General features: G+C 49.7%; 1 protein-coding gene across 3 annotated transcripts; it reads right to left on the bottom strand.

Annotated features, from left to right (window-relative positions):
- Positions 1-15,599: 15,599 nt before the first annotated feature.
- On the bottom strand, positions 15,600-69,188 carry LOC119957536 (zinc metalloproteinase-disintegrin-like BjussuMP-1). 3 transcript variants are annotated; one of them, XM_038785682.1, is made up of 25 exons: positions 68,954-69,188; positions 67,907-67,998; positions 66,891-66,967; positions 66,556-66,634; positions 59,195-59,271; positions 58,832-59,015; positions 54,341-54,403; positions 52,840-52,908; positions 49,901-50,070; positions 47,797-47,878; positions 45,598-45,728; positions 44,353-44,530; positions 44,099-44,188; positions 42,688-42,883; positions 38,625-38,727; positions 35,929-36,088; positions 33,123-33,194; positions 30,920-30,995; positions 29,607-29,709; positions 25,607-25,700; positions 24,678-24,743; positions 24,486-24,536; positions 19,503-19,538; positions 19,401-19,454; positions 15,600-15,917 (listed from the first exon to the last, which is right to left on the bottom strand). In XM_038785682.1, the coding sequence occupies exons 1-25, from the start codon at positions 69,171-69,173 to the stop codon at positions 15,885-15,887; spliced, it is 2,556 nt and encodes an 851-aa protein (XP_038641610.1). In that variant the 5' UTR covers positions 69,174-69,188; the 3' UTR covers positions 15,600-15,884. The 3 variants fall into 3 exon arrangements, 2 of the variants coding, with proteins under 2 accessions (XP_038641610.1, XP_038641609.1); XM_038785681.1 differs by having other exon boundaries at positions 19,401-19,538; XR_005458817.1 differs by lacking the exons at positions 15,600-15,917; positions 19,401-19,454 and having other exon boundaries at positions 19,491-19,538; positions 24,678-24,742.
- Between the last annotated feature and the right edge of the window lie 2,901 nt (positions 69,189-72,089).

Raw genomic sequence — 72,089 nt, 5'->3', positions numbered from 1 at the left:
CTGTGTGGAGTCTGCACGTCCTCCCCCTGTGTGCGTGGGTTTCCTCCGGGTGCTCCGGTTTCCTCCCACAGTCCAAAGATGTGTGGGTTAGGTGGATTGGCCATGCTAAATTGCCCGTAGTGTCCTAATAAAAGTAAGGTTAAGGGGGGGGTTGTTGGGTTACGGGTATAGGGTGGATACGTGGGTTTGAGTAGGATGATCATGGCTCGGCACAACATTGAGGGCCGAAGGGCCTGTTCTGTGCTGTACTGTTCTATGTCTATGTGTTGTCTTCAGCCGAGCCCCCCCCCCCCCCCCCCCCCTCGAGGTTGCATATTCCACATTCTCACCCCGCTCTGGTGGAAAAGGTTTCTCCGGAACTCCCTGTCCCATGTTACTGATCTTATTCCACTTCTGGATTTGTCCAGAAGTGGAAACATCTTCTGTGCACTGACCCGGTCAAATCCTTTTGTCACCTTAACGAGGTTCCGATCAGGAACTCCAGCCTGTTCCATCTTCCTGATTGGTATATTTATTGAAGGTGACCCACCCAGTATTAAATTGAAAGGAATTTTTTTGTTTTCCCGTGGTCGGAAGGTTTTTATTGAGACTGGCAATGGGAGGAGGTACCAATTGCTGGTCCCCTGGATATTCGGCCTGTTGTTTTTCTTTGTCGCGGGTGCTTTCCGCTGATTTCTGCTTTCTGCTTAAAACAAATAACAGACAGTGGACGTGAGCAGGACCCAAGCTCCCCAGGCTCCACTCAGGGGATCACAAAAAGGAGCTCGATAAGGACAGAGCCTACGGTGTTGGGGGTCATATATGAGCATGGATAGAGGATTGATTAACAAATACAAAGCAGAGAGGGGGCAGCACGGTGGCGCAGTGGGTTAGCACTGCTGCCTCACGGCGCCGCGGTCCCAGGTTCGATCCCGGCTCTGGGTCACTGTCCGTGTGGAGTTTGCACATTCTCCCCGTGTCGGCGTGGGTTTCGCCCCCACAACCCAAAGATGTGCAGAGTAGGTGGATTGGCCACGCTAAATTGCCCCTTAATTGGAAAAAATAATTGGGTAATCTAAATTTTAAAAAATATATATATATTAACAGGATGGACGAGGGAACTGAACGCATTATCTGAACGCCAGATTCGTGGATGACACAAAATTAGGTGGGAAGGTAACTGGGTCAGGATAACACTGAGGGACATAGACAGGCGAGGCGAAGTTTGGGGCAAAGACTCAGCAGATAGAACATAATGCAGGAAAATGGAAAGTTCTGCACTTTGGGAGGAAGAATAAAGGAGCTGAATATTATTTAAATGGAGAGAGACAGCAGAAAGCTGCAGCACAGAGGGATCTGGGGGTCCTCGGGCATAAATCCCAAAAGGTTGGCAATGCAAGTTCAGCAGCTAATAGAGGAGGCAACTGAAATATCGTTTTTTATTTCAAAGGGAATGGAGTATAAAAATAGGGAATTCTTGCTGAAACTATACAAGGTGCTCGTTCAGCCACAGCTGGAATACTGGTCTCCTTATCTCAGGAACGATATCCCGGAATTGGAGGCCGTAAACAGTATTGAGGGATTTTCTGATGAGGAGGTGGTTGAGGAGGTTTGGGGCTGTACTCATTCAGAACAATGAGAGACGACCTGATTGAGACATATCGGATTCTCAGGGGGTTTGACAGGGTTGACGCTGAGAGGTTGTTTCCCCTTGTGGGAGAGTCCAGGACCAGAGGGCAGAATCTCAGAGTGAGGGGGTCAATGGGCCGAATGGCCCACTGCTGGTCCTACATCTTGTGCTGTGACGGTTCATTAAGTTGTTCATTCGCACAGTTCGCCCCCCCCCCCCCCCATGTTGCCCAGTGTCCCAGCTATCCCCTATTCAATGCACGTTGAAACTGATAAACTAAAAGAGACAAATTAAACTGATTAAAATGTCAACCCCTTAAAGGAGTGGAATGAAACTTTCAGAAGAAACATCAAATGGAATCGGTGCTCCCGGGGCTGAAAATGCACTCCAGACCCTACCTAAGGCGCCCAATGGATCCCTCTCCAGGCAAACATAGACCCAAACATGACCGTGGAAGTGTGACAGACACTTCAATCTTTCCCCTAATGTCTGTGCTCAAAGACAATTAATACCCATTACATTAACAATGTAATTGATGTGAACAAACCTGAACAATATCATTGAAAAGATAGGAACACAAACATTAAGATTGTACAAATTGTCTCTGCATTTGGCTCTTGCCAATTTGCTGAGATTTCCCTGCTGTAGAAAACAGGTGTGGGAATCAATGAGGCGTGGCAAACACTAACCTCCCTGTGACATGTACACACCCTCCCACAGCCCACCCGCCTACTCGCACTGAATTCCCAGATTAGGATTCCCCTTCAGCACACAGTTCCAATAACAGGAATATTGCTGCGCACAAATCTGACTGCAGTATTTACCTGCAAAACAACACTCGACAGCACACAGACGGACGTGCAGAAGAGGCCAAATGGGGCATTTGGGGTCTCCAGTCTGCTCCACCATTCCTTAAGCTCACTGCTGACCTGTTTGTGTTTCGAATTCCGCATTCCCATCTGTCCCCAATCCACCTAACCCTGCATATCTTTGGACTGTGGGAGGAAACCGGAGCACCCGGAGGAAACCCACGCACACACGGGGAGGACGTGCAGACTCCATACAGACAGTGACCCAGCCGGGAATCGAACCTGGGACCCTGGAGCTGTGAAGCATTTATGCTAACCACCATGCTACCGTGCTGCGCTTGACATATTGAGTAATGTCTGGCACTGCAGGCTTTGGCTGAAACACCCAATTCTTCCACCGCTTGTGGAATTCATTGTCCCAGGAAGTAGTTGAAAAAACTTTGAATATATTCATGATGCGGCTGGATATAGCACTTGGGGAGAATGGGATCAAAGGCAATGGGGAGAAAGCAGCACTAGGCTATTGTTATGGGCCAGGGTTTAGAGAACCCCAAAGTGTATCATGGAGTTCTCCTGACCCGCAACTTTGAATAGATTGTGGTTATGGGGAGCACACGGGCCTACTTCACAGGTGTGATGCACCAGAGATCTAAAGTACTTTTAAATTAAAACAATGTTTATTTATGAAACCAGTTTGCACTTTATAAACCCACAGTAAACATCTTACCAACTATCAACACCAATAAATCCCCACAGATACAATATTCTATAAGTAACCCTTCATAACTTTCCTAACAACATCCATTAGACAAAAGACCCTTTTTAACACAGAGATCAGGTTTAAATTCACTACTGAGTGCAGTCAGCACTTTGAAATCACCCTATTGATCTGGAGACTGTCTTTAGTTTGCAGAGAGAGATCCTTGTGCAGTTCCTTGCTTTGCCTGCAGCTCTCCAGCTCTCAAAATGAAACTAAAACACACCCTGTAGCAAACAGCCTAAAATAAAAGTAAAAGCAGACAGACAGCCCAGCTCCACCCACACTATAACATCACTGATAAACACCCATTTCTTGAAGGTACATCCACTGCAGCTATTTTTATGAATACCAATTTCTTAAACAACCATTTCTTAAAGGTACTCTCACATGGTACTGTTGAGTTGGATGATCAGCCATGATCGTGATGAATGGTGGAGCAGGCTCGAAGAGGCAAAAGGCCTCCTCCCATCTTCTATATATCTATGTAAATGTATCAATGTTTGCCTGCCCTGGCCTGGAAATGATAATAGAAAGGAGAATATAGTTTGGAACAAAATAAACAGAGTAAAAGCAACATACGAAAGGGGCAGGCCAGAACGCTTTTAAAAAGTTTGTTGCTAGCACGCACAGAAGAGGTTAAAAAATTAAAGGTAGCAAGCACAGGAAAGGATGTTTAAAAATAAAAAATTGAAAATGTTTAAAATAAGACAGAGATAGCTGTCAATTCTGAGTAATGCTTTAAGAAGCTTAAGTGTCTTTGAAGTGGCTAACAACTTTGAGCATTTGGAAACATGGCAAGTTGAAGAGAAACATGTCTGCTTTGAGCAAGATGCAACAAGCGTTTTTGAAACGTGTGGCAGTCTTGAGCAAGTTTGCGGGTTTTTTGGAATGTAACACAACTCGATATGTGAGCATGAGACAATGCTTTGTAATTGACGTGTGCTGGAGAGGCGAATTAAGACGTATAAAGTCTCGGATCGCCCGTGGCAGGCGCTTCTTAGAATTTATTTTTAGATTCGATTCAAGTCGAGGCGAGACGAGCAGCTATTTCTTCAGCTCATCGGTCCATGGGAATCGGAAGACACTTTAATATGGTCCAGGGTTTAGAGAACCCCAAAGTGTATCGTGGCGTTCACCTGACCCACAACTTTTAATAGATTGTGGGATGGGGAAACACACAGGCCGACTCTGTAGGTGTGATGCACCAGAAATCTACTGTACTTTTAAATTAAAACAATGTTTATTTATGAAACCAGTTTACATCTTAACAACTATCAACACCAATAAATCCCCTAAAGAATACAGTACTCTATAAGTAACTCTTAATCTTTCCTTGCAACATCCATAAGATAAAAATAACCCTTTTTACAGAAAGACGTCAGTTTTAACATCCCTACTGAGACATGTACCACTTTTATATCCCCAATGAGCTGAAGTAAGTCCGTAGCCTGCAGAGAGAGATCCTTATAGCTGCTTGCTTTGCCTGCAGCTATCCAGCTCTCCAAAACGAAACTAAACACACCGTGTAGCTGTAAGTCCAAAGCCAAAGTAAAGAGCTGACAGACAGCCCAGCTCCACCCACTCTCTGACATCACTGCAACAATAAACACTCATTTCTTAAAGGTACACTCACATGACACACTGGAAGACCCGAAGAATAAGAAAAACCATCAAGACAGAAGAAGAAGCGTGAATGAAAACTCTTAAAGCCTGACCAACTAAAAGAGATCTTTAAATACGAAGTAATCTTAGGGCAGCACGGTGGCCTAGTGGTTAGCACAACCGCCTCACGGCGCTGAGGTCCCAGGTTCGATCCCGGCTCTGGGTCACTGTTTGTGTGGAGTTTGCACATTCTCCCCGTGTCTGCGTGGGTTTCGCCCCCACAACCCAAAAATGTGCAGAGTAGGTGGATTGGCCAGGCTAAATTGCCCCTTAATTGGAAAAAATAATTGGCTAATCTAAATTTTTAAAAAAAGAGTAAAAAAAAATTTTTAAAAATACGAAGTAATCTGTTAAAAACGAATAAAAATAAGTTTTATTTTAAATCTAAACCTGAAACAGTGGTTAATTCAAAATCTAAAGCTGAAATAGTGGTTTACCCAAAAGACTCACCTCTCTATCCTCAACAGATCCAGACCCTTAAGCACATTGAGTGGTAAGTGAGTTAAAAATTTTCCTTGTAGATTTGGGACCCTATAATAACTTGAAATATAGTTTGAAACAAATTAGTTCCCACCTGGTGTCAGCAATGGAGTCTAAGTGATAGAAGACCTTAGAGTGGCCAACTAGTTAAGAAGGTAAGGGATATAGTAATTCAGAAAGGGTTAGTATCTTTAGCCTTAAGGAAAGTTGAGCACAAGAACACAGACCGCAGTGTTTAATATTGACCAGGCGACAATCCATAAACTCCCCAACACCTGGAAGAAGGGGAGCCGGTGCATGGGAGCCTCGGCAATTTGCACACACACCAGGTGCAGCTGATCCATCATCGCATGGACAAAATCCCGGAACTCCCTCCCTAACAGCACAGTGGGTGTACCTACACCCCACATGGACAGCAGCGGCTCAAGAAGGCGGCTCACCACCACCTTCTCCAGGGGCAGTCAGAGATGGATAGTGAATTCCAGTGACGCTGGGATCTGGAGAAACATGGCCGTGGATTGCAGGGGAATCATACAACAGGGCGGCAAAGGGGAGCTAGATGCGGTTCAAGAAAGAGAGTTGCAAGGATGTGCAGCTGGGGGGGGAGGGGGGGGGGGGGAAGCAAGGCAAAAGGAAGTATTCTTGAAACATTGTGACACCCGACAGCTAAGAGGTGAAGGGTCAACGGGTTGAAAATTGAACGGTTGGGTTGGGTTTGTAGAGCGGTCAACTGGACAATAGGGACGAGGGGGGGTGGGGGGAATCAACCTGAGGTCTACAAACGACATTGGCACCTGGGCAAACGTGGAACGTTACAGGGAGGATCTTGGAGACAAGGAAAGGAGGTCATCCGCGAGAAAGACAGCAGAAATGAGCAGTTTCCCTCTGGGGGAATGTGGCGACTAGGGGCTTTTCACAGTAACTTCATACTTGTGACAATAAAAAGATTATTATTAAGAGGAAATAGGTGACGAGCAGCATCTGGAGTGTGTCAGGCCATGTGGCCAGGGTGAAGAAAGGTCACCACATGACAAAGGGGAAGTGAGCTTCGAATAGGGAAGGATGAGGGCTGGTCAGATTGGAGGATACGTCTGAGGTTTAGCACCTCGTGTCAACGCCGACGTGCGCGACGGCTGGACGGGTTTCGAATTATTCCCTTTCATTCCAAAGGCTGACTGCACTGTCCTAAAAATAGACAAAGAAGACAGATAGATAAATAGACAGATAGATAAATAGACAGATAGATAAATAGACAGATAGATAAATAGACCAATCGATAAAAAGACACACAGATAAATAGACAGACAGACAGATAAACAGGTCGATAGTAAAATAGATACATATATATATATATAGATAGATAGCTCGATAGATAGAGAGACAAACAGCTACCCACCAACTCACTTTACTCACACATGACATCCGTTCCTTTACAACGAATCCCATCCTGGAATGGACAGTCAGCCTAACATCTGTGACTGGGAAAATGCTGGAGTCCATTCATCAAAAGGTACCAGCAGGACATCAAGAAAATCAGAGTGCAACCAGGCAGAGTCAAAGTGGTTTTGTGAAAGGCACATTGTGTTTGACAGGTTTCTGATGGAGTTCTTTGACAATGGAACGAGCAGGGTGGACAGCGATGCACTGGATTGCCAGAAGGCATTTGATTCAGTAATACACAAAAGGTTAAGATACCTGTACTTGGTGGTGTGAATCCCTTAGCTGTTTCTGCTGGGGACAGTACGCTGATTCAAAATGTTCCTAACAGTAAACAAGAGTTGAGGAAGGCGGAAAGAAGAAGGTGAAATTATTACGCATGTGTGGGACCCAAACCTGTTCATTAATCAGTAGCTTTACCTTCCCAAATGCGCTCCTTTTTAAGAGATAGAAATCTAATTAACCCCACTCTTCCATCAAACAGAATTCCATTCGCCCAAGCTTTTTAAGATGCTTCAATTGCACCCCTCGGCTCCCAAAATTCTTTGCCTTTCAGGATTCTTTAAAAACACTACTGCAGCAGTCAAACACACTCTAATCTTGGCTTTTAATCCTTACTGCGCCAAAAACGTGGGAATGTCGGAAATTCATTCATCACAAAGCACCCAATTCCGCATCGCCCTGTAAATACTGATCGCCTTCAGAAACGCTGATGGTTCGTTTGTAACTGGCGGGCACACGTCACTGCGTCTGTGCCACGGCACAATATCGGGAACACAGCAAATTGTGAGGAAGATGCGAAGGGGCTGAGAAGTGGCATAAATAGGTCGGAGCGAGTCGGCAGAGATTGGGCAGACGGAGCCGAAAGTCGGAAAACGTGAGGGTGTCCACTTTGGCAGGAAGAATAAAGAAGCAGAATGTTATTTGAATGGAAAGATAGAGATTTAAGGGCAGCACGGTAGCATGGTGGTTAGCATAAATGCTTCACAGCTCCAGGGTCCCAGGTTCGATTCCCGGCTGGGTCACTGTCTGTGCGGAGTCTGCACGTCCTCCCCGTGTGTGCGTGGGTTTCCTCCGGGTGCTCCGGTTTCCTCCCACAGTCCAAAGATGTGCGGGTTAGGTGGATTGGCCATGCTAAATTGCCCGTAGTGTCCTAAAAAGTAAGGTTAAGGGGGGGTTGTTGGGTTAGGGGTATAGGGTGGATACGTGGGTTTGAGTAGGGTGATCGTTGCTCGGCACAACATCGAGGGCCGAAGGGCCTGTTCTGTGCTGTACTGTTCTATATATTCTATCTATATTCTATATTGCAGGATGCTGCGGGACAGAGGGAGTCTTCGTACGTGAGTCACTGAAGGTCAGCAGGCAGGTACAACAAGTCATCGGGGAGGCAAATGGAATTTTGTCATTTGTAGCCGGGGGGGAATGGAATATAAAAGTAGGCAAGTCTTGATACGACTGTACAGGTCACTGGCGAGCTAAGAACAAGAATATTGCTGACAGTTCTGGTCTCTTTAACTAAGGAAGGATATACTTACATTGGCAACAGTTCAGAGAACATTCACTTGGCTGGTACCTGGGCTGAAGGGATCGTGTGCGCAGAGGAAAGGTTGAGCAGCTGGGGTCTACACCCATTGGAGTTGAGAGGAATGAGAAGGGATCTGATTGAAACATCCGAGATTCTCAGGGGGTCTTGACAGAGTGGACGCTGAGAGGGTGTTTCCTCTTGAGGGGGCATCTAGCACGAGGGAGGCGCAGCTTAAAAATAGAGGGTCTCCCATTTAAGATGGAGGTGATGGGCAATTTATTTTCTGAGAGGATTGCGAGATCTCAGAATGTTCTTGCACAGACAGGAGGCTGGGTGATTGAATAATTTTAAGGATGAGTTAGATGGATGTTTGATCAACAAGGGAGTCAAGATGGGGTGTTACAATCCCAGCTGACGTTAACACTGGACAAGTCAGATCCCAGAGTGAAACTTGGCTGAATAGATCCTAACATTTTACTGAAATTACTGAATAAATTCATAGGAGTCTGACGATTAACTTGTAACATAATGAATAAAGCATTTATCAAACAAGAATGACGAACTATATTACACCAGGTGAACAGGTCACCATGAGGGTTACTAATCTCCACATTTGAAAAAAAAAAGTCACCTTGGAATTCTCCAAGAGCCACTCTCCCTCGGATGGCTTCAACAAGGATCCACCTCCAGGGTTTCCATCTCACCATCTGAGATTCCTTTCCTTTGGATCTTTGCGTACACTCAAGCACCTTCCAAGCACAATCTCAGATCTTCGAACGTACCAAGCAGAATGCCCCAAAGGAGCATTCACTTCAGCCCCTACCACCCGCAACACAGGGTCACCAGCCTTCAGCTACCCACTCGAATCTTCCACGTGAGCTCTCTTTTGAGCTGACTTTCCTTCAGATCTGCTTCCTGCTGCTCTGCTCTCAATTTGGAGGAGATTTCTCAGCTCTGTTCGCTCAGCTGAGGAGGATCGGATTCTGAACTCGGTCCCTTTCCCTTGCCCGGCACTGACGCCTGGGGCCTATTCATGTCCCGCGCCCTGGTTTGGGACCTTCTCCCCATGCCCTGTTCCCTGGGACACCTTGACCAGCCACTTCCTGACTGACACAAGCGTACAAAGCCCGAATCAGGTGAAGGAAACCCAAACTGACTGTGTTGATTCAAAACTAAGGTGAATGTCAGATCTCGGCACAAGGAGAAGCTGGGAAGATGGAGTCCAAAGCTACAATCAGACCAGTCACGACCTCGTTGAATGGTGGGATAGTTTGGAGGGGCTGAATGGCCTAATCCTGTTCCAGTTTCTTGTGGTGATGTTCCACAGAAATAAAAGGCAAAATCTGATTGGTGTCTGTGTACTTGGGTTTGTTTGTTCCTTGTAGCTATTCCTCAACACCATCACAGAATCCTTCCAGTACAGAAGAAGGCCATTTGGCCCATCGAGTCTGCACTGACCATCTGAAAGGGTACTCTACCTCGGGGCAGGATCCCACCCTATCCCTGTAACCCAGTCGCCCCCACCTAACCTTTTGGACACTAAGGGGTTATTTATCATGGACAATCCACCTAACCTAGAACATAGAACATAGAACGATACAGCGCAGTACAGGCCCTTCGGCCCTCGATGTTGCACCGACATGGAAAAAATCTAAAGGCCATCTAACCTACACTATGCCCTTATCATCCATATGCTTATCCAATAAACTTTTAAATGCCCTCAATGTTGGTGAGTTCACTACTGTTGCAGGTAGGGCATTCCACGGCCTCACCACTCTTTGCGTAAAAAACCCACCTCTGACCTCTGTCCTATATCTATTACCCCTCAATTTAAGGCTATGTCCCCTCGTGCTAGCCACCTCCATCCGCGGGAGAAGGCTCTCGCTGTCCACCCTATCTAACCCTCTGATCATTTTGTATGCCTCTATTAAGTCACCTCTTAACCTTCTTCTCTCTAACGAAAACAACCTCAAGTCTATCAGCCTTTCCTCATAAGATTTTCCCTCCATACCAGGCAACATCCTGGTAAATCTCCTCTGCACCCGTTCCAAAGCTTCCATGTCCTTCCTATAATGAGGCGACCAGAACTGTACGCAATACTCCAAATGCGGCCGTACTAGTGTTTTGTACAACTGCAACATGACCTCATGGCTCCGGAACTCAATCCCTCTACCAATAAAGGCCAACACACCATAGGCCTTCTTCACAACCCTATCAACCTGGGTGGCAACTTTCAGGGATCTATGTACATGGACACCGAGATCCCTCTGCTCATCCACACTACCAAGAATTTTACCATTAGCCAAATATTCCGCATTTCTGTTATTCTTTCCAAAGTGAATCACCTCACACTTCTCCACATTAAACTCCATTTGCCACCTCTCAGCCCAGCTCTGCAGCTTATCTATGTCCCTCTGTAACCTGCAACATCCTTCCGCACTGTCTACAACTCCACCGACTTTAGTGTCGTCTGCAAATTTACTCACCCATCCTTCTGCGCCCTCCTCTAGGTCATTTATAAAAATGACAAACAGCAACGGCCCCAGAACAGATCCTTGTGGCACGCCACTCGTAACTGAACTCCATTCTGAACATTTCCCATCAACTACCACTCTCTGTCTTCTTTCAACTAGCCAATTTCTGATCCACATCTCTAAATCACCCTCAATCCCCAGCCTCCGTATTTTCTGCAATAGCCGACCGTGGGGAACCTTATCAAACCTGCACATCTTTGGACTGCGGGCGGAAACCGGAGCACCCGGAGAAAGTGAAAACGCCGCACAGTCACCGGAGGCCAGAATCGAACCCGGGTCGCTGGAGCTGTGAGGCAGCAGTGCTAACCACTGTGCCGCCCAGTCTTGTGTGAAAGGACATGTCGTTTGTATTGTTGCACACTTATTTTTCCTCCACAGCTGGCAGGCTGGCCATGAGGCATCTGGTCAGTTCCTATTGCTTTTGGTGAACAGACAAATTGCATCAGGAATTTCTTCTTCTTTTCTTCAAGTTGTTTTCATCCATTTCTTTGATATGGAGTGGGTGAGGGCAGGCAGCAGGACAGAGAGCCTTAATGCCTGGGGCTCTCGTCTCCAGGGTGAAGACAAGGGTGCAACCCAACAGGGATCTTCAAAGTGACAAAGATGTTCTCGAGGAATGGACGTGAAGAGCACGTTCCCCCTGGTGTTGGAAACCCGGAAATGGGGCCATCAATACAAATAAATCCAACAGGGAATTGAAGAGGAACTTCTTGCCCCAGAGAGTGTGGTAAGTGTTGCTCGTTTTGCTAAGTGTGCTTTACACTTAATTGCTCTCTTTTATAACCTTTGCTCTAGAGCCGCCAGGTATCTTTATGATACCACCACGAGGTTCAAGGCCAAGTGCTGATCAGTAACTCAATACACCAGTTAGTAAGGTTCAAATCAAAACACATTTATTACATACACAGTCAATCGCTACTCATGCATAAATACTACAAAACTAGACTACTTCTACCACTAAAGGCCAATACTTATCTTTTGGAAAAGGAAGCCACTGGGTCAGGGAACAATGGCCTCTTGTTTAATCCTGAGTCTGCAGGCTTCCAGCTGGTACGGACTAAGGGTCAGGAGCGCCTATCCCGTAGTGTGCGTTGACTGGACACTTACTTGGTTGGAGCAGCTGCTAGGCAGGTCTCTGTCAAGGGTTGTTTCGAGCTGCTGAGAGACCCTGCCAAGAAGCTGTTAGGCTGGTCTCTCCTACCGGAGAGCCGTGCCAAGAAGGACGAGTTGAACTTGGGGCCTCTAATTTATAGGCCCCAGGGGCTTCGCGCCTTTTTGGGCGGACGCCGTACCTGACTCCAGTCGATTGGATCACGTACCAATCGATCGGTTTGAATTCCCCAATACTGGGGCTGTTTCCTGATCGCTGGGCGGCCCTTGGGTGCTCGTTAACCTCTTTTGTCTTAGACTCCTGCTGGTGCCGAGGAGTCTGGCTTTACCTTGGTCATCCTTAATTGTATCTATTGTGCCCGGGAATTGCTCATTTAATATGTATGGCTGCTGGTTTCAGTGCTGTCTGCTTTCTGCAGACCGAATACACAGAAGAACTCTGCAAACTGCTTGTTTTTCCCTGCGTTCTTTGCGAATCTCCATTTTAACTCGGAAAGTGAAATGAAATGAAAATGAAAATCGCTTTATTGTCACGAGTAGGCTTCAATGAAGTTACTGTGAAAAGCCCCTAGTCGCCACATTCCGGCGCCTGTCCGGGGAGGCTGGTACGGGAATCGAACCGTGCTGCTGGCCTGCTTGGTCTGCTTTAAAAGCCAGCAATTTAGCCTTGTGAGCTAAACCCAGGTGGCTACAGTGCGAACACAGGGAATGGTAGAGGTTGATGTCAGGCTTGGTGGGTCTTATTAAGGTATTTGCAGTCTGAGGTAGTTGAGCAGTAAGTGTTTATTCATGACTCGTAACTTCACACAGAGGCACGGTTAAGGTCCAAGCTAAGAGGGCTCTCCGTGCTTGCGTCCGCACATGGCTCTGTCCAACACTACATTCGGTGTGGGTCATGTGCTCTCTCACATCACTGTGTAGGTGGGGCTGTACTGTGTCGCACGTTAACCCTTTGCGAGCCACACCCTTATACTACAGAGGCGAAGAGCACAGGGGAAAGCGGGACAAGATCGTGAGGAATATGTTGATAGGGTGAGATGAGGGATATTATGATCCCAGTCCAGACTCCAGCAGTGGCTAGGATACTGGAGCAAAACCCCAATATTTTAGTTTAATTTGTTAGACTGTTCGGAAAGAATGATTCACCCCAGGAGTGATTGGATGAAAAAAAAATAGGGCTTTGGTAATTCTAAAACAAAACTTTATTTTGGATACAATATTAAACTTTATAACTTCACACTCAAAAAGAACTTACGATCATTCCTTAAACACTACTACTCAATTCCCCATTAAACACGAAGAAAAGAAACACATAGCTCCCAATCTATTTTAAAATCAGCATGGCAGGGAGTAATAAAATATATTGCTTTATGAAACAGATTTGGCACTCCAGACCTTAAGATTCTCTGTCCTGCCCCCTGCCCTCATTTGGAAACTCTTCAGACTCTGGCTGAATGTCTTCAAACAGCTGCTTCCACGAGGTTGTTTCAGCCTCTTTCTTGTCTTCAGACAAGACTGCTCTGCTTTAAATATTATTATTCCTTTTTTTTTTAACTCTCCCAGTTAAATAATTGTGGACTCAGCTTCAGGCAGATCAGAACTCTCAGCTCCTCTCACTCTCTCAAAGCTTCCCCCAAAAAACTGAACTGCCTCTCTGCATCCCTGGGCTCCACCCAGCAATGACCTCACCTCCCCAAGCTGAAAAAACAAACCGCCCCTGCAGGCTGAAAAAGCACGTTAACTCCCCAGGGACTTGGGCGGCACAGTAGCACAGTGGTCAGCACTGTTTCTCCACAGCGCCAGGGTCCCAGGTTCGATTCCCGGCTTGGGTCACTGTCTGTGAGGAGTCTACACATCCTGCCCGTGTCTGCGTGGGTTTCCTCCGGGTGCTCCGGTTTCCTCCCACAATTTCACCTTCTGTTTCCCAGAAGCCAAACAAAATGATTTTTACAACCGTGACCACTGCAGCCAAACGCACTATGCCCCCCCCCCCGCCCAACTTCCTCAACCCCCGCCAGACGTTTAACTCTTAACTTGTCCCAATATTTAGAAGCCAATACTCCTAAAATCCTCTAAAGAGCATCAACAACAGCATTGACCGATTGGCCCGTTTCTGTGCGATCAATGCATTTTCCCAGATCCCCTCCCCCACAGGAGGCGGTGCCTGACACAACACCACCATCTCCCACCAACGTGCCGGACGGGAGAGCTTCCAGAGGCACCCTCGCACTGTACCGTCCTGTCAGCTATCCTCATGATGGACGCGGCACCAACTCCAGATCCTCTAACAGGAAGCCGCAAGTTTAAGCTTCCTTCCCTATTACCCATCACTCGCCCAGGGCTGACCAAAGCTGTGCTCAGCACAGTGAGCAGCACTGAGGCAGGGTGAACTCATTCACACAAAAAAGGAATGGCTGCTGGAAGTGGGGCACAAAGGGTTAACGGCCGTGGCGCCCATAGGCGTGATCCGCCATCGGCAATGCCAGGTCACGAGAACTGGCAGAGAGATGGTTCTGGAAGGAGCCGCGAGCCCATCATTCCCTGAACATGGCCGTGTGCGATTCAGGAACGTTATGGAAGTTCCCGTTCGCAGAAGCGTTCTCCCGTCTCGGCGTGGGGCTCGATCAGCAAACCAGGCACGCCAAGGGGAGCAGAAAGGTGGCACGTTACTCTTCAGCGTGGTTTCAATCCCTCCCTCTCTCTCTCTCGACAGGGAATCGAACACATGACTGGCTGACGTCACTGGTACCTCACCGTCTACATCCTATTCCCTCTGATGGGCTAGTCCAGAGCTGTGGGGGGGGGGGGGGGGGGGGGGGGGGCACTCTTTTCAAATTAGGGGTCGACCTTTTCGGACAGAGCTGAGGAGAATCCCTTCCCCGGCAACAGTGCGCCTTTGGAACTCTGCCTCAAGAGGGCGATGGAGGCCGGGTCATTGAGTGTCTTTAAGGCGGAGGTCGCTAGTGTCATGATATGCGCTCATGCACATAATGAGATACAGACAGGCAGTGACAGACACCCAGTACAGCCAATCAACACACAGGACAGAACACAACCAATCACCAGGCAGAACACTAGAAGGTGGTCTCCCACTATAAAACACACGAGGCATCAACACTCTGCCTCTTCCCACTGGTGACAACTGTAGTGACAGTCAGGGTGTATATATCAGTTAGCACCTTCTACACGTGGCTTAGAGCTAGTCTGGTCTAGTTAGTTATAGTAAGCACACTGAGATTCTGGTTATGCGGGGGGTGAGGATCAAAGTTTATCGGTAGGAGTGGGTGAGTAGACGGGGAATGCGGAACTCAAACAAATGAGCCATGAACTCAGCGAACAGCAGAGCAGGCTCGAGGGGGCGAATGGCCCACCCCTGCTCCTGTTTCGCATGTCTCGCGCATTGGCACATTCCGTCGGCCAACCCTTCACACGGCAGTTCCCAAAGGCCTGGCGTGCAGGCCGTCCACGTTAAACACACTCGCGGGGGGCGATACTTCGGAAAGCTTTGCCCCGGTAAATCTCCCCCGGGTCAAAGCTGGAGCTTTGCTGGTTGGGTCTGATGGGAGCTGGCACGTGGCACTACCTGGGACTATCCTGTTCGAGAACAGGGCGAGACAACATCCACAGTTTCCCATCTCCGGGCCGGTCAAACAGTGGAAACATTCAGGCCGAGTTATATTTTTGGTTTATTTTTATTCAAGAATAAATGCACTTTCGGTATGTATAAATATAAGTTCCCAAAGGTCGATGTGGAGGTGAGACTACATAGAAAAAGGACCCTTACATCCCAAACACTGTCTTGTTGAAGGAGACTGATTAGTCCTGGCATGTGGAAAAGAGGAAGCTTGGGGGAGCTGAGGTTTGTATACATAAAGTCCTTGGAGCATTTCCAAGTGTGGCACGAGACGGGGTTGAATCCCCGAGGATCTGCACGGTTAATCTTCCGCCCTGGCACCTTTCACTTCCTCGGTTTGCTTGGTGGCATCAACACCTAAACATCCCCAAAAAAAAGAAAACATGTTTAGTTTACTCTCTCTTTCCAGCAGGAAGTGTCCTTTTCCAAGTCCGCCCTCTTTATCGAAGATGCAGGGGGGGATTTGATCCACGTTTTGGGTACACATTTACACCTGTGTTGTTCCTTGTGTCTTAATAAAGCTTATAGTCTCAAAGGTGGAGTAGATGCTTTATTGTGAATTTGTTCTGTCTTCAGAGCTTAACTTACAGCTACCTCAAATGCTGCCTGTCTGCCTGTGTCTTGCTCCCTGTGTCCTGCTACCAGTTCTCCTTTCTGTGAAGTGTGTCCTCACTTCCTGTCCCTCTGTATTTATAGCTCTCCCGTGCTCCCTCTAGTGCTTGCTCAGTTGTATTGCATCTACACAGATCTACAATCACAACAGCCAGGCTGTGTCCTGTTTCACACACACTTGTGGGAGGACAGTCTACCTTCATCCACATTCCAGAAAACTCCCAAGGTCTGGGAGCGCTTGGTCCTCAGAATTCCCCGACGGAGTGTCTGCCGTGCACGGGCCTCGGTGCCCCAAAACCAACAATCCCGGGGACGTTTCGGAGCGGGGTTTCCGATCTGGCCGCAGGCGGGTGGTCAGGCTGGGTCCAGAGTGTCTCGGAGGGGCGGGAGAAGGCAGTGCGCGAAGCCGATAACTAGTGAGCGCGTCACCACGCCAACACAGCGGCCAGCTGAACAAAACGCTCAGCTATTTTACTCGTCAATCACAACTCATGCATGGTGGCATCAAAAGGAAAGGTTGAGTATTTGGGTATGGTTTGTTTTGAGAAACGTCACCTGGACGAGAGAGACAGACATGCAGACAGGTTGAGAGAGAGACACACACAGGCAGAGATACACACACAGACAGACAGAAACACACACATACACACAAGCAGAGAGAGACACATACAGGCAGAGAGAGATATACAGGCAGAGAGACACACATACACAGGCAGAGAGACACACACAGGCAGAGAGACACACACAGGCAGAGAGACACATATACAGGCAGAGAGACACAGGCATACACAGGCAGAGAGATGCACACAGGCACAGAGAGAGACAAATACAGGCAGAGAGACACATATACACACACAAAGAGACACATACAGGCAGAGAGACACATATACACAGGCAGAGAGACACACATACACAGGCAGAGAGACGCACACAGGCAGAGAGACACATACAGGCAGAGAGAAACACATACACAGGCAGAGAGACGCACACAGGCACAGAGAGAGACAAATACAGGCATAGAGACACATATACACAGGCAGAAAGACACACATATACAGGCAGAGAGACACATATACAGGCAGTGAGACACACACATACACAGGCAGACAGACACATCTACAGGCAGAGAGAGACATATACACAGGCATAGAGAGAGACACACATACACAGGCAGAGAGACACATACATACACAGACAGAGAGGCACATATACAGGCAGAGAGAGACATATACACAGACAGTGAGACACACACAGGCAAAGAGAGAAACACACAGGCAAAGAGAGAAACACACAGAGGCAGAGATACACGCTCAGACAGAGTGACACGCACACACACATTTAGAGAGAGAGACACATACACAGGCAGAGACACACACATAAACAGGCAGAGAGAGACAGGCGGACAGAAAGACACACACAGGCAGAGAGAGAGACACACACGCACACACAGGCAGAGGGATACACACAGGAAGAGAGACACATAAAGGCAGGGAGAGAGAGGCACACACACAGGCACATAGGCAGAGACACACACAGGAAGAGAGAGAAACACACACAGGCAGTGAGACACACATACAGGCAGAGAGAGAGACACACACCCACAGACAGAGAGACACACACAGGCAGAGAGAGAGAGACACACACACACACACCCACAGGCAGAAAGACACACACAGGCAGAGACACACACAGGCAGAGAGATACACACACAGGCAGAGAGAGAGGCACACACACAGGCAGAGAGAGAGCGACACACACACAGGCAGAGAGAGAGAGACACACACACCCACAGGCAGAGAGACACACCCACAGGCAGAGAGAGAGACACACACACACCCACAGGCAGAGAGACACATACAGGCAGGGAGAGAGAGGCACACACACAGGCAGAGAGAGAGCGACACACACACAGGCAGAGAGAGAGACACACACACACCCACAGGCAGAGAGAGTGACACACAGGCAGAGAGAGACACACACACACACACAGGCAGAGAGACACACACACAGGCAGAGAGAGAGAGACACACACAGGCAGAGAGAGAGACACACACACAGGCAGAGAGAGAGACACACACACAGGCAGAGAAAGAGACACACACACACCCACAGGCAGAGAGACACCCACAGGCAGAGAGACACACACAGGCAGAGAGACACACACAGGCAGAGAAAGAGACACACACACACCCACAGGCAGAGAGACACCCACAGGCAGAGAGACACACACAGGCAGAGAGACACACACAGGCAGAGAAAGAGACACACACACACCCACAGGCAGAGAGACACACACAGGCAGAGAGACACACACAGGCAGAGACACACACATACGGGCAGAGAGAGAGACACACACCCGCCCACAGGCAGAGAGACACACACAGGCACCCACAGGCAGAGAGACACACACAGGCAGAGAGACACACACACACGGGCAGAGAGAGAGACACACACCCGCCCCAGGCAGAGAGACACACACAGGCAGAGAGACACACACACAGGCAGAGAGAGAGAGACAGAGGCAGAGAGAGAGAGAGAGACAGAGGCAGAGAGAGAGACAACGCGTACACACTCACAGTCAGAGACACACTCACAGGCAGATACGCACACTCACACATTCTTTATTGTTGCTGCTGGAACTGCATCTGGAGTTGGGTACTTGCAGTTCCAGTAAACGAGATAAATAAGGCCACAATCTGTCTTACCGATGAAGGCTGAGAGATCCCTGCTCTCTCCATGAACTCCCTGCTCTTGTTCAAAGTACTTACAGTGGGATCTTTTATATTGGTGTGAGGGGGCAGACAGGACCTTGCTTCAGCATTTCACATGGAACCTGGGACGTGTGCCAGGGCAGCACCCCCTCGGTGCCACGTTGGCACTGCCAAGCGGGGTTTCTACACTGGAATCTCTGGCGGCGGCGGTGGGGGGGGGGGGGGGGGGGGGGGGGGGGGGGGGGGGGGGTTCAATACCCCCTGAATCACTGGGATGGTTTGGAGAGGGAGAAATCATGTCCACTGGCTTGCGATCGGAAGGCCCTCCCTGGGACCGGCGCCAACCTGAGCTGCCCTGGGTAATGGTCAGTTCGCCTAGCCACCGTGCCCAACCCACTGAGAGTGAAAGGGCGCGGATGCCAGCGGCTCAAGGCGGGCAATCTGGGATGGGTGACAAACGTTAGCCCAGCCGATGAAGCCCACACCCCTGAAAAGAAAAAAGCACAGGCGGACTTACCTTGGACAGGGGCGGCTGAAGGGGCTTGACCCCTGGTGGCTGAGGGGGTTTGACCCCAGGCGGTTGAAGGGGTTTGACCCCTGGTGGCTGAGGGGGTTTGACCCCAGGCGGTTGAGGGGGTGCCCTCAGGGCAGCAGGCTGCAAAGAAAGCACAAAGGTTACTGAGAGTACGTGGAAAAACACCCAGTCATTTCACTCAATCGCGACCGTAGCCCCTGTTGGAGTACAGCTGGACAATATCGAGAAATTGGAATTGTTATGGGCCAGGGTTTAGTGTATCATGGACTTCACCTGACCCACAACTTTTAATAGATTGTGGTATGGGGAGCACACGGCCCACTCTACAGGTGTGGTACAGCAGAAATGGAAAAGCATTATTTAAAGCAAAACAATGTTTATTCTATGAACTCAAGTTAACCTTTTTAAAACATACATCTTAGCAACCATCAATTCAAATACAACCTCCAAAGAATACAACACTAAGTAATCCTTAAGCTGTCCTTTTAACATCCATAAGACTTAAAACACCTTTTACCAGAAGCACATCAGGTTTACAGTCACTACTGAGAACATTTATAATTCTGAATTCACCAAATGATCGAGAGATAGTCTTTTCATGGCAGAGAGACTAACAGTGCACCTGCTCTGTCTGGCTTCAGCTCCAACACTGAAAACAAAACTAAACACACCCTGCAGCTAACAGCCTAAAACAAAAGTAAAAAGCTGACAGACAGCTCAGCTCCACCCACTCTCTGACATCACTGCAGTAATAAACACCCATTTCTTAAAGGTACTCTAACGACAGATAGTTAGATACACACACATTTCTAAACACTCATTTCTTAAAGCTACTCTCACATGACAGAATCCTTCCTACTTTGATGTAGGGGCTTGGGGGAGGGGCCTCATTAATTTTAACCAGACCTGTCCAACTGTAAACTCATGTGATGTGATCCGTCGCCCATTGTCTACCAAACTCTTTTCTATCCCTCTTCATTCAGACTCCTCGCCCTCCACAGTTGGGAGGGTCGACCCTCGGGCTAGTCATGACCAGACTAAAGAAGTCATACTCGCAGACTCACACCTGACATATAAATTGGAGGAAGCACTGAGGGTGGCAAGTTCACAGAATGTACTCTGGGTGGGGAACTTCAACGTCCATCACCAAGAGTGGCTGGGTGGTACCACCACAGACCGAGCTGGCCAGGGCTGAAAGGACATAGCTGCTGGACTGGGACTGCATGAAAATGAAATGAAAGAAAATCGCTTATTGTCACAAGTTGGCTTCAAATGAAGTTACTGTGAAAAGCCCCTAGTCGCCACATTCCGGCGCCTGTTCGGGGAGGCTGGTACCGTGCTGCTGGCCTGCCTAGGTCTGCTTTCAAAGCCAACGATTTAGCCCTGTGCTAAACCAGCCCCTTACAGCAGGTGGTGAGGGGACCAACAAGAGGGAAAAACATACTTGACCTCATCCTCACCAACCTGCTTGCTGCAGATACATCTGTCCATGACAGTATCGGTAGCAGTGACCACCGCACAGTCCTTGTGGAGACAAAACCCCGTCTTCACATTGAGGATACCCTCCATCGTGTTGTGTGGCACTCCCACCGTGTGAAATTGGATAGACTTCGAACAGATCTAGCAGCTCAAGGCTGGACATCCATGAGGCGCTGTGGGCCATCAGCGGCAGCAGAATTGTACCCGGCCACTATCTGTAACCTCATGGCCCATATAATCCCCACTCTACCATTACCACCAAGCCAGGGGACCAACCCTGGTTCAATGAAGAGTACAGGAGAGGATGCCAGGAGCAATATCAGGCACACCGAAAAATGAGGTGTCAACCTGGTGAAGCTACAACACAGGATTACTTGTGTGTCAAACAGCATAAGCAGCAAGTAATGGACAGAGCTCAGCAATTCCACAACTAACGGATCTAATCTATCTCTGCAATCCTGCTACATCCAGCCGTGAATGGTGGTGGACAATTAAACAACTGACTGGAGGAGGAGGCTCCACAAATATCCCCGTCCTCCATGATGGAGGAGCCCAGCACATCAGTGCGAAAGACAAGGCTGAGACATTCGCAATAATCTTCAGCCAGAAGTGCCAAGGGGAAGATTCATCTCGGTCTCCCCCGGAGGTCCCCAGCATCACAGATGTCAGTCTGCAGCCAATACGATATCAAGAAATGGCTGAAGGCGCTGGATACTGCAAAGGCTATGGGGCCCTGACAGTGAGGTGAGAGTGATTTCCCTTCACATCGAGGCAGCATTTGGCCGAGTATGGCATTAAGGAGCCTTGGCTAAACTGGAGTCAAGGGGAATCAGGGGAAAACCTTTCCGCTGGTTGGAGTCATACCTGGCACGAAGGAAGATGGTTGTGGTGGTTGGAGGTCAATCATCTCAACTCCAGTAGTTCCTCAGGCTAGTGTCCCAGGCCCAACCATCTTCAGCTGCTTCATCAATGACCTCCTTCACAAGGTCAGGTGTCGGGATGTTTGCGGATGACTGCATAATTTTCAGCATCATTTGCAACTCCTCAGATAATGGAGCAGTCCATGTCCAAATGCAGCAAGACCTGGACAATATCCAGGCTTGGGCTGACAAATGGCAAGTTACATCTACGCCACACAAGTGCCAGGCAATGACCATCTCCTACAAGAGAGGATCTAACCACCGCCCCTTGGCATTCAATGGCGCTACCATCAGCGATCCCCCACAATCAACATCCTGGGGGTTACCATTGATCAGAAACTGAACTGGACTAGCCATATTCACAATGTGGCTACCAGGGCAGGTCAGAGGCTGGGAATCCTCTGGCGAGTAACTCACCCCCCCCCCCCCCCCCCCCCCCCCCCACTAAAATGCCTCTCCACCATCTACACAGCACAAGTCAGGAGTGTGATGGAATACTCTCCACCTGCCTGGATGAGCGCAGCTCCAACAACACTCAAGAAGCTCAACACCATCCAGGACAAAGCAGCCCCGCTTGATTGCTCCCCCTTCCACAAACATTCACTCCCTCCACCACCGACGCACAGTGGCAGCCGTGTGTACCATCTACAAGATGCACTGCAGCAACTCACCAAGGTTTCTTAGGCAGCACCTTCCAAACCCACGGCCTCTACCATCTAGAAGGACAAGGGCAGCAGATACCTGGGAACCCCACCACCTGGAGGTTCCCCTCCAAGTCACTCACCACCCTGACTTGGAAATATATCGGGCGCTCCTTCACTGTCGCTGGGGCAACATCCTGGAACTCCCTCCCGAACAGCACAGTGGGTGTACCTACAGCACAGGGACCACAGCAGTTCAAGAAGGCAGCTCACCCCCACCTTCTGAAGGGCAACTAGGGATGGGTAATAAATTGAATGTTTTTTTTAACAATAGAGAAATGAGAAGAGGAACCGTCTGGTCAGATTGCTGATTTATAGATTTGTAGAAAGGTTGAAATTTCTCATGCCTTCCCCTTACTTCCAGTAAGGTTTCCCCTTCAAATCTCCTGCAGTCACCCCATGGTGGTGGGTTCCACACAGATGAAGCTGCCACCTTGGGTCCGTACCCTACTTGTTTTACCAATCCTTCGCTCTGGAGTTTTGAATCTAAATCTCTCTCTCTGCTCAGCTCGGCTCTCCAGGAAGTCTAACCAGTGTTTGAGGAGCCCTTCAGTTCACAGGAGTTTTAAATTCTTTCTGCTCACACCCTGAATTGCAAATAGGCTCTCTGATAAGCGATGCTCCCTACGCTGCAGCCTTTTGGCAACATGGAAAAACCTGCCTGCAACCAGAGTCACACCCACAACCACCTCCTGAGCCCTGTAAATACCTCCCTGTTGACGTTTCTCCAGTTCATCTCCCAGGCAACGTGGTCACATGATCAGTTGCTGGAAGCGAGGTACTTCATCGGAAATCACCTCCCAGGGAAACCTTGTTCTTAAAGGGACCATCACCCCTGCACAAAATGTAACTGCCCTGATCGCACCGCCCATTAAACTCACTGCAGGAAGTTAGGGCTGGCCTTTAACAACAGAAGGATCCATTTATTGCAGACATTCACGTTCCTGAAATTTAAAAAAATTTAGATTGTTCCTTTCCCCTCTCTCTCGTCCCCCCCCCCTCCCCCTCTCCCCCCCACCCCCACCCCCCCTCTCCCTGTCTCTCTCCTCCGTTGTTAAATCTCATTTGTTATAGACTCTTGGTCCTGTCACTCACAAGGGGCAGAATCTCCCCTCTGCCAGAATTCCGTTCTGGGTGGGAAGACCCACCCCCCGCCCCCCCCTACCCCGGTCAAACCTCCTGACCCAGCGTCAATTGAGACCCCCATGAAGTGGCCGGTTGAATGACAACCTAACGGCACTATGGCAGCAGCCACCGAGTGGCGCTGCTGAGCCCAGGAGCTGCTTGCTTGGCTGGAAGCTCCTGGTTGGCCGATCCCCTGACCCCCGACCTCTGGATTCCAGGTGAAGGCTCACCACTGGCCTGACCACGAGCCCTCCGTGCAAAGTCAGTGTAAAGCGTTAACAAGATGATGTTCATGTATCTCAACACTAGATGGCAGCACAGAGTAGTCTTACAAAAGGCTGCGTGTCTGTGTGTTCTGGGAGAAGGTTGTGCAGAAGGATAGTGAGGGGCTGTGATAGATTGTTGGCTGTACCAAAAAGATATTATAGATTTTTGTAACTTAGATTTAACACTGTTGTTTTATGAGCTATTACTTAGTGGAGTGTGCAAATCATTTGAACTAGTGTGAAATAAACTTTGTTTCAAAGGCATAGCTTGATGTTCTTTGTCAACACAACTTTTAGCCATCTTGGAGAACTGTACAAGGAACATCACACATTCCAGATCCTAATCACTCGCTGTCCATGTCAAGTCTCTTCACGTCACCGGTGAATCTCTGAACTTAAATCTGCGCTCAATCATTTCCCCAATGGGAACAGTCTCTCCCTACCTCCTCTGTCCAGAACCCCCCCCCTCCCCTCAAGATTTTGAACGCCCCTAACAAATCTCCCCTCCACCTTCTCTTCCCCAAGGAGAACCTCCCCAATCTACCTTGGCGCAGGTTCATGGCGAGGTTGACTTACCTTGCCCGGCGGCACAACTGGCTTACTTGGTGGAACCAGAGGAGCCATGGTCTGCAAGAACAAAGAACAAGGGAATGAGAGACCTGTTGGCGGTGAAGTACAGAATTGACGCCTCCGAGGCATTGCCAACGCGCCCGGGGTGGGGGAGGGGGGTGTGAGAAAGGAGATAGAGCCCACAGGCGGGCGACCTACCTGGTGAGGTGGTGGATAGGGTGCGGAAGCTGCCACGTACAACGGCGGATCAACCATCATTGGTTTCTGAAAAATGAAGTGAGAATTAGCCGACACGGGGAATGGGGGGGCGAGCAAAACAGGAATCATTCTCAGGATGTGTGGCGCTTCACCGGCAAAGGCCAACATTTATTGTCCACTCCCTGTTGCCCATAGGTGGTGGTGGTGTCTAGATTAATGACCTGTAAAGGACTCAATGGCTGAGTCACCTCCTTCAGTGACGTAACATGGATGATTAAGTTAGGACGGCATGATTGCTTTCCTGCAGGACATGAGTAAGCGTCCACATTTGCATCATAATTTGTGGTTATTTTTCAACCCCCGCCACAATGCCGGCTTCTCGTTTCAAGGTTGCCCGTCCTGATGTTTAATTAATGTTTTTTTGAAACACAGTGTTCAACTTCTCAACCCTGCCATGTGGGGATTCGAACCCACGTGGTCTCGATGACGAACTCCCACAACAGGAATTCCGACATTGCCCACTGCAAGGGGGAAAGGTTTGGAGCAGGAAAGGTTGATAACACGGGAACAGGAGTAGGCCATTCAGCCCCACGAGCCTATCCCGCCATTCAATGAGATCACAGCTAATCTGTTCCCTTTAAGAAATGTTTGTATTATCACATGGCTTCGGTGATGTCATTGTGTGGGTGGAGCTGGGCTGTGGCTCTGAGTTTTACTTTCGGTTTACACAGCTGGAATCTGGATTCAGACAAAGGTTTCTTTTGTCTCTCTCTCTTTGTATGTTAAAAGGTATTCAGATCACTTGATCATTTAAAAGTGATAACTGTTTTCTGGAAAGAATTCAACCCCTACTGTTTTGGGTAAAAGGGTAACCGCTCCACTGCCTAGCCGCACCCCCCCTGCTGCCGCGCGACAAGCGAAGGACTTACCCAACGGGCTTGGAGTCTCGACTGCTGTGGAGTGGCCGGAGAGCTGTCGGTGAAGGCCAGGTTGGTGAGGCCAGACGTTGGAGGCTGCTGACCCCTAGAGACAAAATCGGGAGTTGATAGGACGAAGGTAAGAACGTGACAACAACAACGCGGGGCAGCGCAGGCGGCTGACGCCAAGAGAGAGGGGCGTTTCCCCGTCCCGCCTGAGTCAATGGAGCTCTGAGGGGCACACGCCGCTTCCCAGACCCGCCACCAACCCATCAAACTCCGCCCCGAGGCACCCCCAGCTTGGAAGTCGGAGGTCATTGACCCGACTCAACGCGACGATGGACCTGAGGTCAGAGGTGATCTTTTCCAGCAGGCGTCCTGTGCAACGTTGCGGCAGAACCACAGTGACCCACAACAGGAATTCCGGCATTGCCCACTGCAAGGGGGAAAGGTTTGGAGCAGGAAAGGTTGATAACACGGGAACAGGAGTCGGCCATTCAGCCCCACGAGCCTATCCCGCCATTCAATGAGATCACAGCTGATCTGTGGCCTAAAGACCTGCCTTTGGCCCACATCTCGTGATGCCTTTTGCTGAACAAAAATCTATCTATCTCAGATTTAACATTAACAACTGATCGAACATCAATTGCTGTATGTGGGAGAGAGTTCCAAATATCTACCACCCTTTGAGTGAACAAGTTCTTCCTAACATCTGTCCTGAACGATCTATCCCTAACTTTTAGACTCTGCCCCTTTGTTTTAGAATCTCCAACCACTGGAAATAATTTATCTTCATCCACCCTGTCTCTCCCGGTTAACATCTTGAAAACCTCAATCAGGTCACATTGCACAGAAATAAGCAGGGTGCAAACCCCTCACCAATGGACCATTCTCGCCGTGCTGCCTCAGGGCTGTGTTTAACAGCGCAAGACACCGCCTGATGTCCTCCCAGGGAATGGAAGCGGGAACAGCGCATTGGGCAACCTGCCGTCCTCCCTGCTTATCAGCCAGCAAGTCCCATTACCCTGCTAAGCGTTTGCTCTGTTCCCTTTAAGAAATGTTTGTATTATCACATGGCTTCAGTGATGTCATTGTGTGGGTGGAGCTGGGCTGTGGCTCTGAGTTTTACTTTTGGTTTACACAGTTGGAATCTGGATTCAGACAAAGGTTTCTTTTGTCTCTCTCTCTTTGTATGTTAAAAGGTATTCAGATCACTTGATCATTTAAAAGTGATAACTGTTTTCTGGAAAGAATTCAACCCCTACTGTTTTGGGTAAAAGGGTTTTCCTGGTTTAGTGGATGTTATCATCAAATTGATACAGTTGAAAGGGAAGTAAGTTATTAAGGGTTTTATATGTAGAGAACTGTAGCTGTGTGGGGGACTTATGTTTGTCGTTGATAAAATGCTTACTGTGTGTGTTCAGAAAATGTTAAATGAATTTGCAGAATAAACTTTGTTTTGTTTAAAAGTGCTTAAGGCCTCTGTTGCATAACAACGGAAAAACACACTCTTGTGCTCCTCGTAGGGGCAGCACGGTAGCATGGTGGTTAGCACAACTGCTTCACAGCTCCAGGGTCCCGGGTTCGATTCCCGGCTGGGTCACTGTCTGTGCGGAGTCTGCACGTTCTCCCCGTGTGTGCGTGGGTTTCCTCCGGGTGCTCCGGTTTCCTCCCACAGACCAATAATGTGCAGGTTAGGTCGATTGGCCATGATCAATTGCCCTTAGTGACCAAAATTGCCCTTAGCATTGGGTCGAGTTACTGGGTTATGGGGATAGGGTGGAGGTGTGATCTTGGGTAGGGTGCTCTTTCAAAGAGCCGGTGCAGACTCGATGGGCCGAATGGCCCCCTTCTGTACTATACATTCTATGTAAATTCTATGTAACCAAAATGTATAAATTGCTTTGTTGAGATCAGATAATCTTGTGGCTTTATTTCCTTAGCTGGGAACTGGGATTTTAAATGTTGTTGACGAGAAAATAAAAGTTTCTGTTCAAAACAAGAGTGACGTTGGAAATCCGGAGGCCGTCTAACCTGTGGGATCAGTGGAGTGGAATCTCAGAAGCAATTGCTTTTCTACTTTGATACCAGGTGCATGAGTCAATCCACTGGCTTCTGAAACAAGTTCAGCCAGTGCTGAGGACAAAGGAATGCTTTTCAAAGTGTAGTCTTGGCCATCGGTTTGCACGCAGCAGGTTGGGACAAACAGCGACGTGATCAGATCAGATAATCTGTTGTGCGGGTCACCGGGAGAACTGCCCCTATCGGTGACAGTGGGCGGAGGGGAGCTGCGTTTCAACATCTTATCTGGAAGACAGCCCTGCTGACAGTGCAGCACTCCCGTCAGTACCGGCACGGCAGTGTCAGCCTAGATCATGGGCCGCACTGACGGTCGGCACCGCTGCCTCACAGCGTCAGGGTCCCGGGTTCGATTCCCGGCTTGGGTCACTGTCTGTGCGGAGTCTGCACGTTCTCCCCGTGTGTGCGTGGGTTTCCTCCGGGGGCTCCGGTTTCCTCCCACAGTCCAAAAATGTGCAGGTTAGGTCGATTGGCCGTGCTAAATTGCCCTTAGTGACCAAAATTGCCCTTAGTGTTGGGTTGAGTTACTGGGTTATGGGGATAGGGTGGAGGTGTGATCTTGGGTAGGGTGCTCTTTCAAAGAGCCGGTGCAGACCCGATGGGCCGAATGGCCCCCTTCTGTACTATAAATTCTATGTAAATTCTATGTAAATTCTATGTAAATTCTATGTAAATTTAATGTACATTCTATGTAACCAAAATGTATAAACAGTTGGAGGTCAGGTGATCTCCATGATATACTTTGCAGTTTTCTAAACCCTGGCCCTTACCACTAGCTTGTGGAGGCTGGAAAACTGGAGTTTAGAGAAGCACAGAGGCAGTGCCAGCTCAGACAGGTTAGCCGTCTGCAAAGGACTCGGAGACGTGCCGGTAATGAGAGGTGGCATTGCAGCTTTGTGAATCCCGTGGGATGCAATCTCAGGAGAAGAGATTGAAACACTGGGAAGCAAGCAGTCAACGGGTCACTCTGAGTTGGAGTGGCTTTTGAGGGAATTCAGAAGTGACGAGTTGAAATCTCTCCTGAGCGAGGCAGAATTTCAGTCGTATAACAGTGGTCACCGATGTCTGGACGGGCTGCTGAGAAATCCGTGCGATCTGTCTTGGTTGCCTCTACCATTTACTGTGCAGCGGTGTGTGTTTGACTACTGTTTCCTTGCTAATTGTCATCCATCTCATGTCAATTTAAATATTAGAATTTAAGATAAACATTATGAATTGTTTGACATTTCTGACTTTCTACAGTAAAGTTTATTTTGCTTCGTTCAGACCAGATAATCTTGTGGCTTTATTTCCTTAGCTGGGAACTGGGATTTTAAATGTTGTTGACGAGAAAATAAAAGTTTCTGTTCAAAACAAGAGTGACGTTGGAAATCCGGAGGCCGTCTAACCTGTGGGATCAGTGGAGTGGAATCTCAGAAGCAATTGCTTTTCTACTTTGATACCAGGTGTATGAGTCAATCCACTGGCTTCTGAAACAAGTTCAGCCAGTGCTGAGGGGTGCTGAGGACAAAGGAATGCTTTTCAAAGTGTAGTCTTGGCCATCGGTTTGCACGCAGCAGGTTGGGACAAACAGCGACGTGATCAGATCAGATAGTCTGTTGTGCGGGTCACCGGGAGAACTGCCCCTATTGGTGACAGTGGGCGGAGCTGAGCTGCGTTTCAACATCTTATCTGGAAGACAGCCCTGCTGACAGTGCAGCACTCCCGTCAGTACCAGCACGGCAGTGTCAGCCTAGATCATGGGCCGCACTGACGGTCGGTACCGCTGCCTCACAGCGTCAGAGTCCCGGGTTCGATTCCCGGCTTCACTGTCTGTGTGGAGTCTGCACGTTCTCCCCGTGTGTGTGTGGGTTTCCTCCGGGCGCTCCGGTTTCCTCCCACAAGCCCCGAAAGATGAGCAGTTTAGTCCCAATGTCAGTAGATCAACACTTACCTTGGAGTGGCTGCAGTTTTCCTGTTGTGTTTCCTGTGCACAAAGGCAGCAATCCCAACAGCCGTGATGATCAACACCACAATCAAAACAATGATAACTATCGCTACAGGGAAAAGAAAGGAAAGATATATTATCCTGATTACTCACAGCAAAGTCAACAAGTCAGTGGTTTGGCACAGTAACTGTGGGTTGTGTCCCGGCTCTCGCTGGTTGGTGGGAAGGGGGCCCATCCCAATCAGTTGAGACGCTTTCCACCAGGATTTCTCACGAGAATGGAAAAACAGCACCAAACTGTCACACACGCCCAACTCGGAGCGTTTGTGGATCAGGGACGACACGTTTCAGAGTCTGAGGGAGCCTGACTCCTGTGCCGCGTTGTGCTTTTTGAGGACTGGAGGTTCAACGCAGCACGGTAGCATTGTGGATAGCACAATCGCTTCACAGCTCCAGGGTCTCAGGTTCGATTCCCGGCTTGGGTCACTGTCTGTGCGGAGTCTGCACGTCCTCCCCGTGTGTGCGTGGGTTTCCTCCGGGTGCTCCGGTTTCCTCCCACAGTCCAAAGATATGCAGGTTAGGGTGGATTGGCCGTGATAAATTGCCCTTAGCGCCTAAAATTGCCCTTAGTGTTGGGTGGGGTTACTGGGTTATGGGGATAGGGTGGAGGTGTTAACCTTGGGTAGGGTGCTCTTTCCAGGAGCCGGTGCAGGCTCGATGGGCCGAATGGCCTCCTGCATTGTAAAATTCTATGATCAAAGGGTTGCGAAAGCTCATCGCCCAACCCCAAGACAGACTCTCACTCCTTCTGACTGCGGGTTGAGGAAGGCAAGGGCATCGGGCAACGCCGGATTTCGGAGTCCACCTGGATTGGGGGCAAAAAGGTCCCGGCCCGCACCCGTTCGGAAAGCACCCCCTGATCCCCGAAGGGCACGTTGAGACGCGGGAGAATCCCAAATTCTTCCTGCCCACCCTTGGAAATGAGGGTGAAAGAGATGTATTGAGCTAGGATTCTGCACCCCCCCCCCCCCCCCCTCCCCTCCCCTCCCCACCCCTTCACACCCACTTTGCGTTCAAGGTACATCTGGAAAGAGTCAATCTATTGGGTCAGGACTGGGCAGGGTGGGGTTGGGGGGGTGGGGGGGAAATGTGATGCCTCCCACAGCCAGATTGCCGACCCATGTTCAGTGTCTAGGATTAGGCGACTGGAGGAAACCCCAGAGCCCACGGGGGTGTGGGGGGGGATCGACTGGGATAACCGAGCCGCTGACACGTTGCCCACTATCCCAGGAAGCCACTGGTCGTTGTGCAAGACGTACCGTATGAAGGCAACGTGCTGGACCCCGATGACGAATCTTGAACTTCAAACTGGCACTCCTCCAGGTGATTACAGACCTGCACACGGGGAAGACAAGGGTGAGGATTGACGGAGCGACTGCTGGCTGAGTTTCCCGGACTGCTGCCACACAGGGATTTTCTGCACAGGGCGGGAGGCAGGCCTACTCTGAATCTCCATGCCCCTTTGCGTGGGAGGGTGGGTTGGGGTTTGAACGCACACTTTCTCCCCCCGCAAGGCACACGGGCTCACTCGTGCCCAAAAGAAACGGGAGGATTAGCGTTTAATTCCTGGAGGCTCTGGGGTAAAGCTGGGGGGGGGAGGGGCATTTGGAAACCCCACTCCTCGAGGAGCTTACTGATGGGTTGCATAGGGTGTGGCGGGCACGGTGGGATTTGCCATGCTAAATTGTCCCTTAATTGGAAAAAAGATGAATGGGTTGCAGGATGTCACCGTAAGGGCAGTGCATGGCTCGCAGGCTCAAAGAGGGCAGAAGTTAACTTTGTAGTTTTAATCTCGAGAGTTTTCAGGAACCGATTCATTGAATTTATTAAAGTTGAATAGGTGCGATTCTCCGCTGCCCACAAAGGGTCGGAGAATAGCGGGAGGGCCTTCCCGACATTTCTCCCCCCCCCAATGACCGCCCCACGACACGAATCGCTGCTCGCCGTTTTTTACGGCGAACAGCGGTTCTCCCCAGGCCGATGGGCCGAGTTCCCAGGCCTTGACGGCCGTTTTCACAAACGCAAACACACCTGCTCTCGCCGTTCGTGAAAACGGCCGCAAAGTGCCGTCCCGGACAACCACGGCACCGATTGGCACGGCCGCACCACGTCATCGTGCGCGTCAGCCGCCGTGACGCTTGGCGCGCGGGCTTAGCGACCGTCGCTAAGCCCGCGATGCCGTGCTTCACGGGGCCGCGCTGCTAGCCCCGCCCGGGGGGGGAGAATCGGGTCCCGGGAGGGGGCGCGGAGGCTGCCGTGAAACACGCCCAGTTTCACGGCAGCCTTTACGACTCGCCGCATTTGTGGAGAATCGCGCCCAATTTTTTAAAAGTTGAATTCCCGGAGGGCTGTACGGAGCCACGGGCTAGGAGGGTAAGTACAGACTTTAGCACTCGAAACGGAGGTGAACAGGGCCAAATGTGATTTGACAAATGTTCCCAGAAATGTCTGAACAGAACGCGAGAATCAACCTGGAACAGTTCCCTGCGGAATTCTCCAGCTCACTGTATATACCTCGGCACCGTGATCAGCGCAGTGATAACTGAAAGTATGTTGAATATTGTGTGCAGGTAGGTGCTGCCTAATCTGCAGACAGATCGCACGGCAATGTTGAATCAAAAGCAGATCATGTTGCCTCAGCATGTTGGAAGCTGTCCATTGTTCTTCCTGAACTAGAAACTGGAGGAGGGGAGTGCGGAAGGAACACAGAGACTGAGACACAGAGAGACAGACAGACAAACAGAGGGGCAGACAGACAGAGACAAAGAGCTCGAGGGAGGCAGACAGAGGGAGAGAGAGAGAGAGTGACAGCGAGAGAGGTGACAGAGATGAGGCAGAGTAAAAGGGAGGGTCAGAGTGAGACACAGACAGAGGGAGAGACAGAGAGAGGGAGAGAAAGGTAGAGAGAGACCGAGAGAGGGGGATTCAATGAGAGAGAGAGAGAGAGACAGAGAGGGGAGACAGAAAGAGAGAGACAGAGAGGGGGAGGAGATATATCGAGGGGGAGAAGAGGGGAGAGCGAGAGGGAAGGGGAGAGAGAGAGGGAAGGAGAGGGGGGGGGAGAAAGGGAGTCAGAGGGAGGAAAAGAAAGGGGGACTGAGAGAAGGGGAAACAGGAAGAGAGTGGGAGGGAGAAAGGGAAACAGAATGAGAGACAGAGTGGGAGAGAGCGAGAGAGAGAAAGACAGACAAAGAGAGAGGGCCGAGGGAGAAGAACAGAGGGAGGCAGTCAGAAATTAAACAGCAGCTCAGCATTCTCCAAGGCTGAATGAGCAGAGGAATGTACAGCAACCGTGCAGTTGGAAATGGTGACCCCGAGTGGAGCGGGGGGGGTGGGGGGTGGGGCGCAGGGGGGGGGGGGGGAAACCTGACGACCTTTCCTGGGTGTGGCTGTTCAGATTCAGGATGAATCCTCTGAATGGAATTAAGAAGGGCCCCAGAGAGAGAGAGATGACCAACTTACCGCACGTCCAGGGCACTTCCTGGAACAGTCCTCAGCGAGTTTAACGGCAGTACACCTGGAGTCGACACACATCTGTAGAGAGGACAGATTTGTTGAGAACAGGTCATTCATACAGTAGTGTGACACGGGGAGAATGTGTTTTCTTGTTGCTTTGTTCTGATATGGAACCTACCTACTCACCAATCTCAGTGATCAGACCGTGGCCACGTGAACACTTGGCACTGTTTCATCATTCAGAACGATAAAGGCTGCGGGCTGGGGGTTAGGGATGACATTTCACAAGATAGCCGGGGACAACGAGGGCAGACGTTCCCTCTGGTGACTGGTGAGCGAATCAGCTGCCAAGCACAGAGGTCTCGAATCGCTGGGGGCGACGTGCAGGGTGGGAAGAGGTGGAGAATTTTTCTCTTTATGATGATCTGGAAATCTTAACCTGAAATCGGGTTGGTTCTAATCGCACGATCGTTTGGCTGAAGCATTTTGGGAACCAGTTGGACAGGTATGCTGGAAGCTGCAGTTCCCGGTCGGAACCCACAGTTCCTGAAATACTGGACTGAAAGCTCAATAGTTTATGTAATTTGTCAGACTGTGACAAAAGGATACTTTGCTCCATAAGTGACTCGACACATCAATAGGGATATGTAACACAGAATTGAAATAACGTGCACATCACACAAGAGAATAGCTCACAATTACTCCTTAACAATATTTAATAATGACAATGGAGCCTGAATTCCTTTTTTTTTATAAATTTAGATTACCCAATTATTTTTTCCAATTAAGGGGCAATTTAGCGTGGCCAATCCACCTACTCTGCTCATTTTTGGGTTGTGGGGGCGAAACCCACGCAGACACGGGGAGAATGTGCAAACTCCACACAGACAGTGACCCAGAGCCGGGATCGAACCTGGGACCTCAGCGCTGTGAGGCGGTTGTGCTAACCACTAGGGCACCGTGCTGCCCTGGAGCCTGAATTCCTAACTGATATATCATGGGTGGGATTCTCCAACCCCCTGCCGGGTCAGAGAATCCCCGGGGGTCAGCGCGAATTCCGTTCCACCCTGACACCTGATGTGTTGGGTAAGCTGGGTCTGCGAGGACTGCGTTTACCAGAGCAGTGAGAGAGACAGGCTTCCAAAACTTGAAGAAATGCAACTCGATTTTATTGAACTCTTAACTAGTAAACATACTTGAACTGTGGGCTGACACTATGCTGAGTTGACTGGAGACCTGAGGCTAACCTGACCAGACTATCTTTCTACCACATGGTGTTTGTTCTACTTGTTGCTCACGGGCTCTGACTGTCTCAGAGGCTGCATCCCGAGAGAGCGGGAAAACTAGCGCCCTCTGGCTTTGAGTGGTCGTGTCCTGTCTGGTGATTGGCTGCTGTGTTCTGTGTGTTGATTGGTCATCCTGTGTGTCAGTCAGTGTCTGTCTGTGCACCATCATATACTTGTGTGTATATTATGAGAACGCCGGCTGCCATATTCTCCGCCGCCGTTTTTCGGGCAGGGGCGGGGTTCATGCCTCGCCAGTCGGGGCCGTTGGCAGCGCCCTCCCCCCCCCCCCCCCCGACAATTCTCCGGGCCCTGATGGTCTGATTGGCCATCCGTTTTTGGCCAGTCCCACACAGCGGGACCTGGCAGGTAAGTCGGCTGTGGCGGTCTTCGGGGAGGGGGGGGGGACGGGGATCCGACCCCAGGGGGACCCCTATGGTGGTCTGGCCCCATTGATCCGTGGGCGGACCTGTGCCATGGGGGCACCCCTTCCATCCGCGTCGGCCCCTGTAGGGCTCAACCACGGCCAGCGCGGAGTAGAAAACCTGCCGCGCATGCGGCAAAATACGCCGGCAGTTCTGCGCATGCGCAAGATCACGCCGGCCCTTCAGCGCATGTGTAAATGCGCGCAGTCCCTTTGGCATTGGCCGAAATGGTGCCAACCCCTCCGTCATCCACACTCTCCACACTTTTGGGGACTGTTGACGCCGGAGTGATTGGCGCTGATTTTCCCCCTGGAACTTAGTCCCCAGAAGGGGGAATCCCGCTGTTTATCTCCACTCAGGTAAAACCCAGCTCTGGTCAAAAGCCACTCTTCAAGTGCTGAGCAAACACAGGATTACTTGCCAAACACTGGATAGCGATCTGTTGAGACTTCTTGAAGAAAGAGACCTGGCACCCCGTCAGAATAATGCAGAACCTAGCTCCTCCCATTAGTTACATCATCCTACCAAGCTGCGGAATTCCCCGTCCGTGGGATCCTCTAGTCCGCCGGCAGCGCACCCATGCCCGCGGGTTTCCCGACGGCGTGGGGTGCCCACAATGGGGAACTCCGGCTGCGGGGACGGAGAATCCCGGCGCTGGTGGGGCCGCGCCAGCAAATGCGGCTGGCGGGCCGGAGCATCTTGGCCAATGTCTCTAATTATCCACTCCCCCAGGGAACCCTCTTTCTATAAAGAAAATTACATCAGCCCAACTTCAGCAAACAATATCCATGGCTGGAATGAATGAATTACCACATACCTTTACGATGCTTTAATTCCATCTCTGTCTCTAAAATGCTTGGCTGACTTTCAAACCAGGATTTTTTAAAAACAGCAGTTGCACACACTAACCCAGGTTTTTAACCCTTTACTGCACTAAATACATGGAACACAATATACCTGAAATTCCTCACACAGGGTGTGAGGCTAAACATGTGCCAGCATCACATAATGGGCTGAACAGCTTTGCCATGTTCCATGATCGGAAAAAATTGAAGAAACTAAAAGTGGTGCCAGCGCGAGGGATTTCAACATTCATTCCATTACCTTGTTGTCTCCGCACTTTGTTCCATTTTGAACCAATCCTTTTATTCCATCCCCGGCCAATATAACTCGGCAAGTTGCCTGCCCAATGCCAAGTTCGCCATATTTGAAAGGTGGCTTTTTATTCCCACCAACGCAGTTCAGTTGTCCGCACATGATATCCCTGTGGGTGAGGGCGGGAGAATGTCAGAGGTGAGAGGCGAGCATTCCGCATTCCAGACACGTTTTCTAACAATTTCTGAAAAATGAGACGCATTGTCGAAGCTTTTCTCCTTGCACCCATCAGGGCAGATATGCAAGGATTTAAAGGGAGCAACAAATTATACTGCATGAGAAGAGAAGGCTGACTGGTTGGCAAGTGGACTCTGATTGGTCCAGGCATTAGCATGGGGAATGAACCAGGGAATGGCTGACCGCAAGCTTTGTTTAGTTGAAAAATGAGCAATGGGGTGGACCGACTCCTCCTGTTGGCAGAGAACGGGGTATATGTGGCTTCTCGCATGTGTCAGTGAGCAACGTGACAAACATCAGCGATGAATTTAAATTGTTTGTGTTACTATCAAAGTTGATGTTATAATTGGACGGGAAGATCCCAGAATAGAACCCTAGGCGGGATTCTCCCAACGGGAGTCTAAGTGCCGACGGCAGAGTAAAAACCGGAGTGTTTTCTGGGGGCCTCCGTGGGGCTGGCAGGGTCGTGGCGCGATCTGCGGGGGCAGGGCCTCGGCGCGGAGTCGGAGACCCGGCGCTGCGTAAAAGACATGGCGCCTTGGGTCCCCGCATGCGCAGTTAGGCCGCCCCATCCTGCGCAGGCGCGGGGAACTTCTTACGCGTGCCGGCCCCAACCCAGCGTGGGGTCGGTGTTCAGGGACCGGCCACGGCAGGAAGTAGTCCCGGGGGAGGGGGGGGAAAGAGGCCGGCCCGCCAATCGGTGGGCCCCGATCGCGGGCCAGACCCCATTGGAGGCCTCCCCCCCCAGAGAATCGCCCCCCCCTTGTCTCAAAACAATTTTAAAATGAAACATGAAGGAACAAAGTCACAGAACCTCAAATTAGTTTTAACAACAAGAAAAAAAACAACATTCATGAAATGAAAATCGCTTATTGTCACGAGTAGGCTTCAATGAAGTTACTGTGAAAAGCCCCTAGTCGCCACATTCCGGCGCCTGTTCGGGGAGGCTGGTACGGAAATCGAACTGTGCTGCTGGCCTGCTTGGTCTGATTTAAAAGCCAGCGATTTAGCTGAGTGAGCTAAACCAGTCCCTTAAACAAGAGAAGAAATTGGATGACAATACAATACTCCTCTCTCCCAGTTTAACAGATTTTAGGATTAACATGGATTACAAAGAACATCTTAATCTACAACGTCTCATGAACACAAAGTCCCTTTTAAGCACACAAGATGACTATGGTCAAATACATGCACTCTCCTCTGAACCCAAGTTGGTGACTGTGGATTTGTCCTCAGAATCCCCCCCAGCTAAGACACACTTTAAAATCTTCTCCCATGATAATGCTTTCTCCAAGTGGTTTGCGTTCCAAAATCCAGACCAGGTTTTTAAAAATGACACTTCGAAACAAAGCTTCCACTCCAATTTCACAGCGAACTTGGTTCAAGATTTTACATCAACCGCTTTAGGATTTGTTTGACTTGACTGCTATGCAAACTGCTCACAATAGTTTTAACTCTCGATTCCCAGACTGCATTAACATGGCATCAAAAGTTTCATCCACCTCTGAAGTCTGCTGGCCAACTTCAAAACTAGTTACGACAATTGTCTTTTCAACTTAGAATGTTTTGTCCACTCTTCCTTGAATACTTCCGAACAATACCTTGGTCTCTGGTCTCTTATCCAGTGGTCGCAAATGCTCTTTCTATACCAATTCCCTGGTTATCTGAACTGTAACTTGTGCTTTCGGAAGCTTCTCCATCTTCCAAGGCCCCAGTTGCTGAGCAACACAGCACACTTCTGCTGACTTATTTATTTACTCTTTCCACAGTAACCCTCTCTAAGCACAATAGACACAGAGTTGGAACTTGACCAGCCCCACACATGCAAACACCTTTGTCCAGCATGAATCTAACTACAGGTTTTACTCTTCCAGGCACAGAAACATTGAATGAAACTTATTAAAACAATATTGTTAACTTATTAAAACAATACATTTACCAATACAGATAAAAATCCTTGAAAACTACCGTTATTTTCTGAACATTTGTCTGCGTAATTGTTGGCCCAATCAGGATTGTTTAGAAAGTGATGTCCAAAGGCGTAATCACAGAAGGAGCATATACTATCCATTGCACCTTTTTTCAAAAATCAAAAGCTTGAGAGAAGGTGGTGGTGGTGGGGGTAGGGTGTGGGGGGAGGAGGAAACAGCCATTCCCGGGGTCATTCCCCATGAGAATGCCTTGACCAATCAGAGTTTGCCTACCTGGATTAAATTTATACAGAATGTTGACAGTTAACTGTTCCCTGTTGCACTCTCCTTGGCAACTCCTGGTGGAATTGAAATTAATGGAGTTTGGAAAGGGCGAGGTTGATCCAGGGAGCACTGATGATCAAGATTTAAGGGGCATACAGGATCCCGTTCCTTTTTCTCCAGATTTCGCAGTCCGAGAAAATCCAAACTTTAATGGTGGGAAACTGAGCACCAGGTGAAGCAAAGGGAATGATGCATATGGTGAGGAACACTTACTGACTCATGCAGGGCTCATAACCAGATGCTGTTTTCCGACAGAAACTGAACTGGTCACCTTGCTTGTTTCTTTGATAACAATTGCCAGGCCCCGACTGTGCTCCTATTGCCAACAGAAAAGAAATATCCAATGAGCTAAATTGGAACTATTTGTCGTCAGATGTTTTATTGACTCATTTGAAATTGGAAGTGCGACAGGATTTCAACCGCATTAAGAATTGAAGAGGAGGGAGCTGGAGACGCTGATTTGACCCTTTCACAGCCTATTTCACATTCAACCTGGCTGCCATTGATCGTCTCCCTCGATTCCACTCTTCCCTAACCATCCAAAGCTCTTTGGCGAGCAGACTCAACGAGCAAGAGCCAGCCGCTGGGATAGAGAATTCCAAATATTTCAAACTCCTCCCCATCTCATTCATGGGCGGCTGACCCCTGATCGTGAGATTCCGACTCTCCCTTCTCGGCTCTGCGGCCTGGGGAGTCGTCCTCCTGGGATCTACATAGAAACCAAAGAGAAGAGGAGCAGGAGAAGGCCATTCGGCCCTTCGAGCCTGCTCCACCATTCATTCTGATCATGGCTGATCATCCAACTCAATAACCTGTTCTTGCCTTCTTTTAGTCATATCTGACGCTTTCTTGGAAGCATGCACGCTTTGGCCTCAACTGTGACCTGTGGTAGTGAATTCCATTGGCTCACCACTCTCTAGTTGAAGAAATTTCTCCTCCTCTCTGTCCTAAATGGTCTACCCCGTATCCTCAGACTGTGACCCCTGGTTCTGGACACCCTCCAGCATCAGGAACAATCTTCCTGCATCTATCCTGTCCATTCCTGTCCGATTTCAATAGGTTTCTATTAGAACCCCCCTCATTCTTCTGAACTCCATCGAACATAATCCAAACTGACTCGATCTCTCCTCGTACGTCAGTCCCGCCATCCCTGGAATCAGTCTGGTAAACCTTCGCTGCTCTCCCTCGACAGCAAGAACATCCTTCCATAGATAAGGAGCCCAGAACTGCCCCCAATACTCCAAGCGTAGACTCACCCTGTATAATTGCAGCAAGACATCCCTGCTCCTGTACTCGAAACCTCTCGCTGTGGACACCAATAAGCCATTAGCCTTCTTTACCACCTGCTATATCTGCATGCTTACCTTCATGGTGTAGGAGAACACTCGGCTCTTGCTGCACATTCCCCTCTCCTAATTTATGGCCATTCAGACAATAATCTGCCTCCCTGTTTTTGCCACCAAAGTGGATAACTTAGCATTTATCCACATTATACTGCATCTGCCATGCATGTGCCCACTCACTCAGCCTGTCCAAATCCCACTGAAGAATCTCTGCATCCTGCTCACAGCTCACCCTCCCACCCAACTTTGTGTCATCTTCAAATTTGCAGACATTATATTTAATTCCCTCACCTGAATCATTAATATATATAGTGAAAGGTGGGGTCCCAGCACCGATCCCTGCGGTACCCCACTAGTCACTGCCTGCCATTTGGAATAAGTCCCGTTAATTCCTACTCGTTTCTGTCTGCCAACCAGTTTTCTATTCATTTCAATGCACTACCCCCAATCCCATTGTGGTGATATGCATCACTGTAGATACACAAGGGGTTAATGTAAGCACACATAGACTAGCTAGACACTAGAGGGAGCACCAGAGACATCACACACACTCAACCAATAGAACAGCAAGATAGGACACGACCAATGGGCATTCACGATACACACAGAGGTGACACTACCACAGGAGGGCATTACACCAACCCATATATAAAGGACACAGCACACATGATCTTCCTCTTTCCAGTGGAGACACTCAGTGAGTACAGACACAGGGTTGATTCAACATCACACCCACCACCTGGATTGTAGCAGACTGGTTCGTCCGTCTGAGTAGCTATAACAGGATTAACAGGAGAGTCGAATCCAAATTGTAAATAGCTTAATAAACGTGTTGAAGTTATCTCCACGTCTGAACCCTCCTTTGTCAGAGTGAACATCAAGGAAGCAGCTTATGCTACGTCAAGAGCATAACAAGACACCCACGAGCTTTAATTTTACACGCTAATCACTTGTGCGGGACTTTGTTGAAAGCTTTCCAAAAGTCCAAATAAACCGCATCCACTGGCTCCCCCTAGTCAACTCTACTAGTTACATACTCGAAGAATTCCAGTCGATTTGTCAGGAATGATGTCACCTTCATAAATCCATGCGGACTCTGTCTGATTCAGTGACTGTTATCCAAATGCTCTGCTCCAACATCTTTTATAAATAGATTCTGGAAGTTTCCCCTCTACCGACGTCAGGCTGACTGGTCTATAATTCCCTGCTTTCTCCCCATCTCCCTCTTGAAACAGTGGAGTTACATTCGACACCCCCCCAATCTGCAGGAACTGTTCCAGAGTCTACAGAATCTTGGGCGATGACCACCAACGCATCCACTATTTCTCCAGCCACTTCCTCCAGTCCTCTGGGATGTAGATTATCAGCATGGGGGATTTATCAGCCTTCAATCACATCAATTTCCTCAACACAGATTGGGGCTGATTTCGTCAGTTTCACACTAAACCCTGTGCTCCCCAACCTTACCTCTCCACCCTGTCAAGCCTTTTCATAACATTATTCCTGCGTAAAATGATGCAAAGTAACGGCTAAAACTCTGGAACCTCTGCTCACCATCTCTCCCTTGCTTAATAACCATTGACTTCCTTCCTTATTTCGTACTGATCACTGCTGCTTCGCATTTCATCACACTTCTGAAATAAATAATCTCTTTTTGGTTACGTCTATCCCTGACGCAACCTTTTGTTTCCATGGCAATTCATGTCGTAACTCATTAAGCCAGCAACACAAGGAGGAGAAGAGGTTTGTTACTTTGAAATTCATCGTTCACAGGATGTAGGCATCGCTGGCATGGCCGGTAATCGCTTCCCACCCCTAATCGCCCCTTGAAAAGGCGGTAGTGAGCCTCCTTCGTGAACCGCAGTCCATGAGGCGTAGGTACACCCACGGCGCTGTTAGGGAGGGAGGTCCAGGATTTTAACCCAGCGTCAGTGAATGAGCGGCCGATATATTTCCAACTCGGGACGGTGACTGAACCTCCAGCTGGTGGTAAACGGTGATGAACATTATGCAATCATCGCAAACATCCCCACTTACGTTGGAAGCAACGTCATTTCTGGAGCAGCTGAAGATGGCTGGGCCCAGGACACGACTCTGAGGAACTTGTGCAATGATATCTCAGAACTGTGATGATTGATTCCAACAACCGCAACCATCTTCCTTTGTGTTGGGTATAACTCCCACCAATATGGGCAGCATGGTAGCATTGTGGATAGCACAATCGCTTCACAGCTCCAGGGTCCCAGGTTCGATTCCCGGCTGGGTCACTGTCTGTGCGGAGTCTACACATCCTCCCCGTGTGTGCGTGGGTTTCCTCCGGGTGCTCCGGTTTCCTCCCACAGTCCAAAGATGTGCGGGTTAGGTGGTTTGGCCATGATAAATTGCCCTTAGTGTCCAAAATTGCCCTTAGTGTTAGGTGGGGTTACTGAGTTATGGGGATAAGGTGGAGGTGTTGACCTTGGGTAGGGGGTAGGGTGCTCTTTCCAAGAGCCGGTGCAGACTCGATGGGCCAAATGGCCTCCTTCTGCACTGTAAATTCTATGTAAAAAAAATATATCTATAAATAGGGGACAGCCGGGACACTGGTTGAGTGGGAGGGGATGCTGTGAGACTGAACAGGTCAATAGACTTTCTTGACAAACAAACGTTCTGCTTCTTACCAAAAGGTTTGAACTCCATTGAGACTTTCCAATCTGCCTTGAAAGAGCGCGAGAGTAGCCCCAATTAATGGCGCGGGGAGCAGGCGGGAAAATGGGGATGAGGCCGAAATCAAATCAGCCATAATCCAACCAAATAATGGGGCAGGCTCAGGGCCCCGAGGAGTCTGTCTCATCATTGCCCCGGCTCCTAATTCTTCTGAGCACCGGCCCACGATCGAGCTGCCTGCGGGGATTATTTTGAGAGAGTGACAAGTTTCCAAGGGTTTAACCCACCTGTTCCCCACATCAAGACACACTGGTCCTGATGGCGTGGGCACTTCCCGTTGTAACAGAAGCTTGTGTTTCCCTTACAGGCAATCCCGTTGAAGCCGAAGTTGTCTTCTGGGCAATCATTGGACTTGCCGTCACAAACCTCTGCGAGGTCACAATCATCCTTCGCCCTCCTGCACAGCAAACCAGCTGCTTTCACCTAATAACCAGGGGAGAAAGCAGATTTCTGAGAGATGTAGAGAACAGGAGCAGGAAGAGGCCATTCGGCCCTTCCAGCCTGTTCTGCCATTCATTCTGATCGTGGTTGATCCAATTCTTTTTTTAAAAAATGTATTTTATTACAAACATGTATCAAAACTGGTTATAGCGAACAAACACCCCGGGAAACATACTTCCCAACAATCAACTATACAGTCTGTACAGATTTTCCCCCTTTTTCACCTTCCCCCCTCCCCCACGACGAACAGCTCCTCAAACACGGTCACAAGCATCCTCAAACCCCCCCTGAAGAGCCCCTTAACTCTAACTTTATCTTCTCTAACTGCAGGAAGTCGTACAGATACCCAGCCGTGCTGCTACCCCCGGTGGCGATGCCGACCGCTACTCCAGCAAGATTCGCCGCCGTGCAATCAGAGAGGCGACGGCCAAGACATCGGCCTTCCTCCTCTCCATGGGCTCCAGCTTCTCTGAAACCCCAAATATCCCCACCAAAGGGTCCGGGTCCACTCCCTCCTCCACTATCCTGGCTAAGACCGCGGACACTCCCGCCCAGAATCTTCCCAATTTTTCACGACTGCAAAACATGTGCGTGTGATTCGCTGGCCCCCGCCCACAACTCTCACACTCATCTGCTACCCCCTGAAAGAACCCACTCATTCTCGCCCGAGTCATATACCCTGAGCACCACCTTAAACTGTATCAGGCTCATCCTTGCACAAGAGGAGGCCCCGTTTACCCTTCGCAATGCCTCACTCCATACTCCCCAATTGATCTCCATTCCCAACTCCCCTTCCCATTTCTCCTTGATCTTCGCCACCCGCCCGCCTCCCTGCTCCCCCAGCCACTTGTTGATCATCCAACTCAATGGCCTGATTCCATCTTGCCCCACATCCTCGCCATTCATCACACCACTCCCTGAATTTAGATGCCAGTCAACACACTTCTTGACCACCCTATCCAGTTCAGAGAGTGGCCCGACGACTCTCAAGAGATGGGACGGGACAAGCGCCCAGGTGACAACTTGGGTTGATCTCCCCGTGAAGGTGACCTAATGAATCCCAACGTACTTTTTGCTTTCGCCGCCCCAAACTGTGAGGGGGACGTTTTGTGGATGGCGGGATTCCCAGACTGTTGGGAGGCCGAGGAATTCCAATAGAAAGGGGCCAGCACAGGGCAGCGGAGAGAATCGAAGTACCTTGCATTCCTGGCAGCATGCGCCTTCAGCACACTGCGCTCCTTCGTGTAGCCGGCAGGTCTGAGCGTCACAGCAGGGATTCAGGCACTCCTGTGGGTATTAGAACAGCAGGAGGGTCAAACACCATCGTCAGCGCCCGCTGGCTGCCGCACAGGACAGAAGGTCTGTCCCCAGGACAAAAAAAAGAGAGGGTGGAGAAATGCCCTCATCGTTGCCCTCAGGGGGGGAGCTGAAGTGAATGAGGCAGTACTTACCTCTGCGTTACCACAATCGCACTCTTCCCCTTTCTCCAAGAACCGGTTACCGCAGATTGGTTTTGACACAATCTCATCTCGGTTGGGAAGGTCGCGTAAGCACGAGGCAGTGTGGGTGAGCACAAAACTCTGGAAATGCTGGTGGCTGCAGGAACTGAACTCTGTTGGCAATGTGTAGCTGCAACATTAAAGAATAACTTGCGTTCAACAGTGGCTGATTCTCCCTGAGCGCGTCACAAAGCTGCTTCGAGTTAGAAACACCTCTTCCTGGTCTGTCAGACCACTCGGGCACAAGGCAAGCTGTGGCGATGCCAATTGGTTGACCCCAGCGGTTACAGTAGGGTCGTTGTCGTTTGCCAGCTATGCTTCCCCAGTCAGTCCCGATCCCGTTCATCAGACAGACCCGCCTGCTCCCATCTCCACCTGCACGCCAGCCCACCCCCCCCCTCTGTCATCCACACCGTCGCCCCCCCTTCACCGCGACCACTACCGACGGGCAGGACATGGGGCCAGCGGATACCCAGGCACACCACCCCTTGCAGTCACTCCCCACCCCGACTCGGAAATACACTGGGTGCTCCTTCACCATCGCTGGGTCAGAATCCCGGAACTCCCTGACAGCACGGGGGGTGTACCTACACCACAGGGACTGCAGCGGGGCTGGAGAAGGCGGCTCAACCATCACCACCTTCTCAAGGGACAACAATGGGTGGGAGATAAACGTTGGTCTACCCAACGATGAGGGTGCGGGGAGGGTGTTGGGGGGGGGGGGGGTGAGGGTGGGGGGGGGGGGGGGGGGAGAGAGGTCGTTGCTGCAATTCTGAAATGAAAACAGAAAGAGCCCACCAGGGTCGGGCAGCATCTGTCTGAGGACTGTAAACATGAACTCTTTCTCTCTCCACTCATGCTGCCCGGTTCTTTCCCCTCCTGGATTCTGCAACGGGTCAGATCAGTTCCTCTCCCAATCCGAGGGCTGTGTCGGAAAGGGGGCCGAATTGGCTGTGACCACGTTGTGAGCAACCTGCTGTTCTGCAGTGAGACCTCATCCATTTTGTCAACCGGCCTCTTCTCGACCACCCTGTGAAGGACAGAGGTTTCTACTGGCAAAGCAGCGGAGGTATGAGGGGAACACCTCGGGTTGTTAAATGTAGGAGAGCTGTGAGGCTTCTTGCCAAGGTCGTGTTGTGAAGGAACACCCTTTTATCTCAGTGCGTTTCCAACAATGCAGGGAAATGAATCACTCACCTCAAGACTGGAGACATGATGCAGGAATTGGAACTACACAAGCAAGTGTTATCGTCATGATTCATGCCAAGGTTGTGACCCATCTCGTGGGCTATTGTCGACGCAACTCCATGAACGTTGCCTTGGTGATCCTAGGGAGAAGTTAACCTCTTCAGAGCTCCGTGTCCAACAGATCGCAGTACAATGCCAGCTGATGGTAATACCTCAACCTGGCTCCTGTCCAACACCATGGAATTGTGGGGGCACCGAAGGTGGTATCACCCAGCTCCAAACCTTGGCCCAAACTCTTCTACTGTGAAATTCCTCGCCTATCGTTTTGTTACACCCACTCGCCACCATTTCCAGCCTCTCCGGCCTCCACCCTTGGGAACCCCAGCTCACCCAAACTCGGTTTCTGTGCATCCTGCCGGGGGAATCAGATCGTGCTGACCGTTCTGGCCAGCTCTCACTGACTGGCGTTGGCCCTCGATCCAGCATCACCTCCATGTCAAATCTCTCGCCCTGCCTTGGGAAGCTCCTCCAGCCCGCAATAAACCCTGCCTTCCTCCAACACTGACCGCCCGCACTGACCTCATTCTCCAACTTCAACGGCCGTGCCTTCGTCTCACTGGGTCCTGAACTTTGAACTTCCCTCCCTGACCCCTTTTCATCCCTACCTTTCTCACCAGACATGAGGTCGTCTGCCATCAGAACCTATCACGTGACTGACGTTTGTGATTTTGTCTGAGGTGCTTTTGTGTAAAACATTGGATTTTTGATCATATTAACGGTGTTATATAAATGCAGGTTTCTGTTAACAGCAGGCTGTGGTGGTGGAGTCCTAATTCAAGATGAAGGTTCTTTGGGTGAGGAGGTTTTTTTTTAGCATATCTGCATTTATTGGATGTGGGTGTCACTGGCTGGGTCGGCATTTATTACCCATCCCTATCTGCCCTCTGAGAAGATGGTGGTGAGCTGCCTTCTTGAACCGCTGCAGTCCCTGAGGTGTAGGTACACCCACTGTGCTGTTAGGGAGGGAGTTCCAGGCTGTTGCCCCAGTGACAGTGAAGGAACGGCCGATATATTTCCAAGTCAGGGGGGTGAGTGACTTGGAGGGGAACCTCCAGGTGGTGGGGTTCCCAGGTATCTGCTGCCATTGTCCTTCTAGATGGTAGAGGCCGTGGGTTTGGAAGGTGCTGTCTAAGGAGCCTTGGTGAGTTGCTGCAGTGCATCTTGTAGATGGTACACACGGCTGTCACTGTGCGTCGGTGGTGGAGGGAGTGAATGTTTGTGGAAGGGGGAGCAATCAAGCGGGGCTGCTTTGTCCTGGATGGTGTTGAGCTTCTTGAGTGTTGTTTGACCTGCACTCATCCAGGCAAGTGGAGAATATTCCATCACACTCCTGACTTGGGTAGGGTCGGGACAGAAAGGTACCCCAGGTGCTGTCTGACCATGATTCGACTACACCACTCCTGTAATCCCTCAAAGCAGAAAAGGACAGGAGCCTTCCTCCTTGCTTTCTGCACTTGCATGTGAACCTCAAGTGACTTCTTGACGAGGACACCCTTTGGACATCAGCACTTTCTAATTTCTTACCAGGTAAGCAATATCCAGCATGTCTGTTCCTCAACAATGTCGCAATGTTCAACACACAAGGAAGCAAAGATGCCAGATGGGCCTCCAAACGTCACATTGGGTGAACCAAATAGGGAGAGGAGCCTTCTCGAAATGTACCACATCCACCCTGCTGATGCCTTGAGGAAAATATTGACTGGTGTCTGACTGAACCGATCTCTTCAGATCAGAACAGCAATCAATGTCATTTCTTCCGTCTCGTGCCAATCCGCTCCACTGAGCCGGTTTATATAATAGTTTACGGTGCAGGAGGGAGGAGGCTATTTGGCCCTCCTGTCTGCACCAGCCCTCCAAATGAATGATCAACTCACCTCCTCGCCTTTCCCTGCCTTCTCCCCGTGACCCTGCTCCTTCTTTTGAATGCTCCGCTCCACTGAACTTGCCTCTGCCGCATTGCCGAGCAGCGCACTCCCAGCGCTAACCGCTCCGTCCGCAAAAACGTTACCCCTCCTATCACCTTTCCATCTTCTGGTCCTTATTTTCAAACTGTACCCTCTCCTGTCCTCTACCAGCCCTTTCGGGATGGGAGCCATTTCCCCCAGCCTATCCCGTCCGTCAGCAAATTGAGCAAAGTGCGAAACTTACTTGATTAATAGCTCCGGAGCCTCCTGTGCACATGGCACTGACTTGGGCCAAACCAATTGTATCTCCAGTGAAATCCACATGACTGGGGGAAAGGGAGACAGCAAACAGGTTAATTCAGACAGGGGCTGTCTCAGAACGAACGAGTCGCTAGCTTTTTTCCCCAAAATGTTTTGCTTGGGTTCCCGAGGAAGGAGGAGAGGTGGACAGCACTGGGAATGGAATGACTTTCACTGGTGGGTGGGTGGGGCGGGATTTTCCGTTCCCATTGAACTCAGTAGAATTTTGAACAGCACACCGCATTCCACAGCCCTCCACCATCTAAAGCACTGAATACGTTTGCCTCCGATAACCAATTCAAACCACTGAACCAGCGGTCTCTCTCGACAAGTGCTCGAAATATTGTCTTTCACCTACGTTTCTTGACTGTTAGGGTCCTGGGCCAAACCCCAATATTTGCTGGGATACAGTTCAAGAAACCCAACAATTATTTTTTTTAATTTGTAAAATTGCGAGGAAAGGATTCTTCGCTGCCCGAGTGATTGATGCACAAATAGGGATATGGTATGTTAAACTACCCAAACATCACAGAAATATAGCTCACAATTAATGGTTAAACTACGCTTAGCAATGAAAAAAAAGGAAACTCTTATAACTTCTAGCTAATACCTTGTCCACCTCCAATCAAGCAAAGCCGATCCCAGGTCAAAAGCCACTGATAAATAAAGTTGGCAAACATAGGATTACTTGCTGCTCTCTGCAAAAATGAAGGACTGCTTGAAGCAAGAGAGAGACTCTTTCGACAAACAAATTGAAGATCCATGTCTGTTAGATTAATGCTGAATCTGATAGCCTTCTGCAAAAGCTACTGTTCAGCTCTCAGCTTCCAGAAACAGACAAAAAAGCCGTCTGCTCCGGAGCTGGCTCCTGTTATCGGCCAGGGTTTAGAGAACCCCAAAGTGTATCATGGAGTTCACCTGACCCAGAACTTTGAATAGATTGTGGTTATGGGGAGCACACGGGCCTACCTTACAGGTGTGATGCTTCAGAGATCTGCAATACTTTTAAATTAAAACAATGTTTATTTATGAAACCAGTGAACATTGAATAAATCCACAGTAAACATCTTAACAACTATCAACACCAGTAAATCCCCAAAGAATACAGTACTCTATAAGTAACTCTTAATCTTTCCTTGCAACACCATAAGACAAAACAAACCCTTTTTACAGAAATACATCAGATTTAAATTCTCTACTGAGAACAGTTATCACTTTGAATTCACCAAATGAACATTTTTTAGCTTGCAGAGTTTCATACACATCTTGCTGTGACTGCAGCTTCTCCAAATCTAAAACAAAACTAAACACACGCTGTTCTTGCGAGCCCAAAGCTAAAGTAAAAGCAGATAGACAGCCTAGCTCCACCCACACTGACACTGATAAACACCCATTTCTTAAAGGTACATCAACTACAGAGACTTCTCTAAACACGCATTTCTTAAAGATACTCTCACATGACACTCCTCCCATTGGTTAGACGATATTTATCCCATTCAAACACAATGAGCTATCTGCTTACGTTTAAACATGTATGCCTCTAATTGAAAAAAAAATGAAAACCGCTTATTGTCACAAGTAGGCTTCAAATGAAGTTACTGTGAAAAGCCCCTAGTCGCCACATTCCGGCACCTGTTCGGGGAGGCTGGTACGGGAATTATCATCTTTCTAAAGACTCCGCAGAAATAATAACAAAATCCTCTCCTCCTAAACATAAATATGGCTGGAAACAATGATGATCACTCTTTTACGACATCGTAATTGCACCTTTTGCTGCCACAAAGTCTCTCGCTGTCTGTTCACCCAGGCTTTTGAAACCATTCCTGCACCAGATAGACACAATACAATACTTCTTACATTCATCACATATACAACATAATTAACATCTCACTAAAAGACACTGCGTTTGTTTGCCACCGGTTTTTCCGGGACCCAGTGAGTGTTGGTGAGTGTTTCATCAATGCTGCCAGCCATTGCCCTGCGCATTGCAACATTCATGTTCCCCTTCAAGTGGGAGACAGGTTCCTCAGACAGACACTGACACTTACGTAATGAACTGGATGTTGTCATGTTGTTTCCTTGGGAGCAGATGGGTCTTGCGCCACTGCAAGATGTTGTTCAGAGTACGACCCGATTCCTTCTCCACAGTAATTTTATCTCCATTTGACCAGACCTCCAGGCCAATCAGAGCTACGTGTGTTCTCAGGGGTTTATAGAGCTGCGGAAACGAAGGGGAGCTAAGTATTTTCTCCACCCAATTGAAACGCTTTGCGTCAATAGTGCTGTCCGGCCCGTTCCCCAAGGGCAATTAGGGAATTAGGGAAAGGTTGACCTAGCCAGCGGCTGATGACTGGAGCTGGAAGTGTTTTGAACAGAGCCTCACCCAGCACTGTTCCCCTTTGGCTGCCGAGTGCTTGCGGTTTTCCCATTGGCTAGTGAGCAAGGTTTCTCACTGCGTGTCCCGCGTTAAGATCGAGCCCCTGAGCCGTGAGCAGGCAACACTCAACGGGCTGCCCAGAAACTGGAAGGGGCAATGCAAGTTCACGTGATGGGCGGAAGCCTGTCGCTGAACGGTCTGGAACATTCAGCGTTAATGTGCGCCAGTCCCGGCCACACAGCGAGGGACGAAGACACATGGCCCAGGTCTAGGGTAAGTGTTCTGTTGGTCACAGACATGCTAAGACCCTGGATGGAGATGGCTTCCTGTCTGTCTCCTTTATGTATAGAGATACAAGTGGTTAATGAAGGCTCAATGTTAACATACACAAGACGACAAAGACCTTTCTTAACAGACACATTCTGCAGCTAACACCAGACCAGCCTTCTTGGGCTTGGCACAGGGTGGCAAAGGAGGTCCAGCTTGTGGAGGAGTGAACATCTCCCTGGCATTCCAGCACACCACCTTCCAGAGGCAGGGGTGTTGACGTGCTGTCCGTTCATGTCAGCCAAGACTCTCCTGATCTGAGTGCCAGAGTCAATCGCATTCCCACCTTGGCTGCACTGCACCTTGGAGACTGTCTGACCTTCCTCAGAATGTGTCTGACTCTCGGCTGGTTCCACACCCATCTGGACACGGGGGACGGGGGGGGGAGTGGGCCTGGGTGGCGGGCACGTTCGGAGGTTCGGTGCAGACCCGATGGGCCGAGTGGCCTACTTCTGAATTCCGTGGGACCTTCAACCAGATGGATTGCAGGGCCGTGAGAGGGTGGCTCACCACCATCGCCCCCACAAGGCGACTCGGGATGGATGATAAACGCGGGCTTGTCAGTGCTCCCCATGTCTCGAAGTCAGCCACATAACCTCAGTAAGCGCCGTCTGCAGGAACGGGCATGGTCGGAATGAAAAGGTGCTCGGTAACAGGGCGGTGAAAGGTGTTGTGAAACTTCACGTGTCGCTCGGGCGACTCTTTAATCTCTGGATGAACAGAGGCCCAGGAGGGACACGAGCAGTTGGGGCAGATCAGAAGCCCCAGTGTGATCGAGAGGATGCTCCCGACCTTCTGTCATCGAAGAGGAACCCAGGAGTTTCCCGATGAAGGAAGGACAATTCGTCCTTGCCAACACCAGCTGCTCAGGGACATGTTTTTATAGATAGAACGGTACAGCACAGAACAGGCCCATCGGCCCTCGATGTTGTGCCGAGCAATGATCACCCTACTCAAACCCACGTATCCACCCTATACCCGTAACCCAACAACCACCCCCCCCCCCCCCCCCCTAACCTTACTTTTATTAGGACACTACGGGCAATTTAGCATGGCCAATCCACCTAACCCGCACATCTTTGGACTGTGGGAGGAAACCGGAGCACCCGGAGGAAACCCACGCACACACGGGGAGGACGTGCAGACTCCACACAGACAGTGACCCAGCCGGGAACTGAACCTGGGACCCTGGAGCTGTGAAGCATTTATGCTAACCACCATGCTACCCTGCTGCCCCTTAAAATTTAGAGTACCCAATCATTTTTCCAATTAAGGGGCAATTTAGCATGGCCAATCCACCTACCCTGCACATTTATGGGTTGTGGGGGGGGGGGAAACCCACGCAAACACGGGGAGAATGTGCAAACTCCACACGGACAGTGACCCAGAGCCGGGATCGAACCTGGGACCTCAGCACCCATTGTGCTAACCCACTGCGCCACTGTGCTGCAAAAAATTTTGATCCCGGCTCTGATCCCCCACAACCCAAAAATGGATTGGCCACACTAACTTGCCCCTTAATTAGAAAAACAATGAATTGGGCACTGTAATAATAAACAAAGTAGTTAATTGCTCAATAACAAGTCGCAGCTTTTAGACTCTCCGTTCATTGTGGTATGAAAGGGAGACAGAGCAGGAGTGAACCATGTAGGGTCTCCCCAGTAACTGGGGAGCTCCTCTCCACCTCCACCTCTCCACCTCCTCTCCACCTCATGTTCAGAGGGAAGAGTGAAGCAAATGTTGGGGAAAAGGTTCACCAGTCCCAATCCTTGACCAAGAACTATAGAACCCAGAACAAGCCAGAAGAGAATTTGAAAACTGGAGGCCGAGGATCCATTTGAATGTTGCTGTCCATCAGTCAGAAGATGGTCAGGAGGGAAAGCACGGTAGCACGGTGGTTAACACAATTGCTTCACAGCTCCAGGGTCCCAGGTTCGATTCCCGGCTGGGTCACTGTCTGTGCAGAGTCTACACGTTCTCCCCGTGTCTGCATGGGTTTCCTCCGGGTGCTCCGGTTTCCTCCCACAGGCCAAAGATGTGCGGGTTAGGTGGATTGGCCATGATAAATTGCCCTCAGTATCTAAAATTTCCCTTAGTGTTGGGTGGGGTTACTGGGTTATGGGGATAGGGTGGGGTTACTGGGTTATGGGGATAGGGTGGAGGTGTGGGCTTGGGTAGGGTGCTCTTTCAAAGAGCCGGAGCAGACTCGATGGGCCGAATGGCCTCCTTCTGCACTGTAAATTCTATGTATCTATGCAATCTGACTGCTTCAGAATGACTTACCAGGTTTATGTGGTTGACTGCCTCAAACACCCTTTTCCTCACTGCATCGAACGAGCCAAACTGACGGTACTGAAAAGCAAGCAGAGACATGGCCATTAGATACAGAACGCACAGCCACGTCACAATCAGAGTCTGGGGTAAGGCATGCTCCATCTCAACTCCTCAGTGTGACCACCATCCAGGGGCCAGCCAAGAGCGTGCTGCACTGTCCGAGGTGCTGCTTTCAGAGGAGAGAGGAACTCGGCCGCCCCTCTCTGTTGGATGTAAATAATTCCACGGGACCCTTTCAAAAGAACAAAGCAGTTCTCCCTGGTCCCTTGGCCAACATTCATCCCTCAGCCAATCTGGCCAGAATCCTGCAGTTTCTTAGATCTTCCCCTTCCTGTACGGGATGTGAGCAACACTCCCCAAGTCCTCGCCACGTTATCACATTGCAACAGTGACAACACCTCAGGGCCATTTCATTGGACGCGAGGCACTTTGAGGGCATCATGAAAGGGGATAGAGCGAAATGCAAGTGCTGTTAGTGAGGCTCCTTCATTGAATGTTTTCAAGATAAAGATAGATAGTTTTTTGAAGAATAAAGGGATTAAGGGTTATGGTGTTCGGGCGGGAAAGTGGAGCTGAGTCCACAACAGCAACAGGCCTCACGGTAGCATGGTGGTTAGCATCAATGCTTCACAGCTCCAGGGTCCCAGGTTCGATTCCCGGCTGGATCACTGTCTGTGTGGAGTCTGCACGTCCTCCCCGTGTGTGCGTGGGTTTCCTCGGGTGCTCCGGTTTCCTCCCACAGTCCAAAGATGTGCGGGTTAGGTGGATTGGCCATGCTAAATTGCCCGTAGTGTCCTAATAAAGTAAGGTTGGGGGGGGTGGGTTGTTGGGTTACGGGTATAGGGTGGATACGTGGGTTTGAGTAGGGTGATCGTGGCTCGGCACAACATCGAGGGCCGAAGGGCCTGTTCTGTGCTGTACTGTTCTATGTTCTATGTTGTATGTTCAAAATAAGGGGAAGTAGATTTAGGACTGAGCTCAGGAGGAGATTCTTCACCCAAAGGGTTGTGAATCTATGGAATTCCTTGCCCAGTGAAGCAGTTGAGGCTCCTTCATTGAATGTTTTCAAGATAAAGATAGATAGTTTTTTGAAGAATAAAGGGATTAAGGATTATGGTGTTCGGGCCGGAAAGTGGAGCTGAGTCCACAAAAGATCAGCCATGATCTCATTGAATGGCGGAGCAGGCTCGAGGGGCCAGATGGCCGACTCCTGCTCCTAGTTCTGATGTTTTTTTTATAAGGAGGAAGTGTCAGAGAATCACACAGCAACAAAGCAGAGGTCAGGTTGGGTAGCAAGCGAACTACAAGACAGGAAAGGTATGGGTGAAGGATAATTATTCAGGGTGCCCTGGAGGGACCAATGCGGGAATTCACAATCTGGATCAATGACTGGCACTCGGGAAACATTCCCGAAACTTTAGTCGCTTGTTGGAGAGGATGCCACACTCACCTCAGAGTGATCTGCCACGACAAACATTTCAATGTATCTATTGGCCTTCAGGAATTCGCTTCTCTGGAAGGGAAAGGAGCAGTTACTGAGACACAACCCAAACTATTCTCATAGCCCACAACACTCTGACTGACATCAGGCAGGAAAGCTTCACAGTAACAAACAAACAGAGGCTGCAAGATCGAACCGGAACAGGAAAAGCTGTTTCAAGGAGGCAGGATACCTGAAAGCGAGTTAGATTGGAATCTAATCGAGGGGTTCGGGGATGGTTTCTATATAGAATAACAGATACCTGGGAGTGAGTTACAGACTGGAATCTAATCGAGGGGTTCAGGGGTGGTTTATATATAGAATAACAGATACCCGGGAGTGAGTTACAGACTGGAATCTAATCGAGGGGTTCGGGGTGGTTTATATATAGAATAACAGATACCCGGGAGTGAGTTACAGACTGGAATCTAATCGAGGGGTTCGGGGTGGCTTATATATAGAATAACAGATAACCAAGAGTGAGTTACAGACTGGAATCTAATCGAGGGGTTCGGGGTGGTTTATATATAGAATAACAGATACCCGGGAGTGAGTTACAGACTGGAATCTAATCGAGGGGTTCAGGGTGGCTTATATATAGAATAACAGATACCAAGGAGTGAGTTACAGACTGGAATCTAATCGAGGGGTTCGGGTGGTTTATATATAGAATAACAGATACCCGGAGTGAGTTACAGACTGGAATCTAATTGAGGGATTCAGGGTGGCTTATATATAGAATAACAGATACCCGGGAGTGAGTTACCGACTGGAATCTAATCGAGGGGTTCAGGGTGGCTTATATATAGAATAACAGATACCCGGGAGTGAGTTACAGACTGGAATCTAATCGAGGGGTTCAGGGTGGTTTATATATAGAATAACAGATAACCAAGAGTGAGTTACAGACTGGAATCTAAACGAGGGGTTCGGGGTGGTTTATATATAGAATAACAGATACCTGGGAGTGAGTTACAGACTGGAATCTAATCGAGTGGTTTGGGGTGGTTTATATATAGAATAACAGATACCTGGGAGTGAGTTACAGACTGGAATGTAATCGAGGGGTTCGGGGTGGTTTATATATAGAATAACAGATACCCGGGAGTGAGTTACAGACTGGAATCTAATCGAGGAGTTTGGGGTGGTTTATACATAGAATAACAGAAACCCAGGAGTGAGTTACAGACTGGAATCTAATCAAGGGGTTCGGGGTGGTTTATATATAGAATAACAGATACCCGGGAGTGAGTTACAGACAGGAATCTAATCGAGGGGTTCGGGTGGTTTATATATAGAACAACAGATATCCGGGAGTGAGTTACAGACTGGAATCTAATTGAAGGGTTCAGGGTGGTTTATATCTAGAATAACAGATACCCGGGAGTGAGTTACAGTCTGGAATCTAATCGAGGGGTTCATGGTGGTCTACATCTAGAATAACAGATACCCGGGAGTGAGTTACAGACTGGAATCTAATCGAGGGGTTCGGGTCGGCTTATATATAGAATAACATATACCCGGGAGTGAGTTACAGACTGGAATCTAATCGAGGGGTTCGGGGTGGTTTATATATAGAATAACAGATACCCGGGAGTGAGTTACTGACTGGAATCTAATCGAGGGGTTCGGGGTGGTTTATATATAGAATAACAGATACCCGGGAGTGAGTTACAGACTGGAATCTAATCGAGGGGTTCGGGGTGGTTTATATATAGAATAACGGATACCCGGGAGTGAGTTACAGACTGGAATCTAATCAAGGGGTTCGGGGTGGTTTATATATAGAATAACAGATACCCGGGAGTGAGATAAAGACTGGATTCTATTCGAGGGGTTCGGGGTGGTTTATATATAGAATAACGGATACCCGGGAGTGAGTTACAGACGGGAATCTAATCGAGGGGATCGGGGTGGTTTATATATAGAATAACAGATACCTGGGAGTGAGTTACAGACTGGAATCTAATCGAGTGGTTTGGGGTGGTTAATATATAGAATAACAGATACCCGGGAGTGAGTTACCGACTGGAATCTAATCGAGGGGTTCAGGGTGGCTTATATATAGAATAACAGATACCCGGGAGTGAGTTACAGACTGGAATCTAATCGAGGGGTTCAGGGTGGATTATATATAGAATAACAGATAACCAAGAGTGAGTTACAGACTGGAATCTAAACGAGGGGTTCGGGGTGCTTTATATATAGAATAACAGATACCTGGGAGTGAGTTACAGACTGGAATCTAATCGAGTGGTTTGGGGTGGTTTATATATAGAATAACAGATACCTGGGAGTGAGTTACAGACTGGAATGTAATCGAGGGGTTCGGGGTGGTTTATATATAGAATAACAGATACCCGGGAGTGAGTTACAGACTGGAATCTAATCGAGGGGTTTGGGGTGGTTTATACATAGAATAACAGAAACCCAGGAGTGAGTTACAGACTGGAATCTAATCAAGGGGTTCATGGTGGTCTATATCTAGAATAACAGATACCCGGGAGTGAGTTACAGACTGGAATCTAATCGAGGGGTTCGGGTCGGCTTATATATAGAATAACAGATACCCGGGAGTGAGTTACAGACTGGAATCTAATCGAGGGGTTCGGGGTGGTTTATATATAGAATAACAGATACCCGGGAGTGAGTTACTGACTGGAATCTAATCGAGGGGTTCGGGGTGGTTTATATATAGAATAACAGATACCCGGGAGTGAGTTACAGACTGGAATCTAATCGAGGGGTTCGGGGTGGTTTATATATGGAATAACGGATACCCGGGAGTGAGTTACAGACTGGAATCTAATCAAGGGGTTCGGGGTGGTTTATATATAGAATAACAGATACCCGGGAGTGAGTTACAGACTGGAATCTAATCGAGGGGTTCGGGGTGGTTTATATATAGAATAACAGATACCCGGGAGTGAGTTACAGACTGGAATCTAATCGAGGGGTTCGGGGTGGTTTATATATAGAATAACAGATACCTGGGAGTGAGTTACAGACTGGAATCTAATCGAGTGGTTTGGGGTGGTTATATATAGAATAACAGATACCCGGGAGTGAGTTACAGACTGGAATCTAATCGAGGGGTTTGGGGTGGTTTATATATAGAATAACAGATACCCGGGAGTGAGTTACAGACTGGAATCTAATCAAGGGGTTCGGGGTGGTTTATATATAGAATAACAGATACCCGGGAGTGAGTTACAGACTGGAATCTAATCGAGGGGTTCGGGGTGGTTTATATATAGAATAACAGATACCTGGGAGTGAGTTATAGACTGGAATATAATCGAGGGGTTCGGGGTGGTTTATATATAGAATAACAGATACCCAGGAGTGAGTTACAGACTGGAATCTAATCGAGGGGTTCAAGGTGGTTTCTATATAGAACAACAGATAGCCGGGAGTGAGTTACAGACTGGAATCTAATTGAAGGGTTCAGGGTGGTTTATATCTAGAATAACAGATACCCGGGAGTGAGTTACAGTCTGGAATCTAATCGAGGGGTTCATGGTGGTCTATATCTAGAATAACAGATACCCGGGAGTGAGTTACAGACTGGAATCTAATCGAGGGGTTCGGGATGGTTTATATATAGAATAACAGATACCCGGGAGAGAGTTACAGACTGGAATCTAATCGAGGGGTTCGGGGTGGTTTATATATAGAATAACAGATACCCGGGAGTGAGTTACAGACTGGAATCTAATCGAGGGGTTCGGGGTGGTTTATATATAGAATAACAGATACCCGGGAGTGTGTTACAGACTGGAATCTAATCGAGGGGTTCGGGATGGTTTATATATAGAATAACAGATACCCGGGAGTGAGTTACAGAGTGGAATCTAATCGAGGGGTTCAGGGTGGGTTATATCCTGATATTCAGTTGCAATGCTGTGACGCTCTGTATGAAATGGTGACGTGTCGAGATACCGAACAATTGCACCTTCATGGGTTATCTCCGGAATGAAAACATTACCTGACATCCCCCTGTGACTCCTGACTGCTGTGTCCAACCGCAGAACCCTCAGCACAGGCTCTGTGACGAGAATCCAGTGAAAGACACAGTGAGTGCTGTTCTGTTGGACCCTCCACCTTTCAGTGGAGGCAAGCTCCTGTCTACCTGGCCGGGATGGATGTGAAATATCCATTGGCCACTACTTTGCAGAGAATCAGGTGAGATCTGCCTGATGTCCTGGCCAACAGTCAGCCCTCCGCCAACAGCATTATCTCGACATTAGCACGTTGAGGATTGGGAGAGTTTTCTTTGAGGCAATTGGCTCCTGAATTTCCTGCATTATTGCAGTAACAACCCTTCAAAGTGATTTTGCTGAATACAAAGAGGACAAGGGTATCTTGAGGTGGTGCCAGGTGCTACCTAAATGCAACTCTTTATTCCCCCCGTTAACACACAACACATTGACTGATGGAGAGCGGACTGGGTTTCATTACCTCATGATCATTGCTGAATGTTTCTTCCGTTCTTGGCTCCATACTGTCCTCTGATTTGTTGACCACGCCACAGCCTTTCATTGGCAGCCGAAGCTCCTCATACTTGTACAGAGCATGTTCATCGCTGGCTGAATCTTTCAGAGGCTCCATTAGGTACCTTTGGCCTTTCGTCCGCAGGTAGCCACTGGAAGAGAGGAGCAAAGGTCAGCGTGGATGCTGGGTCTCAGGTTGTGTCTGGAGCCTTGAAGCACCAACGGGTAAAGACCCAAATCAATAGTGCCCCACCAACCTATTCACCAGACATGACCGACTGGCCGAGGAGTTACTGGCCGTGTTCGTGTGCGGCAGATGTCCTGACCTTACCTGAGTCCATCACAAGTGCTGAAGCTGGCCGTGGAACCTTCTACTCCCTTGATGTGACCATGGTAATAGCAATGATCCTGAGCATGAGGGAGGGAGAAGAAAAAGAAAGGGTTCTTGTCAACGGTAAACATCATCCAGGCAACTTTCAGGTCAATCAGAAGCTGTTCGGCTGTCTGAGACATGTGACCTACAAATCCCGTCCTGTCACAGCGCTGAGGGCTCAGGCTAGTCAAGTTTCCAAAGGTTTGGGGCCCAGTTTCCTCCTGATTCAACCAGGTCCTGAGCAGTTGAGTTAATAAGAAGAGTTTGGGCTCAAGACCCATTGCGACTGACCCCAGGCTGCTGGCCCTCTGCAGAGCTGGAGGGTGCTCCACTGTCAGAGGTACTGGCACTCAGGTTAGAGGTCAAACCAAGGCCCCCCCTGTGCTTGGAGGCATTGAGATCCCACAGGGCCATTATCCCGGTGTCCGGGTATTCCCCAGCCAGCACCTTGAGTACATGGTCCCTTCATTTATTTGGCTGTCGTTTGTTGGAGCTGGTTGTGATCAAATTCTTATTCCCTACTTTGCCCCAACTGTCCAAGGCATTGGCATGACTGCACCGGGAGTACTGTGCACAGCTTTGTCCCCTTATTTGAGGAGGGATGGAGTGGTATTGGAGGCAGTTCGGAGGAGGTTCACGAGATTGATTCCAGAGATGAGGGGTTTGTCGTAGGAGGGGCAAACAGTTTAGGCTGAGACTCTCTCTAGAGTTTAGAAGAATGAGGGGAGATCTAATTGAGGTTTACAAGATGCTAAAAGGTCTGGATAAAGTAGACGTGGAGATGATGCTTCCTCTTGTGGGGCAGTCTAGAACGAGAGGTCAGTTTTAGGGTAAGGGGGAGCAGGTCTAAAACCGAGTGGAGGAGAAACGACTTCTCCCAAATCTGTGGAATTCGTTCCCCCAGAGTGCGGTGGATGCTGGGACAGTGAGTAAATTTAAGGAGGAGTTAGACAGATTTTTAATTGGTAATGGGGGTGAAGGGTTATGGAGAACGGGCAGGATAGTGGAGATGAAGCCAGGATGGGATCAGCCATGATCGAATGGCAGAGCAGTCTCAATGGGCCTACTTCTTCTGTTCTCATCACAACAGCATCTCTCTGTCATTAGCTGCAATGTGCTTCAGGACATCCTGGGGCTACGGCAGGGCTGGATTAAGACCCTTAGAGGCCCTAAGCACTTAAAAGATTTTGGTGCCCCCATATATATGAAATTCAAAATATAAACAATAATAAACCATAAAATAAAATTTTATTTATCGAAATTAAACAAAACTTACAGTAAGATGGAAAATAATGTTTATTTTTGTATACTTCCACTTTATTTATATTTGAAAAGTTTTCTCCTACTTTTTTTAATTGCAAAGTCTTTGATCAGATCCTCAAAACTAATCTTATGTGACACATCTGCTTCTATACTTAATCGAGATAAGGCATCCAGCCTGCCTTGTTGCATAGTTGTTCTGATGGGATTTTTAATATACTTCAGCTGAGAAAATGAACGCTCAGCTGAGCAATTTGTGACCATTAAAGTTAAAAATGTACGAAAGCCAATGTCTACATTTGGAAAGGCACACTCAATATTGTCTTCTACAATTATTTTATAAAGTTCAGCATGACTGAATCTTGTTTTTACATTTTTTGTTGCACTGAACTTAGGGCAGCAGGGTAGCATGGTGGTTAGCATAAATGCTTCACAGCTCCAGGGTCCCAGGTTCGATTCCCGGCTGGGTCACTGTCTGTGTGGAGTCTGCACGTCCTCCCCCCTGTGTGCGTGGGTTTCCTCCGGGTGCTCCGGTTTCCTCCCACAGTCCAAAGATGTGCGGGTTAGGTGGATTGGCCATGCTAAATTGCCCGTAGAGTCCTAATAAGGTTAAGGGGGAGTTGTTGGGTTACGGGTATAGGGTGGATACGTGGGTTTGAGTAGGGTGATCATGGCTCGGCACAACATTGAGGGCCGAAGGGCCTGTTCTGTGCTGTACTGTTCTATGTTCTATATACGAATGAAACTGCTGAATCTTAGCTGAGAAATTACTGTTGAAGTCCTCTGGGTAAGCATCAATCAGCTTTTGACAGCACTGAGAATACCTTTCAATGTTAGTAGAAGATGAAGTGACATTATGTGGCACATCACTTAGAAAAGAAAATCTCTCTGCTATTTCTTTGTATATCTCTCCTCTTCTTTTCATCTCAGCTTCAACAATTGTGTAAAAGGTGGTGATACGAAATCTATCTCTGGCAGTCACTAAATTACTAGCGACAGCGGGACTCGAACCCGCGTCGGAGCACTCAGCACATGGATGCAGGCCGCCTTGTATCACGTGATAAAATAAACTTAAGTCACTACCACCACCACGTGAGGAAAAAAACTCTCGCTGTGCTCACCACCACCACCACGGCACCACGTACAAAAAATGCACATGGAGAATTCACCAGCACCACGTAAATTGACAGACATAATGAAATACAAACTCAGTTATCACCACCAGTCCATCACCATGCGATAAATAAAAAATAGAAAATACATGCATAGTCAAAAGCAGCACTACCCACCATTTGGCCATTTTCACGCCGTTTCATAAGCACTTCCACAAAATTATGAAACATTAATTACATTATTTGTTGTCAATGTCATAAAAAAAAAGGAATCAGCCTACTTACAAAGTTACAATGTTGGCACGTGTGTTGTTGCCTGTTGGCATGCTGGACGCTGAGTGAGCTACTAACGCCCCTGCACAGTCTCATTCTCAGTGGACGACTGAACAGGACAGCCGACATGAACAAGACTTAGACAAGAACGATCACGTGAGCCTCCGTGGACCGTGGGGCAGTTCCCAGATTCTAATTTTGTTGTATTCCCAAGATTAATGTATATCAGTAACCTCTATCATAGAACATAGAACATAGAACATAGAACAGTACAGCACAGAACAGGCCCTTCGGCCCTCAATGTTGTGCCGAGCCATGATCACCCTACTCAAACCCACGTATCCACACTATACCCGTAACCCAACAACCCCCCCCTTAACCTTACTTTTTAGGACACTACGGGCAATTTAGCATGGCCAATCCACCTAACCCGCACATCTTTGGACTGTGAGAGGAAACCGGAGCACCCGGAGGAAACCCACGCACACAGGGGGAGGACGTGCAGACTCCGCACAGACAGTGGCCCAGCCGGGAATCGAACCTGGGACCCTGGAGCTGTGAAGCATTTATGCTAACCACCATGCTACCCTGCTGCCCCGATCATTACTATTATTATTATTTTTACTTCCGCCAAGCAGGTTATGTTTTTGTCGGAGTATGTGTGTGTTTGTTTTTTTCCCACTGACGTTGTACAGATTGTATACAAATTTCACAGACTGCATACAAAGTTTCCCCTGCTTTCATTTACGTGGGGGGGGATTATTTTTCCCCTTCGATTTCATAACCCTTGGCGGAGGTCTGCCCTCTCTGAGTGCTCTTGTTATTATTGTATGTATCTGTATGTAATTTTTCATTTAATGTGGGGGCCCCTTTTTGCGGATCCTGGTTCAGCCGCACCATTTGCAGTACTGCACCATATGGCCCATGGACCATGGTAAATTCGGCTATGGAAAATTTCTGTGGTGCCCCCTTCCCTTGATGCCCTAAGCACGTGCTTATTTTGCTTAATGGTTAATCCACCCCTGGGCCACGGACAAGTAAAAGCTATTTTCTTTCTCTCTGGTTGCATGAAGCAATGGCAACTGTTAGGACATCCCCATGGCGCCATGCCCACGTTGGCCACATCTCGTCTGCCACTTCCCTTATCGATGGTGTTGCTGAGAGAAAGACCAGCACTGAGTTTCCCCATTTTGCACGCACCTTCACCTCAACAGGAAAGCCAATCTCAGCCAGCCAGGGCAGAGAAAACATGGACAGGAACTCGCGTGGTCACAAAAATACTGCCCAACGTGGCAGAGGGTGCGGGTAGGGGGGGGCACCCAATGCCGTCAGCCTGCTGAAAGGCTCACGGGAGGAATTCTCAGCAACATTTTGCCCAGTGTGAGACGAGGACCTGCTGGCTGGGAGATCTCACCCAGGCGAGGCTTCTCCGTGCCTCTCGCTCCCGTGTGGATTGCCACGCATCTCAGCCACGTTTTGCTGTTGTTGAGTGGATGGGAAGCTCAGAAACTGGCTTGTCCGTCGTGTCGGGACGTGTTGTGGAATGTACCTGCGTTCTCTGTCAACAACAGAGGCAGTCTCGCACGCCTTCAACCTGCCGGCTGTCAAAGTTGCGAAAAAGAAATCCAAAGTCTTTCTTCAGGGGATGCAGAAGGGACAGTGCGATTGTGGGAAAGGAAGTTGCAAAACGTTCACTCAAAACACTCAGCGCAAGCCACTGAAAAAAGTCGTGTCGTATCAAATATCTCTCCCCTTGACACTTCTCGTGGAAAAGAAGGCAGCAATGGAATGTTTCTGGAGGTGCGGTGGAGCAGGGGAGCTAGTTTTGACTTCCCTATCTTGCCCTCTCCGAGTGTTTTCCGTGCCACAGAAAATGCCCCCCCCCCCCCTCCCCCCCCATCAGAGACAGGGCATGGAAATTCTGGTCCGTGTGTAGCAGGCAGCTGGTTGGACGGACTCAACAGGAGGGCAATCTGGGGCGGGGACCTCCTGGTGACCCTCAGCCTGGGTCAGCTTTGGCAGGCAGCACGGGGGGGACATGGGGCGTCTCAGGTTTGGAGAAGGAGACGGGTCATTTCCCAGCTGGGAACGATCTGCAGACAGATCATGGAGAGAACGTATAGACTCCACACAGACATAGAACATAGAACGATACAGCGCAGTACAGGCCCTTCGGCCCTCGATGTTGCACCGACATGGAAAAAGACTAAAGGCCATCTAACCTACACTATGCCCTTATCATCCATATGCTTATCCAATAAACTTTTAAATGCCCTCAATGTTGGCGAGTTCACTACTGTTGCAGGTAGGGCATTCCACGGCCTCACCACTCTTTGCGTAAAAAACCCACCTCTGACCTCTGTCCTATATCTATTACCCCTCAATTTAAGGCTATGTCCCCTCGTGCTAGCCACCTCCATCCGCGGGAGAAGGCTCTCGCTGTCCACCCTATCTAACCCTCTGATCATTTTGTATGCCTCTATTAAGTCACCTCTTAACCTTCTTCTCTCTAATGAAAACAACCTCAAGTTCATCAGCCTTTCCCCATAAGATTTTCCCTCCGTACCAGGCAACATCCTGGTAAATCTCCTCTGCACCCGTTCCAAAGCTTCCACGTCCTTCCTATAATGAGGCGACCAGAACTGTACGCAATACTCCAAATGCGGTCGTACTAGAGTTTTGTACAGCTGCAACATGACCTCATGGCTCCGGAACTCAATCCCTCTACCAATAAAGGCCAACACACCATAGGCCTTCTTCACAACCCTATCAACCTGGGTGGCAACTTTCAGGGATCTATGTATATGGACACCGAGATCCCTCTGCTCATCCACACTGCCAAGAATTTTACCATTCGCCAAATATTCCGCATTCCTGTTATTCTTTCCAAAGTGAATCACCTCACACTTCTCCACATTAAACTCCATTTGCCACCTCTCAGCCCAGCTCTGCAGCTTATCTATGTCCCTCTGTAACCTGCAACATCCTTCCGCACTGTCTACAACTCCACCGACTTTAGTGTCGTCTGCAAATTTACTCACCCATCCTTCTGCGCCCTCCTCTAGGTCATTTATAAAAATGACAAACAGCAACGGCCCCAGAACAGATCCTTATGGTACGCCACTCGACAGTGATCCGAGGCCGGGAATCGAACCGGGATAACCCTGGCGCTGTGAGGCAGCAGTGCTAACCACTGCGCCACCCCGAGCAGAGGGATAGGCAGCTGTCTCCGTAATTAAAGAAAAACATCTTAAAGGCGCTGGTTTGAAGCAACATAGCCAGCGGCCAAGAGGGGGCTTCGAGCGGACGTATGAAGCCACTTGTTCTTTTGGTTTTTGCCCCTTGGATGTGGGGGTGCAGTGGCTATGCAGTTGAACCCCTGTCGGGGAACCCTGGACTCATAAATTCAGAGAATGTGACCTCAACTCTCCCAGTGATAGTTTGAGAACAAAGTTGAACGCGGTTCGGAACAGCCGTGTTGTAATTAAAAAACACATCCCGCTCATTCATGTCAATCTGTCTGGGATTATTACGTGCAATTTCAGCCGAGGGACCCTTTGAAGCAAACGTGGCAAGGATGTTTTTCGCCTCTTTCTTCCTTTAACTCCTTTGGCCAAAGAGATAAGTCTCAAGAAGGATCTGTTCAGCGGGCAGTGAAGCGGAGAGATTCCGGGGAGTGGGATTAGAGTGCGAAGCATCAGTTATGGGGACGAGGGCATCAGAATTGACGGAAAGGGGTGTGATTCAGTGACTCAGCGATCGCTGTGCTGGATCGATGGCCGAAGGTTAGATATTTGGGAATTTCAGAGTGTTGAATCAATGCAGCATAACCACCAACAGAGACCAGTTGGGCCAGCTGGTTTGTGCCATCACAGACCTCCGAGTTTGAAATGAGTGGGATCTGCCAGTGTTAGGTTGGCAGGAATTGACTGAATTCTAATTGATTTCGTTCTGAGAGATTTGCTGTAACTTTGTGTTTGACCAACGGGACATTCCGCTTTTGTGTTGATCAGAATGTTGGCTTAGTGTTCACAAAGACTTCAACTAGCTTTCATACTGAACAAAGCAAAGGATCTATTTAAACTACTTGATTGAATTCGACTCTTACTTCTATATAATCAACAATTGACAATAATCATACAATCTACACTTATCTACCACTGATCTCTACACCAACACAACAACTATGATCTGCTCTCACTCACACTGGCTTTCCTGCAGTCTTTCTCCTAGCCTTCTCCTCAACTCTCTCCCAGAAGGCTCAACAGGCGCCGGAATGTGGCGACTAGGGGCTTTTCACAGTAACTTCATTGAAGCCTACTCGTGACAATAAGCGATTTTCATTTTCACATATATAGTTCTGCATCTCGTTCCCTCCTCTGGTTGGTTTGGACATAACGGTAACCCTCTCAGTTCTGTACATTTCTCATCATGTCACCCCGTGAGGGCAACCCACAGTGCAAACTCCACTGACCCAGGGAGCGGTGGTGGTTCAGCTGATGTGGCCTCGATATGGGGACAGGATTGAAGATGTGGTTTGAGACAGCGTCGGGAGAGAGTGACACAGAGGCTGGACCCCCCCAGAGCTGTTGACATGAAGTGCACTGCTCACTGGAATCTGGTCACCTCTTAGCTCCAATCTGCCACAAAGTGATGAAAGAATGCTGTACTCACTGGGTAGAGTGGTGTGCTCGTCACCTCAGTCCCATTCTCCAAATACTTTGTCTCCGAGTAGTTCTGTGCAAGGAGCCTCCTGTGGAATGGAGCGGAGGGGGAATAAACGGGTATAGCTTTCAGAGAGGAACAATGACGTGCTGTGGAGCAACAGATATTCTGGGCTGCATTGCCGTGTGCCATGGTGTGAACAGAAATGTTCTGGTGCTTCCCGCCACGCAGGGTGACAGTGGCATACTGTAGTAAGCAGCAACACCTGCTCCCTTCCATCTCAACAACGAGGGGATTCGCAACGGGATCCACTGCAATAACGACACAAACAACAAGACACTTACTGGTTTTTCTCAAGGTGGATGACCCGCTCTTTGCCCTCCACAGGGACGGTAAACTGAAGAATGGACGGATAAAGGTCCTAGCAGCAAAGAGGCAGCAGAGTTAAACGCCTGTCACAGTCAACCTGCAATTTGTTCAGTTCATCCCCACCCACCCCGTCGCTTCAGGTTTGGTTCCAATCGGTCCTCAGCACCGTAGCCTGCTGTATTCAGGTTACCTCCTCACCTCCGTCCCCACCTCCTCGTCATCAAAGTCACACGGCCAACTTTTAAAGAGCTTGTCCCATTGCCCAAAACTTTCATTACCTCACTCGCTTCCCCTGTCTCCATCCAACTGTATTCCCGTCTCGTTAGACACCCCCCCCCCCCACTTCAGGGCAGCAGGGTGGCGCAGTGGGTTAGCACTGCTGCCTCACGGCGCCGAGGTCCCAGGTTCGATCCCGGCTCTGGGTCACCGTCCGTGTGGAGTTTGCACGTTCTCCCCGTGTCTGCGTGGGTTTCACCCCCACAACCCAGAGATGTGCAGAGTAGGTGGACTGGCCATGCTAAATTGCCCCTTAATTGGAAAAAATGAATTGGGTACTCTTTAAAAAAAAAGAAACTCTCTCCCCCCCCCTCCTCATTGCTACCCCCGCCCCCCTTTCTCTTGGCAACATTGTGGGACTGAGATGTGTTCTTCGGTTTGGGCGAGGCAAGGCCGCAGGTTAACTTGACCTTTTTGCTGCACTTTCTGCTGAGTCCGGAACTTCACACGCAACTATCTCGGCCTAAACCGCCCACTTCCATATTGAGCGTTAACCCTCTTCGTTCCAGCCCTCTCTCTCCGAGCTCCTGTATTCCTGCCGGACGAGAACTCCCCCCCCCCCCCTTCCCCCCCCCCCCCCCCTTCCCCCCCCCCTCATTCTGACCCCTGTCTAGCATCCTGCCCCATCGTGACAATGTCAACACTGGTGGAAATCTGCTCCTCTCTGGAGGCAGGTCTGTGTTGAGGAGCTTCCCTGCTGCTTCCTCTGCCGTACCTGCTGGCTGGCTCGCTTCTGCTTGGCGTGGAGCCTCTGGGGTCGGACCACTTGGTAGTTCTGCACGTGGGGTAGCCTGGAAGCTGAGGTCTCTGCAAACACACAACAGGAGCTGAACAAATTCCCACGTCTGGTCCATCAGATCCAAGGGAGGGGTTTGAGAGAAATTGAAAAAAACGTTCCATGAAAGTGGCTTATGGTCACGAGTAGGCTTCAAATGAAGTTACTGTGAAAAGCCCCTAGTCGCCACATTCCGGCGCCTGTTCGGGGAGGCTGGTACGGGAATTGAACCCGTGCTGCTGGCCTGCCTTCAAAGCCAGCAATTTAGCCCTGTGCTAAACAAGTCCCAAGGGAGGGAGGGAGGGGGGTTGAATCAGGCGGATGGTCCAGAACAAGGGAGCTCTTTCCTGGCTGGTAATTTACCCTCCGTGGATCCAGAAAACCATCATCCTGGAGCATCCCGGTTTCTGTCTGGGGGGGGCAGCCTCACTTACCTCCGCAATGCGGTGAATGACAACATAGAACATAGAACAGTACAGCACAGAACAGGCCCTTCGGCCCTCGATGTTGTGCCGAGCCATGATCACCCTACTCAAACCCACGTATCCACCCTATACCCGTAACCCAACAACCCCCCCTTAACCTTACTTTTTTAGGACACTACGGGCAATTTAGCCTGGCCAATCCACCTAACCCGCACATCTTTGGACTGTGGGAGGAAACCGGAGCACCCGGAGGAAACCCACGCACACACGGGGAGGACGTGCAGACTCCACACAGACAGTGACCCAGCCGGGAATCGAACCTGGGACCCTGGAGCTGTGAAGCATTGATGCTAACCACCATGCTACCGTGCTGCCCCGCCGTCTGCCTCCACGGTCTGACAGGCGGGAGCGGACAAGGGCACTACAACGCCAACAAGGGTACCGGAATGGTGGGAGAGGATGGGAGATTCTGCATTCCCAGTCGCTTCCTTCACGGGCTGAGAGAATTTACCGGGAATAACTCTGATGAGAGTGGCGCTGGTGAGCGAGAGAGAGGGCTTACCAACAGCCGCAGCAACAAGAGACGATGAGAGCAGGAAGCACAGCGCGCACCTGGCGTCCAACATGTTCCTCGGAGGCTTCACGCGTGGCGCGGGCAGCAGGCAAACTGCACGCCAAGTCTCCTCCGAAACTTTGAGACTGCTCCCTGGGCAAAGGGTGAATGCTTCCTCATTCTGCTGTGGGCTGTTGCAACTTGCGAAGCGGAGGACGAGTGTCGTCATGTAGAGAGAGAGAGAGAGAGAGAGAGAGGGAACAGTGTTCAGTCACAGGGTGCCGGGGCGGCACACACAGGAGCAGGCAGGCAGAGCTGACACCTCGCTGGAAAGATTGGGAATGACAAGCCGGCTTTGGATGGAGGGGAGAGGGGTGGGGGAGAGGGGCGGGGGAGGGGGGAGGGGGGCGGGGGAGAGGGGAATGTTTACAGGTGTCTGGCTTCACTTTTTAGAAAGAAAAAATAGCTTGCAGCTGCCCCATTCTACACTGGAAACCCCCTCCGCCGTGACACTGCTGTGCGCGTGTCAGACACAGAACCCAAATAGACCTCAATCTCTCGGGGCCTTTTCTGACAAACTTAACCCTCAGCGCATGTGGGAGAGTCTGAGCGGCGAGGGGGGCAGAGAGAGAGGCAGGTAGACGAAATGAAATGAAATGAAAATTGCTTATTGTCACGAGTAGGCTTCAAATGAAGTTACTGTGAAAAGCCCCTAGTCGCCACATTCCGGCGCCTGCTCGGGGAGGCTGGTACGGGAATCGAAACCGTGCTGCTGGCCTGCCTTGGTCTGCTTTCAAAGCCAGCGATTTAGCTCAGTGAGCTAAACCAGCCCCTATGGGGAACATGGAGCAGTACAGCACAGAACAGGCCCTCGATGTTGTGCCGAGCTTTGTCCGATACCAAGATCAAGCTACCCACTCCCCGTCATTGTGGTGTGCTCCAGGGAAGAGGGGTGGAAATCAGGGGGGGGGGGGGGGGGGGGAGGAGGAGGCGGAGAGAGCGAGACAGGGACTGGGGAAAGTGGGGATGCAGAGAGAACAGGCACCACCGTACCACTCTGGGACACACACTGCGAACAGGTTTTTCTGTCCAACATTTCACGGCAGCTGACATTTCACACGTCACATGAATCGCCTTGAGCAACCGGACCTGGCACATTGAGGGTCTCTGTCTGGGGATGGAAACAAGCCATCCCTCCAACTCGCTGGTGACTCTGCATCCCACTGCCACTTGGAGCAGCCAGTTTGATTATGTCTGCCTGGTATCAATGCTGACTGTGCTCGATTGGTTAAGCCTGGGTGTTGATTCCGAGCCAGGGAAGCAGACAGCACAGGAGCTGGGGCCACCATGGCTGTAGAAACCTTGTGACTGCAGAGATATTTTCAAGACCAATTGGGAATAAACCCGATGGACCGTTCAAAACTGGTGTCATGTCCGCCTCGCTCGAAGACGCGCTCAGTACCAGGCCCTGTCCCTCACCGAGAGACATTACTCACATCACCTCACAGTCCGAATTGTTGACGAGGGACGCCACAGAACTCTGCTCCCAGAGGACTGGTTGTGGTTGACAAGTGTCTCAGCGAAAGGCCGAGGGAAAGCAGAGAGGTGGCACTGGGATGTTGGACTGTGTGAAGTCTCGGTTAAAAAGCTTGTCTGCTCCGAGCGCCAGGTAGCGAGTTGCCGCCCGGTGTTGTGCCCCACACTGTAGCACGGCCACCTCTTGGTGAGTGCGAGAGGAACTTTCACACTCGAGTGACTGCCTTCCACAGGGCAGGAGTTCAAAGCAGAACCTTGTGCGGAGGACGTGTTCTGCGTATATACACGGGCTCAACCAGCCCTGCTTGACTGGCACCCCATCCAACACCATCCACGCGTACACCCCCACCGACACGCAAAACATTTGAGATCAAATTGCAGGCGAGCTTTCAGTTCTCAATTCCTCCAGCGGCTTCCACACAATCGAGACTTTTCTCTCTGGGAAAAGTCTCAGAGACGCTCTGAGTCAAAGCTGCAGAGTCACCAACATATAAATATTCTCCAGAGCTGTGTTCCCCATGGATATTCCCAACCCCACCCTCGACTACCCATGGTATTCCTCACCACCCTGTCCGTCCGTCCCCCACCACCCTGTCTGTACCCCCCCACCATGTCCATACCCCCCCTCCACCCTGTCCGTACCCCCCCACCCTGTCCGTACCCCCCCACCACCCTGTCTGTACCCCCCCACCACCCTGTCTGTACCCCCCCACCACCCTGTCCGTAACCTCCCACCATGTCCATACCCCCCCCAACACCCTGTCCGTACCCCCCCACCCTGTCCGTACCCCCCCACCACCCTGTCCGTAACCTCCCACCCTGTCCATACCTCCCACCCTGCCCATACCCCCCCAACACCCTGTCCCCCCACCATCCTGTCCATACCCCCCACCCTGTCCATACCCTCCCCCACCCTGTCCATACCCCCCCCCCCACCACCGTGTCCGAACACCTCACCATCCTGACCGTACCTCCCACCACCACCCTGTCCGTACCCCCCACCCTGTCCATACCCCCCCACCCTGTCCGTACCCCCCACCCTGTCCATACCCCCCTCACCACCCTGTTCCTTCTCACCCCCCCCTCCCCCCCCACCCCGGGCCGACCCCCCCCCCCCCCCCCCCAGGGTTGCTGCTCGGAGATAATGCCCCCCCCCCTCCCTCCCTCCCCCCCCTCCGAGGATTATAATTCCCTCTCTGTCAGTGATGATGGAAGGGTTTGCATGCTGAATTCTCTCACACGCCCCCCCCCCCTTTGACACGCAGAACGAAGGGAGGAGGAAGTTACAGAATCTGTGGGGGTTTCAAACAAAGAAGAAAAAAAAGATTTTGCAAAGGCACCACGTGGCTCCAGCAAACAAAACAATCCCTTTATAACTCGGCAAGCACCCTGTCCCTCCCCAGTGACCCAAGCCAGCAGATACCCACATTGTGCCAGCAGAATGACTCCATTATGAAAAGTGTCTGTTGCTCTTTGTACCGTAGCTGGGGGGGGGGGGGGGGGGGGGGGGGGGCTGTATGGAGGTGGGTCTGAACAGCTTGGCCTGCTGGTAAGTGTGGCCGGATCCCAGGGGGGGGGGTCAGGTCAGAGCGATGGTTTGGACTGACCA

This window comes from Scyliorhinus canicula, chromosome 26, assembly GCF_902713615.1.
Source record: "Scyliorhinus canicula chromosome 26, sScyCan1.1, whole genome shotgun sequence".
Lineage (NCBI taxonomy): Eukaryota > Metazoa > Chordata > Chondrichthyes > Carcharhiniformes > Scyliorhinidae > Scyliorhinus > Scyliorhinus canicula.
Note: the sequence above shows the minus strand (reverse complement) of the source record. Positions and strands in the feature narration are given on the sequence as shown.

Coding starts and splice junctions, on each gene's coding strand:
- LOC119957536 (XM_038785681.1), bottom strand. CDS start 69,173: ATGACGACACTCGTCCTCCGCTTCGCAAGTTGCAACAGCCCACAGCAG. Junction 33,195..35,928: donor CAAAGTGCGGAGACAACAAG/GTAATGGAATGA, acceptor TCCTCTCTACAG/ATGTGTGTCGACTCCAGGTG. Junction 29,710..30,919: donor CAGCACGTTGCCTTCATACG/GTACGTCTTGCA, acceptor TTTTCCCTGTAG/CGATAGTTATCATTGTTTTG.